This window comes from Melanotaenia boesemani, chromosome 24 (genome assembly GCF_017639745.1).
Source record: "Melanotaenia boesemani isolate fMelBoe1 chromosome 24, fMelBoe1.pri, whole genome shotgun sequence".
NCBI classification, from domain to species: domain Eukaryota; kingdom Metazoa; phylum Chordata; class Actinopteri; order Atheriniformes; family Melanotaeniidae; genus Melanotaenia; species Melanotaenia boesemani.
The window spans coordinates 24,419,331-24,491,419 of record NC_055705.1 but is presented as its reverse complement, the minus strand read 5'-3'; the positions used below and the strand labels follow the sequence as shown (position 1 = coordinate 24,491,419).

The 72,089-nt window shown below is 45.0% G+C and overlaps 3 protein-coding genes across 3 annotated transcripts; all 3 read left to right on the top strand.

Moving 5' to 3' along the window:
* The first annotated feature begins 13,843 nt into the window (after nt 1–13,843).
* polr1c (RNA polymerase I and III subunit C) lies at nt 13,844–34,497 on the top strand. The gene is made up of 9 exons (XM_041979055.1): nt 13,844–13,982; nt 23,158–23,229; nt 30,101–30,208; nt 31,181–31,313; nt 31,515–31,646; nt 31,731–31,883; nt 31,979–32,128; nt 33,259–33,375; nt 33,908–34,497. The coding sequence occupies exons 1-9, from the start codon at nt 13,911–13,913 to the stop codon at nt 34,024–34,026; spliced, it is 1,056 nt and encodes a 351-aa protein (XP_041834989.1). The 5' UTR covers nt 13,844–13,910; the 3' UTR covers nt 34,027–34,497.
* A 7,226-nt stretch (nt 34,498–41,723) lies between these two features.
* On the top strand, nt 41,724–46,631 carry LOC121635729 (reticulon-4 receptor-like 2). The gene is made up of 3 exons (XM_041979041.1): nt 41,724–42,296; nt 42,383–42,428; nt 44,161–46,631. The coding sequence occupies exon 3, from the start codon at nt 44,175–44,177 to the stop codon at nt 45,234–45,236; it is 1,062 nt and encodes a 353-aa protein (XP_041834975.1). The 5' UTR covers nt 41,724–42,296; nt 42,383–42,428; nt 44,161–44,174; the 3' UTR covers nt 45,237–46,631.
* A 677-nt stretch (nt 46,632–47,308) lies between these two features.
* LOC121635802 (major facilitator superfamily domain-containing protein 6-like) lies at nt 47,309–53,821 on the top strand. Its single transcript, XM_041979140.1, has 7 exons — nt 47,309–47,536; nt 48,285–49,782; nt 50,505–50,602; nt 51,090–51,251; nt 51,331–51,429; nt 51,583–51,860; nt 53,549–53,821. Exons 2-7 carry the CDS (start codon nt 48,287–48,289, stop codon nt 53,708–53,710), a joined length of 2,295 nt encoding a protein of 764 aa, XP_041835074.1. The 5' UTR covers nt 47,309–47,536; nt 48,285–48,286; the 3' UTR covers nt 53,711–53,821.
* The last annotated feature ends 18,268 nt before the right edge of the window (nt 53,822–72,089 follow it).

Sequence of the window (72,089 nt, the reverse complement as noted above, 5' to 3'; positions counted from 1 at the left end):
AGGACAAAAGAACTGCTGTTGCAGAAATGAGGAAAACTCTGAGGACTGCAGAGGAGATCTTCCCTGATGCTCAAGTGTGGGTCCCAGTTATAAACTTTTCCCGTGCTCTTCCCGACAGAGAACAGCAGATCCTCGAGCACCTGAACCGCCACATCCGGTCTCTGGAGGACCACATCCCAGCCTTGTCCAGTCAAATGTTTTCCACTGAAAAAGACAATGTCCACTGGACTCTTAAGACAGGTATGGCCATGTTAGATCACTGGGATGAGGAAGTTAACTGGGAATCCCTATAAGCTCGTTATGCCATTTTTACTATTATTATCACACCTAATTAGCATACCCTTCCTAGACAATATTATTATTATATTCATGCCTATTGTCTTAATAATGTATTTGGTCATTTTAATCTCTTACCAGGAGGTCATGCCTAACCCTAACCTCACTGGATTTATTTTGCTGATTTCCATCCAGCTTATAGCCTGACCAGGGCTTTTTTATTCTAACCCTAACCACTTTGGGCCCCAAATTTAGCCCCTTAGGCACCCCCCAGGGGAGATCATGCCTAACCATAACCTCACTGGATTCTTTTTGTTGTCACTCATCCAATTTGGCATTTTGAGACCTATCCACCGCCCATCTCATAAGGAGATCATTTAATTTAATTATTTAATTTTATTTACTTAAAAACAATTCATGGCATTCTCATCTATTTCAGCATAAATAAATAAATAAATAAAAGATTAAACCAATGATTATAATATATTTCATTTTGGAATTTCTAATTTTTGAAAAACAATTTTTCTTTTTATATTGTAATAACATCATGTTGTTAATTTTATGGATACTTACCTGGAGCGGGTGACCTGCGGGGGGGAGGGGGGCCTCCAGAAACAGGAGTGAGATGGCCAGTGCACAGGGCCCTGCAGCCTCAGGCCTTCGGCCTTCAGCTGCTTGACCCTAAACATTTTCTCTCTCCCTAACCGGCCCGTGCCTCTCATCCACCTGATCTGGCGGCCCCCGCCTCCCCAACGGTATACCACGTCCTACCAAACACAATTGTACACAAAAAGAAAAACACCTACCTGGTGATGTAATTTCATTTGTGATGGATACTTACCTGGTGATGTAATTTAATTTGTGATGGATACTTACCTGGTAATGTAATTTACTTTGTGATGGATACTTACCTGGTAATTTAAGTTAATTTGTGATGGATACTTACCTGGTAATGTAATCTAATTTGTGATGGATACTTACCTGGTAATGTGATTTAATTTATGATGGATACTTACCTGGTAATGTGATTTAATTTGTAATGGATGCTTACCTGGTAATGTAATTTAATAGATACTTACCTGGTGAAGAAAGCTGGAAACCCAGACTTCCCACGTTCCTGAAATGTTCTCGGTTTATAGAAAACCCTGTTACACTGTTTATAGTTGGAGTCCAGATCTCAGGAATTCGACCCATAATGGGTCTCTGTGCACAGTTCACTGCTATTTTGCACCTGTTCATGCCTTTGCTGGTTTGCACTTTTAAAATGTGGTTGTAAACTCACGTTCTGGACAACACCACAACATGTTTACTGTTAATGAAGTGTGGGAATCTCACTGTCCCTGAAAGCAACGGCACTGCTAACCAATCAGACGCTCTGCCTCCAAAACCCCGAGACATCATGGGAAAATCTCCCACGAGCGGGCATTTAGGATGAGACGTCGTCAGTGTAACACCTCGGTGCCAACAGCTAGTGAGACTCCGACCTCCATTCAAACTTTGTGCCTGAAGAAGGTATATTTGTACCGAAACGTTAAACTCGTCCTCTCCTTTGGCATCAATAACAGGACTCAGAAGGACAAAAGAACTGCTGTTGCAGAAATGAGGAAAACTCTGAGGACTGCAGAGGAGATCTTCCCTGATGCTCAAGTGTGGGTCCCAGTTATAAACTTTTCCCGTGCTCTTCCCGACAGAGAACAGCAGATCCTCGAGCACCTGAACCGCCACATCCGGTCTCTGGAGGACCACATCCCAGCCTTGTCCAGTCAAATGTTTTCCACTGAAAAAGACAATGTCCACTGGACTCTTAAGACAGGTATGGCCATGTTAGATCACTGGGATGAGGAAGTTAACTGGGAATCCCTATAAGCTCGTTATGCCATTTTTACTATTATTATCACACCTAATTAGCATACCCTTCCTAGACAATATTATTATTATATTCATGCCTATTGTCTTAATAATGTATTTGGTCATTTTAATCTCTTACCAGGAGGTCATGCCTAACCCTAACCTCACTGGATTTATTTTGCTGATTTCCATCCAGCTTATAGCCTGACCAGGGCTTTTTTATTCTAACCCTAACCACTTTGGGCCCCAAATTTAGCCCCTTAGGCACCCCCCAGGGGAGATCATGCCTAACCATAACCTCACTGGATTCTTTTTGTTGTCACTCATCCAATTTGGCATTTTGAGACCTATCCACCGCCCATCTCATAAGGAGATCATTTAATTTAATTATTTAATTTTATTTACTTAAAAACAATTCATGGCATTCTCATCTATTTCAGCATAAATAAATAAATAAATAAAAGATTAAACCAATGATTATAATATATTTCATTTTGGAATTTCTAATTTTTGAAAAACAATTTTTCTTTTTATATTGTAATAACATCATGTTGTTAATTTTATGGATACTTACCTGGAGCGGGTGACCTGCGGGGGGGAGGGGGGCCTCCAGAAACAGGAGTGAGATGGCCAGTGCACAGGGCCCTGCAGCCTCAGGCCTTCGGCCTTCAGCTGCTTGACCCTAAACATTTTCTCTCTCCCTAACCGGCCCGTGCCTCTCATCCACCTGATCTGGCGGCCCCCGCCTCCCCAACGGTATACCACGTCCTACCAAACACAATTGTACACAAAAAGAAAAACACCTACCTGGTGATGTAATTTCATTTGTGATGGATACTTACCTGGTGATGTAATTTAATTTGTGATGGATACTTACCTGGTAATGTAATTTACTTTGTGATGGATACTTACCTGGTAATTTAAGTTAATTTGTGATGGATACTTACCTGGTAATGTAATCTAATTTGTGATGGATACTTACCTGGTAATGTGATTTAATTTATGATGGATACTTACCTGGTAATGTGATTTAATTTGTAATGGATGCTTACCTGGTAATGTAATTTAATAGATACTTACCTGGTGAAGAAAGCTGGAAACCCAGACTTCCCACGTTCCTGAAATGTTCTCGGTTTATAGAAAACCCTGTTACACTGTTTATAGTTGGAGTCCAGATCTCAGGAATTCGACCCATAATGGGTCTCTGTGCACAGTTCACTGCTATTTTGCACCTGTTCATGCCTTTGCTGGTTTGCACTTTTAAAATGTGGTTGTAAACTCACGTTCTGGACAACACCACAACATGTTTACTGTTAATGAAGTGTGGGAATCTCACTGTCCCTGAAAGCAACGGCACTGCTAACCAATCAGACGCTCTGCCTCCAAAACCCCGAGACATCATGGGAAAATCTCCCACGAGCGGGCATTTAGGATGAGACGTCGTCAGTGTAACACCTCGGTGCCAACAGCTAGTGAGACTCCGACCTCCATTCAAACTTTGTGCCTGAAGAAGGTATATTTGTACCGAAACGTTAAACTCGTCCTCTCCTTTGGCATCAATAACAGGACTCAGAAGGACAAAAGAACTGCTGTTGCAGAAATGAGGAAAACTCTGAGGACTGCAGAGGAGATCTTCCCTGATGCTCAAGTGTGGGTCCCAGTTATAAACTTTTCCCGTGCTCTTCCCGACAGAGAACAGCAGATCCTCGAGCACCTGAACCGCCACATCCGGTCTCTGGAGGACCACATCCCAGCCTTGTCCAGTCAAATGTTTTCCACTGAAAAAGACAATGTCCACTGGACTCTTAAGACAGGTATGGCCATGTTAGATCACTGGGATGAGGAAGTTAACTGGGAATCCCTATAAGCTCGTTATGCCATTTTTACTATTATTATCACACCTAATTAGCATACCCTTCCTAGACAATATTATTATTATATTCATGCCTATTGTCTTAATAATGTATTTGGTCATTTTAATCTCTTACCAGGAGGTCATGCCTAACCCTAACCTCACTGGATTTATTTTGCTGATTTCCATCCAGCTTATAGCCTGACCAGGGCTTTTTTATTCTAACCCTAACCACTTTGGGCCCCAAATTTAGCCCCTTAGGCACCCCCCAGGGGAGATCATGCCTAACCATAACCTCACTGGATTCTTTTTGTTGTCACTCATCCAATTTGGCATTTTGAGACCTATCCACCGCCCATCTCATAAGGAGATCATTTAATTTAATTATTTAATTTTATTTACTTAAAAACAATTCATGGCATTCTCATCTATTTCAGCATAAATAAATAAATAAATAAAAGATTAAACCAATGATTATAATATATTTCATTTTGGAATTTCTAATTTTTGAAAAACAATTTTTCTTTTTATATTGTAATAACATCATGTTGTTAATTTTATGGATACTTACCTGGAGCGGGTGACCTGCGGGGGGGAGGGGGGCCTCCAGAAACAGGAGTGAGATGGCCAGTGCACAGGGCCCTGCAGCCTCAGGCCTTCGGCCTTCAGCTGCTTGACCCTAAACATTTTCTCTCTCCCTAACCGGCCCGTGCCTCTCATCCACCTGATCTGGCGGCCCCCGCCTCCCCAACGGTATACCACGTCCTACCAAACACAATTGTACACAAAAAGAAAAACACCTACCTGGTGATGTAATTTCATTTGTGATGGATACTTACCTGGTGATGTAATTTAATTTGTGATGGATACTTACCTGGTAATGTAATTTACTTTGTGATGGATACTTACCTGGTAATTTAAGTTAATTTGTGATGGATACTTACCTGGTAATGTAATCTAATTTGTGATGGATACTTACCTGGTAATGTGATTTAATTTATGATGGATACTTACCTGGTAATGTGATTTAATTTGTAATGGATGCTTACCTGGTAATGTAATTTAATAGATACTTACCTGGTGAAGAAAGCTGGAAACCCAGACTTCCCACGTTCCTGAAATGTTCTCGGTTTATAGAAAACCCTGTTACACTGTTTATAGTTGGAGTCCAGATCTCAGGAATTCGACCCATAATGGGTCTCTGTGCACAGTTCACTGCTATTTTGCACCTGTTCATGCCTTTGCTGGTTTGCACTTTTAAAATGTGGTTGTAAACTCACGTTCTGGACAACACCACAACATGTTTACTGTTAATGAAGTGTGGGAATCTCACTGTCCCTGAAAGCAACGGCACTGCTAACCAATCAGACGCTCTGCCTCCAAAACCCCGAGACATCATGGGAAAATCTCCCACGAGCGGGCATTTAGGATGAGACGTCGTCAGTGTAACACCTCGGTGCCAACAGCTAGTGAGACTCCGACCTCCATTCAAACTTTGTGCCTGAAGAAGGTATATTTGTACCGAAACGTTAAACTCGTCCTCTCCTTTGGCATCAATAACAGGACTCAGAAGGACAAAAGAACTGCTGTTGCAGAAATGAGGAAAACTCTGAGGACTGCAGAGGAGATCTTCCCTGATGCTCAAGTGTGGGTCCCAGTTATAAACTTTTCCCGTGCTCTTCCCGACAGAGAACAGCAGATCCTCGAGCACCTGAACCGCCACATCCGGTCTCTGGAGGACCACATCCCAGCCTTGTCCAGTCAAATGTTTTCCACTGAAAAAGACAATGTCCACTGGACTCTTAAGACAGGTATGGCCATGTTAGATCACTGGGATGAGGAAGTTAACTGGGAATCCCTATAAGCTCGTTATGCCATTTTTACTATTATTATCACACCTAATTAGCATACCCTTCCTAGACAATATTATTATTATATTCATGCCTATTGTCTTAATAATGTATTTGGTCATTTTAATCTCTTACCAGGAGGTCATGCCTAACCCTAACCTCACTGGATTTATTTTGCTGATTTCCATCCAGCTTATAGCCTGACCAGGGCTTTTTTATTCTAACCCTAACCACTTTGGGCCCCAAATTTAGCCCCTTAGGCACCCCCCAGGGGAGATCATGCCTAACCATAACCTCACTGGATTCTTTTTGTTGTCACTCATCCAATTTGGCATTTTGAGACCTATCCACCGCCCATCTCATAAGGAGATCATTTAATTTAATTATTTAATTTTATTTACTTAAAAACAATTCATGGCATTCTCATCTATTTCAGCATAAATAAATAAATAAATAAAAGATTAAACCAATGATTATAATATATTTCATTTTGGAATTTCTAATTTTTGAAAAACAATTTTTCTTTTTATATTGTAATAACATCATGTTGTTAATTTTATGGATACTTACCTGGAGCGGGTGACCTGCGGGGGGGAGGGGGGCCTCCAGAAACAGGAGTGAGATGGCCAGTGCACAGGGCCCTGCAGCCTCAGGCCTTCGGCCTTCAGCTGCTTGACCCTAAACATTTTCTCTCTCCCTAACCTCACTGGATTTATTTTGCTGATTTCCATCCAGCTTATAGCCTGACCAGGGCTTTTTTATTCTAACCCTAACCACTTTGGGCCCCAAATTTAGCCCCTTAGGCACCCCCCAGGGGAGATCATGCCTAACCATAACCTCACTGGATTCTTTTTGTTGTCACTCATCCAATTTGGCATTTTGAGACCTATCCACCGCCCATCTCATAAGGAGATCATTTAATTTAATTATTTAATTTTATTTACTTAAAAACAATTCATGGCATTCTCATCTATTTCAGCATAAATAAATAAATAAATAAAAGATTAAACCAATGATTATAATATATTTCATTTTGGAATTTCTAATTTTTGAAAAACAATTTTTCTTTTTATATTGTAATAACATCATGTTGTTAATTTTATGGATACTTACCTGGAGCGGGTGACCTGCGGGGGGGAGGGGGGCCTCCAGAAACAGGAGTGAGATGGCCAGTGCACAGGGCCCTGCAGCCTCAGGCCTTCGGCCTTCAGCTGCTTGACCCTAAACATTTTCTCTCCCCCTAACCCCCCCTAACCCTAACCCTAACCCTAACCCCCTAACCCTAACCCTTCGGGATGGCCGAGTCCAAAACCTTGATGTTCTAACCCCTAACCCCTAACCCTAAAAAAAAGCTAAAAAATTTACACTGAATGGCTACTGCCCGTGATGGGTGGACTGTTGTCCACCACGGCAGGCGTCAGAAATACGGGGAGGGGGCCTGGGGACGGAGACCTCCTAGAGGGATGGCCCGTGCTTTTCCTGGCCCTTCGCGGGGTCACGTTCATTTCCATGTTCCTAAACCTAACCACTCGCTCTCAATGTTTAACCCTTAACTAAATCCTATGCCTGGCCCTGTATTTTTGCCCTAAACCTAACCACTCGCTCTCGGTGCCTAACCCGAAAAGTAGCCACTTTGTTTCCTCCTTAAAGCGAATCTCAATAAAAGACGTTCAAACAGCACCTCCTGGACCTTATTACCTTCAGCTGTTTCCACTCCAAAGGCCCAATTGGCCACACTTTACTGATGAAGACTAAATCCAAAATAATGCGCCAAACAAAACCACCTGGATCCTTCTCAAATAAGGCAAAACAGCAAAACCTAATTGGTCATGGGACACACTCCGGGGCTTGATCAACCTCGGCGGGGCCTCCCTTGGGTGAGGGTGTCTAGTGATAATGGCCGAAACACCCCGTGATCCCAGGGTCCACTACTGATGATGTGTCCTAAATTTTCGCCCATCAAACAGGATATGTACCCAGCTTCAGCTTTAATTATAGTACAAATCACCAAAGTGCCCGCAACTGTAAAAAGCTCTCCTAAACAGGGAACCAAAATCCAGTAGGTCCAACTTCAGCTTCTATTATAGTGCAATAGACCTAAATGTCCGCAACTGCAAAGACTCTCCAAACCAAGAAGCCAAAATCCAGTAATCCCAACTTCAGCTTAAATTATTGTGCAAAAGACCTAAAGGTCCGCAACTGCAAAGACTCTCCAAAACAGGAAGCCAAAATCCAGTCGCCCTTTGCTCCCTTCACTGGCTCCAACATTTTCTTTCCTTTCTTCCTCTCCTCTATGGGATGGACTCCATAGGAGGTTGAGACCCAGAGTGACAGGCGGTGGCCCGTGCATTGCCTTTGGCTCCCTATCCAAACTGTTTCGGTTATTTTGCTGATTCAGGGGGAGTCATCGAGAAAAGACGCCAACCCCTAACCCAAAATCCAGTCGCCCTTTGCTCCCTTCACTGGCTCCAACATTTTCTTTCCTTTCTTCCTCTCCTCTATGGGATGGACTCCATAGGAGGTTGAGACCCAGAGTGACAGGCGGTGGCCCGTGCATTGCCTTTGGCTCACTATCCAAACTGTTTCGGTTATTTTGCTGATTCAGGGGGAGTCATCGAGAAAAGACGCCAATCCCTAACCCTAACCCTAAACTTTGTACCGAAGGACCGTTCAGCCGTCTGCAGCCTCATTTTAACCCAGAGGACTTTAACAGGACTGGACAGTAAACTGGTTTAAAGGAAGGAGCGATACGATCCATTTTTAATTTTCCTGACCGTCTCAGCCATGTTGGTGTCATGACAATTTCTCATGTAATCCTGATATTTCACTAACACAGCGGCATCCACTCTAAATGATAATAAAATACACTATTAGAAATGCTTCCTTTTGAATGAGGCCTTCAGTTCTTGTACAAATTTCTCTGGTCTTGAAGTCTATGTTTATTTTATTTTCCTTGATGTTGTGTTAAAAAACGTGGGTTTTATATTGGTGTTCTTTGGTTCCTTCATCAGGTTCATTACTTGCTGGTCACATCAGAGATAAATGTTGGTTCTTTATTTTGTGTGAAAATGGTGAGAGGAACAGACGTAGCTTTAACTAAGGTATTTTGATTTGGGCTTATTTTGGTAAATTTTTAATTTAGGAAATCTTTTGTTTTTTGTTTTTTTTTTTAATAAGTGTTTTTCTATTTTTTTTTTTTTTTTAATAATTCTTTATTTTTTATTTGTTTATTTTACATTATTCATATTATAAATTTAACTCCATATATGAGCATCACCATTATTATTTCTCTGAGGATTGTAGAAAAAATCAATATGTATGTGGGTGTTTGTCTGAGAATGTGTAAGTGTATGATATAAAATAATAAAAATAATTATCTGTTCTTTTATATATATATGTGACTTTTCTGATAAACCAAACCGATTGAAATGGGGTTGAAATATGGTAATTTTAATCATTAATGGACCTCTGTCCCTATTGACTAATGCAGGAAGTAGATGCGGCCCAAGATGGCCGCCGCGTTGACGTATCGTTGCTATGGACAGCAGCGTCAGAGGCAACATCTACATGTCATCTAGATGGCGACCATGGAGGGTGTTCAACGGTGAGCTCCGAAACTATAAGCTCTACCACGCAAAAAGAAAGCTGCAAAGCCTCCTAATGCAACATTCTGGCTTCATTTAGATGAAAAACACCAACGACAAGTAAGTAAGTTACAACATCGCTAGAAAAAGAGTAAACTGGTATTTAGCCTCCAAAGTGACCCAAGTATTTCTGCTAGCGTAGCCAAGACACATGCAACATGCTGAAAAGACGAGTGGCAACATGTCACTACTGGACCATCAAACTGATAACATTGTTGGTTTATTCCTTGCGTCTATATGGAATGAAAAACAACTACAGAAGATGTTAAAGCTGAAGTTCTTCAGTTGCACCTGATGACAAGCAAAATCTAGAATTCTTTGTTGACACTGTTCACAGAGTTGGTCCATCCTGTGCAAAAGCAAGCAATCATCATCCAATTCACTCAACGATCCTTCAGGAGCAAAATCTGGAGGCAAATGAAGGAAGACCTGACGCAGGCTGACAAGATGAAAAGAAACCAGCAATGGCAGCTGGTCGAAGCAGCAAGGAAGCAAAACAAAAGGCCTGGCTTTCGAGGACCTGACGCAGGTGTTGAGGGAAAATAGGTGACCTGAATCTCCAAAGTTGAGTCTATTTTCCCAGCTTGTCTCTTTCCTCCCCTGTGGACGTTTGACGTGTTATGAACAGAAAGCACTTTTAAATTTCTGTAATGGCAGTAAGGTTATTGGTACTTATAGTTGAGGTCTACTGTTTAGGTGAGCACCTAACTTTTTTTAGTGTTATACTAACTTAGACAGCAGTTATTCGTTAGCTTCAATTATTCCAAACTATGTCTCACTCTAAGTTTGATAGTTTGAATTTATGCTCTAGAAATGTAAGGGGACTAAGAGACTATCTTAAAAGGAAGGCAGTTTTTCTTTTTTGTAAGCAACGTAATGCAGACATTATTTTTTTACAACAACTTCAACAACAAAATCTACTTCTCCCATGCCAGAAATAATTTAGCTGGGTTGCAATTCTGTTACACAAGTTCAACAGAGATGTACTAGACTCTTGTTTTTCAGATTATCCTAACCTTTAAAGTAGATAACGTCTTGTTTACTATTTGTAATGTATATGGGCCAAACAGAAACCTCACAGCAAAAGACTTCTATTGTGGACTATCCTCAAAACTCTCTGACTTAAAAAAGAAATATAAAGACTCACTCCTTGTCATTGGCGGAGATCTGAATGATCCCCATCATGAAGAGATGGACCTAAACTGGACTTATCACCCAAATTTAAGCCAACAGCTCTCCTAAAAGAACTACTTTTTCTTTCTGATGCCTGGAGGTTGATGAAGCCACATGTCAAAGACTACACATGAAGTAATTCATCTACAAGTATTCACTTAACCTATGATGTATTTCATTGTCACATGCCACTGATCATAAGATGATATCTCTGAAATTAAAAGGATCAAAAGAGAAACTAAGAATTAAAGGACATTGGAAGTTAAATAATTTTCTGTTAGTGTTACGGCCACTACCTAATGCTGGCAGCTGCGGCTCATTCTGCCGTTGATTGCCTGGTTTGGAGGCTCTCGTTCTGGAGTGGCTGGATTCGACACACCTCAGACTCCTCCCTTCTGATTGGTCTGACAATTAGCCAATCAGGCTGCAGCTTACTAGAAGCCAAGATTGAAAAAGGCTGCTGCAGCAGCCAGTCAGGAGGGGGGAGAGCCAGAATGGCTCAGGCCGCTTTCCCGCTCACGCTGTGCACTGGGTGTGTGTCGTGGTAATCACCTTTGTCATTGTGGGTGTTTTGGTGTTTAAGTTCGGTTGTGATTATTTCTGTGTTGGGCTAGGTTTGTGTGTTTTTGTTTGTGACGACGGTCACTTTAGTTTATGGGTCTGCTGCTTTTTATTTGGTTTTATGTTTCACCCCGAGTTGCAGTTATGTTGTGGTTTGCACTCGGTGGATTTTGGAATATATTTTGGTTTGTTTCTTTCTGCAGTCCCGCTAACCCCAACACGTATTCATTTTGTTTTCTTTTTGTTACAGGCTTTACCCTCTGTTACACACCAGTGCCAATAAATGTGCTCGATTTAATTGTACCACCTGTCCTCAATGTGCTTTATTTTTCTTTGCTACACCCTTCCTCATACCCCTGAAAGAAGGGTCGTAACAGTTAGACGAGAAAAAATTAAAAAAAAAACTGTTGAAATACTTGCCAAGGACATTTTTGGTAAAGAAGATATGAGTTCAACTCAAAAATGGGAATATTTCAAATTCAAAACTAGAGAAGCAGCAATAACATGCAGCAAGACTATCAGAAAACTAAACTCAATCAAAGGGAAATTTTCAGAGAAAGATACAATATTTGTCTTCTAAACAGAAATTATCTGATGATGAAACAAATAAAGTAAAATCTTTAAACGAGGAACTTGACAGAATGTATATAAATCTGGCTAAAGGCGCCTTCGTTAGGTCCAGAGCCAAATGGTTAGAGGAGGGTCAAAGTAACTCCAGGTATTTTTTTGGTTTGGAAAAAGAAATGTAAAAGTAAATAACATACAATCCTTAAGCATAAATAACAACATTACCTCTGACACCACAATCATCTCTGAGTTTGTCACTTCTTTCTATGGAACACATACAGAAGTTTGTTCCGCTGATTTCTGAAAACTTCAAAATCCAGTGAGATAAGCATATCTGGTACTCAGAAGTAACTGATGCTGTTCATTCGACGAAGCCTAACAAATCACCTGGAAGCGATGGCCTCACGGCAGAGTTTTAGCTCTGCTTTTGGGACCTTATAAAAGAAAATCTACTGCTTATGTAAAACGAGTGTCTTAGAAATTAGGAAATGTCAACAACCATGAAGCAAGGCTTAATAACACTAATACCTAAACCACAAAAACATACAATGCTAACTGAAATCTGGAGATTTATATCCCTTCTCAATATAGACGACAATATTTTTGCACAAATTTATGCCAGACATTTAAAAAAGAATCTGACAGAAATAATAAGTGAAAATCAAAATGAATGGCCAAGTGACATATCAGCTCCAACATTAGATTAACCTTGGACCTAATTGATTATTCAAATTATATTGAAGCTGATGCCTTACCTGTATTTCTTGATTTCTACAAGCCTTTCAATTCAATCAACATCCCTTTATACTACAAACCTTACAACTATTTGGCTCTGCACCTAAATTTATTAGTGTTGTTAATATGTTATATAAATACATTAACAGCTCGGTTATTTTATATCCCAATGTCTCACGAAGATGTCCTATCGTAAGAGGAGTTCGCCAAGGCAACAAACCCCACTATCTTAAGAAAAACATATAATGTCTAAAAAGAAATGAAGAAGGGCTGGAAACGCTCAACTTTTTCCACCTCAACCACACTTTTAAAATCAGATGGTTCATAAAAGTATTAAAAAACCCAAAATCTTTATGGAACTTTATCCCCAATCACATATTTAATGAGTTGGGAGGATTAACATTTCTGATGGGATGCAATTACAGTGTTCCAAAGTTGCCAATAAAACTATCCAGATTTCACCAGCAAGCCTTAACAGCTCGGAAACGTTGCTGTGTCCACAACTTTTCACCCCACAGATACACAATATGGAACAATAGTGACATAACTATTAAAAACAAAAGCTTATACAATAAAAATTGGATTGATCATGGTATAATTCATATCAAAGATTTATTTTATGACAGTGGTTGCCTCTATACATATGTACAATTCTTGACAGAAAAATAATTTCCTATCAAATACAAATAATTTATTTCTGTAATGAACGCCATCCCCACAGGTGTAACTGAGCTGATGAAAGGCAATTCTAACCCTTAACCTATAAATTCTCAATTAAATGAACTAAAATGTAGAGGTATTAACATTACTAGTATTAAATGTACAAATAAGCTTATTAAGGAAGAACTGAAAAGCAAAAGTAAATTATGCCCAGAGGAAAATCCTTCTGGAATTCGCAATTCCAAAATATTGACGGGTAAAAAAAAATAAATAAATAAAAAAAAAAAACCTGGCTTATCTCCTTTCAATTCTGCATTTCTAATAAGATAAGAGAAATACACTTCAAAATTCTGCACAACATTTACCCCTCTAATACCAGCGTCACCAAAATGATAAACTCTAATTCTGCTTGTACATTTTGCATTACTGAACCAGAAACTATTTTACTCCTGTTTTGTCATTGCCTTCCCTCGAGTACTGTGAATAAAAGTGGTCAATCTATATCAATTTCCCCAAAAGATATTATTTGCAGATACAAATGGAGTAATAAACCCCTGAACCACATTGTTAGCTTCTTAATATTATTTGGAAAATTCCATATGCAGAAGTGTAGACTTTACCCACTAGGGGGCAGTAATGTAAATAACTTGGCGAAATGCTCCGCTAAAACCCCACAGAAGAAGAAGAGGAAGCAGGAAATAGACGAAGAAGAAGGAGACGCGCTGCGCTGAAATTTGGGATAACATGGCGGCGACCATGAAGAACGTGGAGGAGATACGGAGTCATGTTATCTTGGAGGAGTTCGGCGTGAGGAACGTGAGTGTTTTAAGTTCTTCCACCCCGTGTGGGCGCGCGGAGGCTGCCGGGTTCACCAGGTTAACTGGTGAAGATGTTGTTTCCGATGTGTCTGTACAAATGCATGTTTTAAAACGGTCTGGTGAAGTGATGATCTGCAGCCAAGTTGACTGACATATCTGGTCTGTGACACGCAGTCACTGGTGTTTTACAGTCACAGAAAACACGTTGTCTGATGTGTTCGCTCGCGACGTGTTCCCACGTGACTGGGTACCGTCTTAAAGTGAGTTGATGTGAGAACGTGCTGCTGAATGTGGGCTGTTTGCTCCTCACAGAAGGTATTTTTCCTGGATGAAACTGTGTTTTCCATCCATCCATGAACACAACATCGCTGCAGACCAATCCACGTTCCAGTTTTAGGTCTTAGGACAGGAAGCTGCTGGTTGTGTTGGAGGGTTGGAGCGCTCCAGTTTCTATGCTGCATCCAGGAAGAGCTGTTCCAGCCTCCTAAAAAACATCTTCAGACTCGGTGGTTAAATGCCGGACATCTGTGGACAGCAGACACACCGAGTTCCGTCCTCCAGAAGACTGACTGCTGAGTTAAGTGCAGTCACAGAATCTTCTTCAATAGAATCTGAGTCAGTTGTGTTGTATCCATCCATACGTCCATTCATCCATCCATCCATCCCTACGTCCATCCATCCATCCATCCCTACGTCCATCCATCCCTACGTCCATCCCTACGTCCATCCATCCATCCATCCCTACATCCATTCATCTATCCAGCCATCCATCCATCCATCCATCCCTACGTCCATCCATCCATCCATACGTCCATCCATCATCCATCCATCCCTACGTCCATCCATCATCCGTCCATCCCTACATCCACCCATCATCCATCCATCCATCCCTACGTCCATCCATCATCCATCCATCCATCCCTACGTCCATCCATCATCCATCCATCCATTCATCCCTACGTCCATCCATCATCCGTCCATCCCTACATCCACCCATCATCCATCCATCTATCCCTACGTCCATCCATCATCCATCCATCCATCCATCCCTACGTCCATCCATCATCCATCCATCCATCCATCCCTACGTCCATCCATCCATCCATCTATCCATCCATCCCTACGTCCATCCATACGTCCATTCATCCATCCCTACGTCCATCCATCCATAAGTCCATTCATCCATCCCTACGTCCATCCATCCATAAGTCCATCCATCCATCCCTACGTCCATCCATCCATACGTCAATCCATCCATCCCTACGTCCATCCATCCATCCATCATCCATCCATCCCTACGTCCATCCATCCATCCCTACGTCCATCCATCCATCATACGTCAATCCATCTGTCCCTACATTAATCCATCCATACGTCAATCCATCTATCCATACGTCAATCCATCCATCCCTACGTCCATCCATCCATCCCTACGTCCATCCATCCATCCCTACGTCCATTCATCTATCCATCCCTACGTCCATTCATCTATCCAGCCATCCATCCGTACGTCCATCCATCATCCATCCATCCATCCCAACGTCCATCCATCATCCATCCATCCATCCCAACGTCCATCCCTACGTCCATCCATCCGTCCATCCATCCATCCATCCCTGCGTCCATCCATCCATCCATGCATACGTCCATCCATCATCCATCCATCCCTACGTCCATCCATCCATTCATCCCTACGTCCATCCATCATCCATCCATCCATCCCTACGTCCATCCATCCATCCATCCCTACGTCCATCCATACGTCCATCCATCCATCCCTACGTCCATCCATCCATCCATCCCTACGTCCATCATCCATCCATCCCTACGTCCATCCATCCATCCATCCCTACGTTCATCCATCCATCCCTACGTCAATCCATCCATCCATCCATCCCTACGTCCATCCATCCCTACGTCCATCCATCCATCCATCCCTACATCCATCCATCCATCCCTACATCCATTCATCTATCCAGCCATCCATCAATCCAGCCATCCCTACGTCCATCCATCATCCATCCATCCCTACGTCCATCCATCCATCCATACGTCCATCCCTACTTCCATCCATCCATCCCTACATCCATCCATCCATCGATCCATACGTCCATCCATCATCCATCCATCCCTACGTCCATCCATCCATTCATCCATACGTCCATCCATCTATCCCTACGTCAATCCATCCATACGTCCATCCATCCATACGTCAATCCATCCATCCCTACGTCCATCCATCATCCATCCATCCCTACGTCCATCCATCCCTACGTCCATCCATCCATCCATCCATACGTCAATCAATCTATCCCTACGTCAATCAATCTATCCCTACGTCAATCCATCTATCCCTACGTCAATCCATCCATACGTTAATCCATCCATCCCTACGTCCATCCATCCGTCCATACGTCCATCCATACGTCAATCCATCCATCCCTACGTCCATCCATCCATCCCTACGTCCATCCCTACGTCCATCCATCCCTACGTCCATCCATCCATCCATCCATCCATCCCTACGTCCATTCATCTATCCATCCCTACGTCCATTCATCTATCCAGCCATCCATCCGTACGTCCATCCATCATCCATCCATCCATCCCAACGTCCATCCATCATCCATCCATCCATCCCAACGTCCATCCCTACGTCCATCCATCCGTCCATCCATCCATCCATCCCTGCGTCCATCCATCCATCCATGCATACGTCCATCCATCATCCATCCATCCCTACGTCCATCCATTCATCCCTACGTCCATCCATCATCCATCCCTACGTCCATCAATCCATCCCTACGTCCATCCATCCATCCCTACGTCCATCATCCATCCATCCCTACGTCCATCCATCCATCCATCCCTACGTCCATCCATCCATCCCTACGTCCATCCATCCATCCATCCCTACATCCATTCATCTATCCAGCCATCCATCAATCCAGCCATCCCTACGTCCATCCATCCCTACGTCCATCCATCATCCATCCATCCCTACGTCCATCCATCCATCCATACGTCCATCCCTACTTCCATCCATCCATCCCTACATCCATCCATCCATCCATCCCTACGTCCATCCATCCATTCATCCATACGTCCATCCATCTATCCCTACGTCAATCCATCCATACGTCAATCCATCCATCCCTACGTCCATCCATCATCCATCTATCCCTACGTCCATCCATCCCTACGTCCATCCATCCATCCATCCATACGTCAATCCATCTATCCCTACGTCCATCCATCTATCCCTACGTCAATCCATCTATCCCTACGTCAATCCATCCATACGTTAATCCATCCATCCCTACGTCCATCCATCCATCCATACGTCCATCCATACGTCAATCCATCCATCCCTACGTCCATCCATCCATCCCTACGTCCATCCATCATCCATCCATCCATCCCTACGTCCATCCATCATCCATCCATCCATCCCTACGTCCATCCCTATGTCCATCCATCCATCCATCCCTACGTCCATCCATCCATCCCTACGTTCATTTATCCATCCATCCATCCCTAAGTCCGTCCATCCATCATCCATCCATCCATCCCTACGTCCATCCATACGTCCATCCATCCATCCCTACGTCCATCCATCCATCCATCCCTACGTCCATCATCCATCCATCCCTACGTCCATCCATCCATCCATCCCTACGTCCATCCATCCATCCATCCATCCCTACGTCCTTCCATCCCTACGTCCATCCATCCCTACGTCCATCCATCCATCCATCCCTACATCCATTCATCTATCCAGCCATCCATCAATCCATCCATCCCTACGTCCATCCATCCCTACGTCCATCCATCCATCCATCCCTACATCCATTCATCTATCCAGCCATCCATCAATCCAGCCATCCCTACGTCCATCCATCCCTACGTCCATCCATCATCCATCCATCCCTACGTCCATCCATCCATCCATATGTCCATCCCTACTTCCATCCATCCATCCCTACATCCATCCATCCATCCATACGTCCATCCATCATCCATCCATCCCTACGTCCATCCATCCATTCATCCATACGTCCATCCATCTATCCCTACGTCAATCCATCCATACGTCCATCCATCCATACGTCAATCCATCCATCCCTACGTCCATCCATCATCCATCCATCCCTATGTCCATCCATCCCTACGTCCATCCATCCATCCATCCATACATCAATCCATCTATCCCTATGTCAATCAATCTATCCCTACGTCAATCCATCTATCCCTACGTCAATCCATCTATACGTCCATCCATACGTTAATCCATCCATCCCTACGTCCATCCATCCATCCATACGTCCATCCATCCATCCATACGTCCATCCATACGTCAATCCATCCATCCCTACGTCCATCCATCCATCCCTACGTCCATCCATCCATCCATCCCTACGTCCATCCATCCATCCCTACGTCCATCCATCATCCATCCATCCCTACGTCCATCCCTATGTCCATCCATCCATCCATCCCTACGTCCATCCATCCATCATCCATCCATCCATCCCTACGTCCATCCATCCATCCCTACATCCATCTATCCATCCATCCCTACGTCCATCCATCCATCCATCCCTACGTCCATCCATCCCTACGTCCATCCATCCATCCCTACGTCCATCCATCCATCCATCTCTACGTCCATCCATCCATCCCTACGTCCATCCATCCATCCCTACGTCCATCCATCCATCCATCCCTACGTCCATCCATCATCCATCCATCCATCCCTACGTCCATCCATCCATCCCTACGTCCATCCATCCATCCCTACGTCCATCCATCATCCATCCATCCCTACGTCCATCCCTATGTCCATCCATCCATCCATCCCTACGTCCATCCATCCATCATCCATCCATCCATCCCTACGTCCATCCATCCATCCCTACATCCATCTATCCATCCATCCCTACGTCCATCCATCCATCCATCCCTACGTCCATCCATCCCTACGTCCATCCATCCATCCCTACGTCCATCCATCCATCCATCTCTACGTCCATCCATCCATCCCTACGTCCATCCATCCATTCATCCCTATGTCCATCCATCATCCATCCATCCATCCCTACGTCCATCCATCCATCCCTACGTCCATCCATCTATCCATCCATCCATCCCTACGTCCATCCATCCATACGTCAATCCATCCATCCCTACATCCATTTATCCATCCATCCATCCTTCCCTACATCCGTCCATCCATCCCTACGTCCATCTATCATCTATCCATCCATCCCTACGTCCATCTATCATCTATCCATCCATCCCTACGTCCATCCATCCATCCATCCCTACGTCCATCCATCCATCCATCCCTACGTCCATCCATCATCCATCCATCCATCCCTACGTCCATCCATCCATCCATCCATCCCTACGTCCATCCATCCATACGTCAATCCATCCATCCCTACATCCATTTATCCATCCTTCCCTACGTCCGTCCATCCATCCCTACGTCCATCCATCATCTATCCATCCATCCCTACGTCCATCCATCCATCCATACCTACGTCCATCCATCCATCCATCCCTACGTCCATCCATCCATCCTTACATCCATCCATCCATCTCTACGTCTATCCATCCATCCATCTCCACGTCGTCCATCCATCCATCCGTCCCTCCACTACTCGCCTCAGCTGCTTCAACTCTGTAACCTGAAAATTTAGAGCAGCTTTGGAACTTTTCAGGATCGATGGGGACATTTTTAAAATGATTATATTATTGGGAAACAACAGAACAGGTTTAGGTAAAATCAGTTAGTGGTTAAGGACGGTCTTCTCCAATCCTCTTCATATTCCTGAAAGCATGTCCATCTGATCTGCAGGGTCAGGACCTGCACACAGACCCAGATACCCTCTTTTACCCACATGCAGTCAGCATGATCGGGTTTATACCTCATCTGTCTCATATACCTGCTAATGGATAGCAAAGGGATGTGGCCGCATTAACGTCCGTTACCGCCGTTATCCTGAGAGCTTGCAGCGCATCACTGACCGCCTGCAGGATGAAACAGAAGCAGATTTTTTAATTAAAAAAAGCCCCTCCGCTGTTGGCTGGAGCACAAACTCGTACGTGTCCTGTTGATGGCCCCATCTCAGTTTTGGAAGTCTTCTTGAATCCACGTGCTTCAGTCAGATAGGCTACATGGTCATCGCTCAGAGCAGTCCATGTTGCCTGGCAACTAGGGTCTCATCCCAGAGGCCAGGAAACCGGTGTGATGGGCTTGGTGTGCGTGTTGCGATGCTTTAGTACGGATTCATGAGTGCTAGCAGCTCGTCAAATGCTCTGACAAAGTATTCTCTATCTTCATCTACATCGATTATGTAGCCGAACATACCGCCTCCGAAAGCAATTTTCTCTCTGTAAAACATCTTATCCCTGTTACTAGAGAGAAACTTCCACAGGGCTTAAAGTATTCCGGCACTGTGCCGCATCTCCGGCTTTTCACTATGATTCAGAAAAAAAACACACACAACAAAAGCTGTTAATTATGGGTATAGTGGTTGAGACTCTGAATTGTAGAAAATGAATTGAACAATGAACAATGTTAAAGTCGGAAATTACACGTATTCATCTTGGAAAATAAGCAGAACTTACTGCTGCATGTTTTCAGTGTTCAGCAAACAGTGACAATATACCACACACACCGGCGAGTTCACCTGTAGCGTGAACGTTATCTCTGAGTGGTCTTGAACGCAGCATCCAAGCCGATGTTTGTTTCACCGAAATCAGATTTTAAAAAGATGGAGAGTAAATTCATGAAGCCAGGGAAAGATGTCCTAATTGTCAACAGCCTTAGAACCAAACGGCGCTGGGCATGGATAGAGAAAGGGGTGGAGACGGCAAGCTTTTTGGGAGCTGGTGCCAGAAACTAAGAGCCAGATAGGCCTACTTGTTTCTGTGTTGTGCTCGAAGAAGCTGGTGTAGCGACTAGTGGCAAAAACGTTCTATGACGCCACAAAGGAGACCCCGGCCCCAGGCCACGCTCCAACATTCAAGCCGTTTGCCAGGTGTTTGCCTAAAGTGAATGTCTGGCAAAAATTGATGAAACGGCCGCGGGAGCGTCGTTTCGCTCAGCTTCTCTCTGTGTCTGCGGCTCCTCCTCTCGTGTTAAACCGATATAGTAAGAGAAAGCAAGTGACAATATGTCTAAATTAACAAAGAAAGTGCTTTAACAGATTTCAGGTGTTGTAGTAGAGTTACATCTAAAACATGCAGGGCAGGGCCCCGAGGACCTGGGTTGGGAAACGCTGCCTTAAAGGGTTCTGGAGTGGATGCCATTCATCTGTAAAATATGTCTCACCTGAACAAACTGGAGCCATTTCAAGCAACATTTTTTGTTTTACTGACAATTACAGGGCTCATGATCAGCTACTGATATGTTAAAACGATTATTCTGAGACCAAATTCCACTTTAGAATAAAATGGACGTTTATTTGTCATTGTAACATGTAACATATACAACGAAATTAAACGTGCCCAAGAGTCAAAGCGCAGTGCAGCAACATACAGTTAACATTCAACCATAAAATTTTTAAAGAATAAAAGATTTGAATAAAAAAGAAACTAAAGTAAAAACCTAACTAATCTTCCATGCAGTCAACCTTATCCTCATTATCTTGTACATCTTGCATGTAAACTGCGGTAATATTTATTGCAGAGTGTAAACAGACTGCAAAAGAAGGTTGTTTATGGTGGTTACAGCCACAGGATAAAAGCTGTTTTTAATCTGTTTGTTCTGGCTCTGATTGACCTCCGTCCTGATGGTAACAGCTCAAACGAAGTGTCCAGGATGTGATGTGTCCTTTAGAATGAGTTGTACTTTCCTGAGGCAACAGAGGGCATCCAGTGATCTTCTGGGCCGTGTTTATGACCCTCTGAAGCGCTGTCCTTTGAGCCACAGTGCAGCTGGGGAACCAAACACCTATACAGTATGTTAAAATGCTTTCTGTGGTGCACCGGTAGAATGACAACAGCAGTCTCTGGTTGACATTGTTCTTCCTCAGTACCCTGAGGAAGTAGAGTCTCTGCTGAGCCTTCTTCCGCAGCTCAAAAGTGTTTGTGCCCTAGGTGAGGTCCTCCTTAATGTGGACCCCCAGGAACCGGAAGTCCTCCACCTAGGGCTGGGCGATTAATCGATAAAATCGATAAATCGAATTTTCCATATCTGGAGATTTATTTTTTTGAAAATCGGAATTTTTTTTCATAGTTAGCAGCAGACAAAGCCCTCCCTCCACACCAGAACGGTGTTTGTCTGACAGATTTTCAGTAAAGTGACCCTTCACTCACGCCTGGGATTTAGCTGTGCGTATAACTGCAGTGAGAAATGCTGCTCTCTATGAGATGCAGAAATCAACTTAACCCACAAACACTAGTTAAGAGACAACCTTCATCAGGGGAATTATTTCTGCAGTGGATCCTGTATGATAAGGATCCAGATGGAAAGAGATGCATTGTGTCGCATATTTCAATGTAAGATATGAAGTCGTTTATATGGTGGAAGACCTATGACATTATATGCTTTATTTTTGCTAGCATTCATCTATATAAACAAATGAATTTTTTAAATAAGTTTATTTATGTTTTGTAAAAGAAAAGGAAAAAAAATCAATTAAAATCGGAAATCGGATTTGGTTATAAAAAATCGGAGATTTTATTTTTAGGCCATATCGCCCAGCCCTACCTTTACTAAATTAAATGATTGCTAAATGAATAATTAATGTCCTTATAACATTATTAACTTTACTTTCTAAAATTCAACATTTAACATTTAAACTGTAGGTCACCTTAAGTCCTGCCAAGCACAAATCAAAAAGGTGTTTGCCTGCAGTGTGAATGCATCAGATCCTCTGCAGCTCCCCTCCCCTGAACAAAGTTCAAGCTCGGGATTTTTTTTACTTTAAGCCCTAACCCATCTTCACCACAAGATCTCTGCTTACAAAGGCCCCGAAGTCACAATGCCACCGAAACTATTTCAGTCCTAGAGCTGTGTACTGCCCCTAGTGGTGACTTCCAGTATCAGCAAGTATAGACACAGATATTGCAGAACGTCAACGTTGGCTTTCACAGCGATGCTACCCAGCCGCAACTGGGAAGAGTTCACAGGAAGTAAACATAATGCTGTTTTCTTTCAGGTTCATACCACGGATTTCCCTGGAAATTACCCTGGTTATGATGACACGTGGAACATGCAGGAGTTTCAGAAGGTGAGATGTTGATGCTTCAATGTGTCTGTAAACTGCAATTTTAACCAACCACTGACTCCACCCACAGCAGTGTTCAAGGTTCTGGATCTTAAAGCATAAAATAAAATAGTGTAAACAAAAGCTACATTAATCAATAAATCTGCCGAGAGAATCTAGAAAACTCATCTTTCTGTCGGATTTCCAGCTGGATGATGTGTTTACAGACACGTGCACTCTGTCCTCTGAGCAGCTACAACATGTTGTCATGGAAACCAGATAAATAGCATCAGATTGTTTCCTGTTTGATAAAAGGACAAAGTGGAAGCCTGTCCCAGGTGAAACGCGACTTTAAATCACCACGTCAGATTTATTTAAAGTATGTACGTGCGTGGTGACATCACTTCCTGTTGTTAAACGTGGCGCCGACCGTTAGCATTATCTGCTAATTTTAGCGGTAATACACTGCTTTACAGGTGGATGTAATCCACACGGGTGAATGAAAACATCTGAATGTGACATCATGTCAGCAAAAGAACCTGATTGGACGGAGGCGACGGGGGTGCATGTTATGTAGAAATGTAACAGGAATATTTACAGGCTGGATGAAGTTCATCCTGGTGCACGGATGGAGGTTTGAGTGTGTGTGTGTGAGTGCTGTAGGAGGTGTAGTGATGAACTACAGGGGGCTGCACAACCACAAATCCACGCACCCACATATGGGTATGTAGACGTCAAAAGGCCAAAATTCAAATCAGATTTATATTTAACAGAAAACTTAAAGCCACCAGTTCAGTGCTTTTCCCTCCTCCACTCGTCAAAGGTTCAGAACAGCAGGATTCCTGATGAGCTAAACATCACTTTCATTTTATATTTATTTTTTTCTATTCCAGATCACTATCATACATTTAACAGAAAATCAGAAAGTTGACTCAACTTAAAAAGATACCGTCCAACTTTATCACTGTTTTCAGCCCACCTGTACAGCCATATTTGCTTCAGCAGAACCCAGATGTGGACAGTATGTGTGGACAGGGACAGATGTGGACAGGATGTGTGGACAGGGACAGATGTTATGTTGATGCGTGTCTTTAGTTTGTTATGTTGATGCGTGTCTATGTTGATGCATGTCTATGTTGATGCATGTCTTTAGTGTGTTGTTATGTTGATGTGTCTTTAGTGTGTTATGTTGATACGTGTCTATGTTGATGCGTGTCTTTAGTGTGTTATGTTGATGCGTGTCTTTAGTGTGTTATGTTGATGCGTGTCTTTAGTGTGTTATGTTGATGCGTGTCTATGTTGATGCGTGTCTTTAGTGTGTTATGTTGATGCGTGTCTTTAGTGTTATGTTGATGCGTGTCTTTAGTGTGTTATGTTGATGCGTGTCTTTAGTGTGTTATGTTGATGTGTCTTTAGTGTCTTATGTTGATACGTCTCTATGTTGATGCGTGTCTTTAGTGTGTTATGTTGATGCGTGTCTTTAGTGTGTTATGTTGATGCGTGTCTTTAGTATGTTGTTATGTTGATGCGTGTCTTGAGTGTGTTGATGTGTGTCTTTAGTATGTTGTTGTGGTGATGCGCGTCTTTAGTATGTTATGTTGATGCGGGTCTTTAGTATGTTATGTTGATGCGTGTCTATGTTGATGCGGGTCTTTAGTATGTTATGTTGATGCGTGTCTATGTTGATGCGTGTCTTTAGTGTGTTATGTTGATGTGTGTCTTTAGTGTGTTGTGATGTTGATGCGTGTCTTTAGTGTTGTTATGTTGATGCGTGTCTTTAGTGTGTTATGTTGATGCGTGTCTTTAGTGTGTTGTGATGTTGATGCGTGTCTTTAGTGTTGTTATGTTGATGCGTGTCTTTAGTGTGTTATGCTGATGCGTGTCTTTAATGTGTTATGTTGATGCGTGTCTTTAGTATGTTGTTATGTTGATTCGTGTCTATGTTGATGCGTGTCTTTTGTATGTTGTTATGTTGATGCGTGTCTTTAGTATGTTATGTTTATGCGCGTCTTTAGTATGTTATGTTGATGCGTGTCTATGTTGATGCGTGTCTTTAGTGTTGTTATGTTGATGCATGTCTTTAGTGTGTTATGTTGATGCGTGTCTTTAGTGTGTTATGTTGATGCGTGTCTTTAGTGTGTTATGTTGATGCGTGGCTTTAGTGTGTTATGTTGATGTGGCTTTAGTGTGTTATGTTGATGCCTGTCTATGTTGATGCGTGTCTTTAGTGTGTTATGTTAATGCGTGTCTTTAGTGTGTTATGTTGATGCGTGTCTTTAGTGTGTTATGTTGATGCGTGTCTATATTGATGCGTGTCTTTAGTGTTATGTTGATGCATGTCTTTAGTGTGTTATGTTGATGCTTGTCTTTAGTGTGTTATGTTGATGCGTGTCTTTAGTGTGTTATGTTGATGCGTGTCTATGTTGATGCGTGTCTTTAGTGTGTTGTTATGTCGATGCGTGTCTTTAGTGTGTTATGTTGATGTGTCTTTTGTGTGTTATGTTGATGCGTGTCTATGTTGATGCGTGTCTTTAGTGTGTTATGTTGATGCGTGTCTTTAGTGTGTTATGTTGATGCGTGTCTTTAGTGTGTTGTGATGTTGATGCGTGTCTTTAGTGTTGTTATGTTGATGCGTGTCTTTAGTGTGTTCATATGTTGATGCGTGTCTTTAGTGTGTTATGTTGATGCGTGTCTTTAGTGTGTTATGTTGATGCGTGTCTATGTTGATGCGTGTCTTTAGTGTGTTGTTACGTTGATGCGTGTTTTTAGTGTGTTATGTTGATGCGTGTCTTTAGTGTGTTATGTTGATGCGTGTCTTTAGTGTGTTGTGATGTTGATGCGTGTCTTTAGTGTTCTTATGTTGATGCGTGTCTTTAGTGTGTTATGTTGATGCGTGTCTATGTTGATGCGTGTCTTTAGTGTGTTGTTATGTTGATGCGTGTCTTTAGTGTTGTTATGTTGATGCGTGTCTTTAGTGTGTTCTTATGTTGATGCGTGTCTTTAGTGTGTTATGTTGATGCGTGTCTTTAGTGTGTTATGTTGATGCGTGTCTTTAGTGTGTTATGTTGATGCGTGTCTATGTTGATGCGTGTCTTTAGTGTGTTGTTATGTTGATGCGTGTCTTTAGTGTGTTGTTATGTTGATGCGTGTCTTTAGTGTGTTATGTTGATGCGTGTCTTTAGTGTGTTATGTTGATGCGTGTCTATGTTGATGCGTGTCTTTAGTGTGTTACGTTGATGCTGTCTTTAGTGTGTTATGTTGATGCGTGTCTTTAGTGTGTTATGTTGATGCGTGTCTTTAGTGTGTTGTGATGTTGATGCGTGTCTTTAGTGTTCTTATGTTGATGCGTGTCTTTAGTGTGTTGTAATGTTGATGCGTGTCTTTAGTGTTGTTATGTTGGGGCGGCTGTAGCTCAGGAGGAAGAGCAGTCGTCTTTCAACCGGAAGGTAGGCGGATCGATTCCAGGCTTCCACTGACTACATGCCGAAGTGTCCTTGGGCAAGACACTTAACCCCACGTTGCCTCCCGATGTGCCTATCGGGGTGTGAATGTGTGTGTGAATGGGTGAATGTGATAAGTAGTGTAAAGCGCTTTGAGTGGTCAAAGTGACTGGAAAAGCGCTATATAAGTACAAGTCCATTTACCATCCATTTACCATGTTGATGCGTGTCTTTAGTGTGTTATGTTGATGCGTGTCTTTAGTGTGTTATGTTGATGCGTGTCTTTAGCGTGTTATGTTGATGCGTGTCTGTTGATGTGTGTCTTTAGTATGTTGTTATGTTGATGCGTGTCTATGTTGATGCGTGTCGTTAGTATGTTGTTATGTTGATGCGTGTCTTTAGTATGTTATGTTGATGCGCGTCTTTAGTATGTTATGTTGATGCGTGTCTATGTTGATGCGTGTCTTTAGTGTTGTTATGTTGATGCGTGTCTTTAGTGTGTTATGTTGATGCGTGTCTTTAGTATGTTATGTTGATGCGCGTCTTTAGTATGTTATGTTGATGCGTGTCTATGTTGATGCGTGTCTTTAGTGTTGTTATGTTGATGCGTGTCTTTAGTGTGTTATGTTGATGCGTGTCTTGAGTATGTTATGTTGATGCATGTCTTTATTATGTTATGTTGATGCGTGTCTTGAGTATGTTATGTTGTTGCGTGTCTTTAGTATGTTATGATGATGCGTATCTATGGTGATGCATGTCTTTATTATGTTATGTTGATGCGTGTCTTGAGTATGTTATGTTGTTGCGTGTCTTTAGTATGTTATGATGATGCGTATCTATGGTGATGCATGTCTTTAGTATGTTGTTATGGTGATGCGCATCTTTAGTATGTTATGTTGATGCGGGTCTTTAGTATGTTATGATGATGCGTGTCTATGTTGATGCGTGTTTTTAGTATGTTATGTTGATGCGTGTCTTTGGTATGCTATGTTGATGTGTGTCTTTACTATGTTGATGTTATTGTGTGTCTTTATTGTGTTATTTTGATGTGTCTTTGTATGTTGTTATGGTGATGTGTGTCTTTATTGTGTTGTTATGGTGATGTGTGTCTTTATTATGTTGTTATGTTGATGCATGTCTTTAGTATGCTATTTTGATGTGTGTCTTTACTATGTTATGTTGATGTGTGTCTTTAGTGTGTTTTGTTGATGTGTCTTTGTATGTTGTTATGGTGATGTGTGTCTTTAGTGTGTTATTATGTTGATGCGTGTCTATGTTGATACGTGTCTTTAGTATGTTATGTTTATGCGTGTCTTTAGTATGTTATGTTGATGCGTGCCTTTAGTATGTTATGTTTATGCGTGTCTATGTTTATGCGTGTCTTTAGTATGTTGTTATGTTGATGCGTGACTTTAGTATGTTGTTATGGTGATGCGTGTCATTAGTATGCTATGTTGATGCGTGTCTTTAGTGTGTTATGTTGATGCGTGTCTTTAGTGTGTTATGTTGATGCATGTCTTTAGTGTGTTATGTTGATGAGTGTCTTTAGTATGTTGTTATGTTGATGCGTGTCTTTAGTATGTTGTTATGTTGATGCGTGTCTCCGTTGATGCATGTCTTTAGTATGTTGTTATGTTGATCCGGGTCTTTAGTATGTTATGTTTATGCGTGTCTATGTTGATGCGTGTCTTTAGTGTTGTTATGTTGATGCGTGTCTTTAGTGTTGTTATGTTGATGCGTGTCTTTAATGTGTTATGTTGATGCATGTCTTTAGTATGTTATGTTGATGCGTGTCTCTTTTGATGCGTGTCTTTAGTATGTTATGTTAATGCATGTCTTTATTATGTTATGTTGATGCGTGTCTTGAGTATGTTATGTTGTTGCGTGTCTTTAGTATGTTATGATGATGTGTGTCTATGGTGATGCGTGTCTTTAGTATGTTATGTTGATGCGTGTCTTAAGTATGCTATGTTGATGTGTGTCTTTACTATGTTGATGTTGATGTGTGTCTTTAGTGTGTTATGTTGATGTGTCTTTGTATGTTGTTATGGTGATGTGTGTTTTTATTTTGTTGTTATGGTGATGCGTGTCTTTAGTATGCTATTTTGATGTGTGTCTTTACTATGTTATGTTGATGTGTGTCTTTAGTGTGTTATGTTGATGTGTCTTTGTATGTTGTTATGGTCATGTGTGTCTTTAGTATGTTATGTTGATGCGTGTCTTTAGTATGTTATGTTTATGCGTGTCTATGTTGATACGTGTCTTTAGTATGTTATGTTGATGCGTGTCTTTAGTATGTTATGTTGATGCGTGTCTTTAGTATGTTATGTTGATGCGTGTCTTTAGTATGTTATGTTGATGCGTGTCTTTAGTATGTTATGTTTATGCGTGTCTGTTTATGCGTGTCTTTAGTGTGTTGTTATGTTTATTCATGTCTTCAGTATGTTGTTATGTTGATGCGTGACTTTAGTATGTTGTTATGGTGATGCGTGTCATTAGTATGCTATGTTGATGCGTGTCTTTAGTATGTTATGTTTATGCGTGTCTATGTTTATGCGTGTCTTTAGTGTGTTGTTATGTTTTTGCATGTCTTTAGTGTGTTATGTTGATGCGTGACTTTAGTATGTTGTTATGGTGATGCGTGTCTTTAGTATGTTATGTAGATGCGTCTCTTTAGTGTGTTATGTTGATGCGTGTCTTTAGTATGTTGTTATGTTGATGCGTGTCTTTAGTATGTTATGTTGATGCGTGTCTTTAGTATGTTATGTTGATGCGTGTCTTTAGTATGTTATGTTGATGCGTGTCTATGTTGATGCGTGTCTTTAGTGTGTTGTTATGTTGATGCGTGTCTTTAGTATGTTATGTTGATGCGTGTTTTTAGTATGTTATGTCGATGCGGTCTTTATTATGTTGTTATGTCGATGCGGTCTTTAGTATGTTGTTATGGTGATGCGCGTCTTTAGTATGTTGTTATGGTGATGCGTGTCTTTACTATGATGTTATGCTGATTTTTACCGAGTACACGACCCCAGAAGCAGCATGTACACATTGTACTTCAGGCTTTTGTCTTCTTGGCTGTTGATTTTGATTTGTTGATGTTGTTCATGTTTCCTCCTGATACAGTTTTTAAAAATTATATCTTTTTAAGTTTTTATTATACAAAGCTTATTCTGATTAGTTTGAATTTTGCACCAGAAAAATCATTTAAAAAAAAACAAACAAAAAACTAAAACACTAACACTAATAAAAACTAAACTAAAACCAAACATTTTTAAAAGATGAAAACTAATTTGCTTTAAAAACTAAAACTAACTGAATTTGATTGTCCAGCTTGTCCTGGTTTTTAATCTGGAGGTCAGCGGTGTGACACCATCCCTCTGATTGGTGGAGGATCTTTCTGCCTCACTCAGCTTTTAAATCAAAGGTCAAACTAATAAAAACTTGTTTGTTTCCAGAGTTTCCGGATCGATGTGGTGAATCTGAATGAGAACAGTATGGAGTTTGACATGGTGGGAATCGATGCCGCCATTGCTAACGCCTTCAGGAGGATCTTGCTAGCAGAGGTAACTTCCTGTTCAGTGTAAAACACGTCATAATGATCTGCAGTTCCAACAAATACCTGTCCGGTAATCTGACGGGTAGATGTTTGACTCCACTGGTCAGCTGACTAGCTGGTTTCTGAAGATGTCTGGTGGTCTGGTGGTCTGATGGTCTGGTGGTCTGGTGTTGTGTGAACCCAGCCTGTCATCCAGCCAGCATTGGTCTGGCTTGACTTTCTTTTTTTTAAAGGGGCTCTATTTTGCTAATTTCAGGCTAATTTATTTTAGTGTGCAGGTCTACAAGAGCAGAAATCAGTCCAGCATTTTCCACCAAGCCCCTCATTTATATGGATACTCTCCGTAGGACCAGCCTCTACCACAAACCAGCAGAATGAGACTCCTGCACCCTGATCCTGCCTCCCCCGATGCAGGCTGCTTCTGATTGGTCAAGTAGTTGTCGGGGGCGCAGACTGTTCTCATCATAGAAACGCCGGCAGAACTCGTAAACAAAGCGAATCTGATCTGATGTGTTTACATCGAGTAGAAATCTGATCAGATGGGATAGAAACACCTGATTGAACAGCTTGTTTCGAGTATTCCTACTTTCGAGATGATCAGTAATCTGGAAGAAACCATCAGGATGAGTTGAGACTGATCAGATCCTGGAAAGGTTTAAATTCTCTTTTGGATCGCAGTCGTTCCTGCAGGTGTTTTTCTGCTGCAGCACCTCAGATTGATGGGTCAGCATATTTTAGACTTAATATAAACCAGGTGTGTTGGAGCAGGGTATATCTAAAACCTGCAGGACTGTGCCCCTCCAGGACCAGAGCTGGACACCCGTGATGTAAATGTAGCCAATGCCCCCCCATCTGGATCTGTTGCACCTCCTTTTCCTCCCCATAGAAAAGGTTCTAGATCCACCACTGCAGCACTCCATGGAGGAGTGGATCCTTGCCTGTGTTTTGATGTAAAAAATACTGTTTTTTCCCGGTCCAGGTGCCGACCATGGCGATAGAGAAAGTTTTCATCTACAACAACACGTCCATCGTCCAGGATGAAGTTCTGGCCCACAGATTAGGCCTCATCCCCATCAAAGCTGATCCTCGCCTGTTCGAGTACAAGAACGCGGGTAAAACAGTAAAAAGCAGGAACACCAGTTGTTCTGATGCTTGGAACTTTGAATGGTCTGTTTTGGTCTTTGATGGGGCCTCATAGTTGAGTTGTGTTTGCTGGAAGTGGGACTCGTGCTACCAACGTTACCAACACAGCAGAGTTTATGGTCAGAGTTCAGGACGGATCAGGTGGACTTATCTTGCTTCCCAACTTCTAGGTGAGGAGTCTGCAGAGGAGGAAGCTTCAGAAATCGACACGATTCAGCTCCAGTTGAAGATTAAATGCAGCAGGAACCCCCGGGCCAGCAAAGACTCCTCAGACCCCAAAGAGCTGTATCTGAACCACATGGGTAGGTTTCTGCTGAGACCGGACTCGGTGCTGGTAACAGACCCACCTGTCTTAGACAAGCTGACGTGGTCTTCTCTGCTTTCAGTTTATTCCGGGGACATAAAATGGGTTCCGATCGGGAATCAGGCAGATGTGTTTGCAGATTCTGGTATCGGCCCGGTCCACAGTGACATCCTGATCGCTCAGCTGAGGCCAGGACAGGAGCTGGACATCATCATGCACTGTGTCAAAGGACTTGGTAGGAATCAGCTGGAATGATGAGGACTGAAACTGAAGTCATCAGGTCAGCTTCCTCCCGTTTTCTCATGCTGAAATGTGTTTGCGTCTGCTCAGGTAAGGACCATGCCAAGTTCTCCCCGGTGGCCACGGCCAGTTACCGCCTCCTCCCAGAAATCAGCTTCCTGGAGCCGGTAGAGGGCGAGAAGGCGGTGCGTCTAAAGAGCTGCTTCTCTAAAGGAGTCATAGACCTGGAAGATGTTCATGGTACGAGTTGAGTGGAAGAGTTTCCATCAGATGGTAGCCTTTGCTGACCGCTGCTGACGGTTTTGGCTTGACTTTAGACAGTCCTGGCTGACTTTAGACGGTCCGGGCTGACTTTTGATGGTCCCAGCTGACTTTAGGTGGTCCCGGCTGACGTTTGACGGTCCCAGCTGACTTTAGGTGGTCCCGGCTGACTTAGGTAGTCCCGGCTGATTTTAGGTGGTCCCGACTGACTTTAGGTCGTCACGGCTGACTTTTGATGGTCCCAACTGACTTTTGATGGTCCCGACTGGCTTTTGATGGTCCCAGCTGACTTTAGGTGGTCCTGGCTGACTTTTGATGGTCCTGGCTGACGTTTGACGGTCCCGGCTGACTTTAGGTGGTCCCAGCTGACTTTAGGCAGTCCCGACTGACTTTTGATCATCCCGACTGACTTTTGATGGTCCCAGCTGACTTTAGGTGGTCCCGGCTGACTTTAGGTGGTCCCGGCTGACTTTAGGCGGTCCCGACTGACTTTAGGTGTTCCCGGCTGACTTTTGATGGTCCCGACTGACTTTTGATGGTCCCGGCTGACTTTAGGCGGTCCCGGCTGACTTTAGGCGGTCCCGGCTGACGTTTGGCGGTCCCGGCTGACTTTAGGCGGTCCCGGCTGACGTTTGACGGTCCCGGCTGACGTTTGGCGGTCCCGGCTGAATTAAGGCGGTCCAAGCGTGTTTTAGGTGGTCCCGACTGACTTTAGGTGGTCCCGACTGACTTTAGGCGGTCCCGACTGACTTTTGATGGTCCTGGCTGACTTTTGATGGTCCCTGCTGACTTTTGACAGTCCCGGCTGACGTTTGACGGTCCCGGCTGAATTTAGGCGGTCCAAGCGTGTTTTAGGCGGTCCCGGCTGACGTTTGACGGTCCCGGCTGACTTTAGGCGGTCCCAGCTGACTTTTGATGGTCCTGGCTGACTTTTGATGGTCCCTGCTGACGTTTGACGGTCCCGCCTGACGTTTGACGGTCCCGGCTGACTTTAGGCGGTCCCAGCGGACGTTTGATGGTCCCTGCTGACTTTAGGCGGTCCCAGCTGACTTTAGACGGTCCCGGCTGACTTTAGATGGTCTCAGTTGTGTTCTTGTTATCCATCTCAGGAAAAAAAGTGGCCAAAGTGGTGAACAGTCGCCTGGACACGTGCAGCAGGGAAGTCCTCCGACACCCGGATCTGAAGGACGTGGTGAAGCTTGGACGAGTGCGAGACCATTTTATCTGTAGGTTCCTCCTCAGACCAACTCTGGTTCTACACCAGCAACACCCCTCATGAGACACAGTTTAACATTTAGAAAGACTTCTGGCTAAGAAATGTAGGGGTTGGTAAGACTGTCCTATCAGGAAGCAGCTGAACCATCTGGTATTTCATCCCACTCTTCCAATGTGTTCCAGCTCTTCAACATTCTCCAGGTTCCTGCAAAAGTTCCTTGGTTGTCTGCTTTGAGTCTTTGAAGTCCTTTATCAATCCTGAGATATGGTGAAGGCCTCCTGATGCAGCAAAGCAGCTCTAAAACATTTTTTAGCATTTATATTCTTTATCAAGGTATTCCTGGTTTTCATCAACATGTCTTGGTTTTGCCAGGTTGAAAACGATGATATGCAGCTTTACAGTTGAAGGCTGGATTTGTCCATTTTTATCTGCAGACTGTGACCAGTTTTCTTTTTAGTGTTTTATGGGACTCCCTGTTCAGATATGACCTGGGAGGCTGTTGAGTGTGTTTGGAGTTCTTATGGATCTTTTTTCTCTTCCAGTCTCTGTGGAGTCAACGGGCATCCTGCCTCCGGAAGTCTTGGTGAATGAGGCCATCAAAGTCCTCATGTCCAAGTGTCAGACGTTCCTTAATGAGCTAAACTCTGTTGACATGGAGTGATCACCGAGGTCACATGACCGAAACGACGCCCATCCTTCAAAGAGCTGATTTTCTGATGAGTTTGTTTGGATTTTCTCTTTCTAGTATTTTATATGACTGGAAATGTTTGGATTTCTGAAGCAAAGACTTTCAACATCATGAAACCAGCCTCAGCTTGGGTCCACAGGTCTGTAGCCCAATCCTGAAGGTGAAGATCTCGGGTCACGAAGCACCCAAAACACCAAATTTGTTTTGTACGTTTCTCAGATTGAAAGTAAAACATGAAGCAGAAGTATCCACAGCTAACTTCCAGAGATTCTGGCCATAATGACCAGAATCTGGTTCAGGTCTAAAGAGTCCAAGTGCAGGATCAGCTCATATATTCGGTCATTAGCTCTGTCCCTTCTGGGCTTACGTAGCAGCACCTGCAGCACGTTTGGATTTGCTCATTAAACAGGTTTGATTTGTGGAAATAAAACATTTCTGCTGAAAGACGGCTCTGTTTCTGAAATCCAGTGCGGGCACCAAGCCAGAGTTCAGGGATTTCACCGGGATCCCTTCAGGATCTGAGTTGGATCCAGGACCAGCCAGGTGTGTCTCACAGTCAGCTGTCCCAGGGGGCTGCACCCCCAGACCTCTTTCCCACCCTGAAACCACAACGTGGTACAGTCACCAGACATGCCAACTCAGACTGCAAGATGACTGTCTCGACCTGCCTGTGCAGAAGAGGTGGGTTATCTTGGGGTATTCCAATTTGTCTAGGATCCCGGGACTTTGTGTCCCCGACCTGCAGATTGTGAATTACCCTGGAGTCTACTTCCACCACACACAGGCATCGATGGCTAAATCTAGGTCCAGCCAGGTGGTGGTAGTAAAAGGTTGTGTTGTCATTTAAAACTGTAGGAAACATAAAAGAGACGTCAGTGAAACGGATGCAGGCAGCAGTTTACAGACCAAAGGCACAGCAGTGGGAAAGAAGTGCATATGCGACTGGATGGGCGTCCAGCAGAACCAGCAACTGGACTTTAAAGTCTACCTTAAAAAGTAAAACCAGTTTTCACCCAAAACACATTTACAGGGGTTGATCTTAGCACAGCTGATCAGGTTCAGACGTATTCGTACATGGGACGAGGGTTTTAGAGCAGAGATGGAACAGGAGGATGGAGAGAGAACGTCCTTTAATTACTTGATAAGATGAAAACAAATTTTAAAACCATCATTGGAACCAGGGATTATTTCCACCTGTCAGGTGACTTCATTTACAGACGCAATAGAAATTAGAATATCTGGTGAGGACTTGCAGGTACCAACACGTCGTAAGATTGGCTTCTATTCAGAATAAAGTTCTATTCTACAGCCATTTAGCAGACGCTAAAGTAAGAAAAATTATCTTCAAGATTCCACCGATCTTGGATTTGCAAACCTCCAGTTGCGTACGTCTCATTTTGTGACGGGTGTGGGACCCAAAAAACAAGACTGATTTCACATAAATAGAAAGTCGTCGTCTTTTTGTTTACCGCCGTTGGCACATGGCTGGAAAAATCTCGTCTGGTTCAGATCACAGCAGCAAGAAGAGAGAAAGGAAAACGACATGTTTATTGAGCACCAAGCAGCCCTTTAGGTTGAATCAGTTCACCTGACCGTAACCCTAACCAGAAAATTTGAATTTGGTCTAATTAATGCAGTTCAGACTTACCTTATCCTAACAATTACTCCTCTGTCCCCTCTTGCCCTGGCATTTTACCGAGCCCTAACTTTTTCCTCATTTGTGGCTCATACTAGGACAAATAAGTCAGTGAATGAAGAAATAATAAATTTAATTAAATGCAAAATAATTAGGGCTAAAAGTCATAAGGACCAACCAGATGGGCTAAAATCTTTTGAACTGAACCCCTTTTTTGTTAAAAACATTTTAAGGACAGAAAAGTCTGCCAGGAGGGGTGGGATGGATCACATCCATCACATCCAGCTCCAACGCTTGGAGATGGCAGCTCGCAGGCCTGAGTGAGACCTGTTCAGGTCCAAACGTTGGAGCTGGATATGCTCCGTCCGACCCCCGACTGGTGGCTTTCTTTTGGAGAGGCACCCTCACATCACATCCCTCTTTTCATTGCTTAAACATTTTTTCACAAAAACTTATTTTTACTAAACTTTTACTTTTTCATTTGATATTGCTTTAATTTGGGTTAAAGTGTGTTCAAATCACGAGGTGAAAGTTCCACAACTCGCCCTGGTTTAGTTTCTTTATGTGAGCGTCCCCGTACCACTGACCTCACCACCCGAAGACAGGACGTAGGTCAGGTCCCACACCTAACCCAGCCCTGTCTCGGTTGGGTACATGCTCATCAGGTTGGCGGGTCAGGGTCCCTCCTGACAACACAACCCCACGTCCAACAGGAACACACTTCATGGAGGATGGGGGATGAGCTGCTGTAGCTCAGGTGGAAGAGCAGTTGTCCACCACCTGAAAAGTCGGTGGACTGATTCCAGTCTTCTCCTAACTACATGTCAAAGTGTCCTTGGGCAAGACACTGAACCCCATGTTGCGTCCTGATGTGCCTTTCAGGATGTGAATGTGTGATTGTGACAGGTGGTGTACAGCTGGAAAAGGGCTGTATAAGTACAGTCCATTTATGTAAACGCGTGACAGCAGGTAGGTCAGGTAGACCTTTCCCTCAAAAAGTTTCACAACCCCCCCCCCCCCCTTCACAAGATCACATCTGGCTGATGTGGTGAAACCAGCTGACTCAAACAGAAAAACTCAGAAGTTAGTTGAAGCGGGAGCTGATCAGTGGGCCCGTACTACAGTTCAAATCCTCTCAGGCCATCATATTGACAACATAGATCAGGAGGCCCAAGCGTTGATGGTTTGCTTCACAGGACTGGGAGGGCCCATTGGAGATCGCAGCATCCTGGGCCAAAAGGCACCTGGGCCGCCCACTCAAGACCGAGAGCCTGGACCAAGCTCAGACTGTCACCATGGCCAAACTGGCAGAGCTGAACCCCATCACTTTATCCAGATTCACCAGCACCTGATCCAAGCCAAATCCCCAGAACCAGACAGCCGGATCTGGGCAAGCCCCGGACCTCATCAGTCCCCTGGGGCACTGAAAAGGGGGGTAAAGGGGAAGGACTCTAGGGGCCCAGAAGGGCTCTCAATGCAATTGTAATACTAACAAAATCATCTAAAACTCAATGATAAACATTTGAGTTACAAGGCATTGGTGTCACTAAGCTTCTTTGCTATGGAAACATTTCTGAATCTAAAGCTTCACCTGTGAGTCTACAGATGTGGAGATAAATTAGGCTTCATGTGTTGCTACATGAGGGAGACGATGACGTGGAGGTAGATTAGTTTCCCTTCACATTGTTGGTGAAATCACTGAAAGCAGCTTTGAGTAAAACAAATAGTGGGAGGCCACCAGAAATAAGGATTGTGCTGCTGTTACACATGACATTACATCGTTGGAAATATTATATAATAGAACAGCTGATAGAATAAAAAGCTGGACTTCAGGACTTGATAAGTGGTTTTCCAGGGAGAAAACTCCACGTTGGTTCTTGGTGAAAAACGCTGAGTAAGGACAGTGATGGTGAATGAGACTGCAAGCATGACTCGGCAATAGTGCACCTTTACCACTCCTTAATATCTTATTACACAAAGTTCTACCTTTTAAAATGTGATTATTTCATTTTAAAGACGCTTGCAGCCGTTGTTTGGCTGTAAATCTCCACAGTGGTTTGCTTGTGACCGTACTGTAAGTTTTGTATTTTCAGTCATTGATCTTGTGATAATTATTTAAGTATTTAAAAAAAAGAGATGGGATTTTAAAAATAAAGTTTCTGTCTTACAGCAAATAACTGAGTCTAAATAACTTCATTGTATTTTTAGTCCTTCACCTACCAAGTAGCCTGTTGTGTTTTTCTTCTCACAAATATGATGGTCAAAATATCATTAAAATTGCTAATTTCCACATTTTCAGTGGGGGCCCAAAATCCCTGGCAGCACCCCTGTCACCCCCAGCCTACACAGAGCGGGCTCTGCCCCCAGGCAGGATCAACCAGGCCACCACACCTACCAAGATGGACCCTGTCCCTGGAGACCTGTATACTCCTCTTGTTCCTCCTCTTCCTCCTCCAGCTGCAGGGGACCAGCAGCTTGCAACCGCTCCACCTCCAGCAGGTGAACTGGACCCATCGGAGCCCAAGGAGCAGCACATCAGGAGAGAACCCACCCGGCATTGTACACCTGCCACCACAGAGGACATCGTTCCTCCCTCCCAGCTCCAGCCATCTCCTGCTGAAGTGGTACAGAATTTAATCCACCTCGCAGAGGTACACTGCCTCTCCCCACAGCCTGAGAGCCCACCTGACGGTGCCTCTGGGCCCCTCTGGCATCCTCCAGGGGAACGCCTCTGACCTGACCAGACTCAGGTCCAGCATCCAGACTCGCCTCTTCATGGAGAAGTCTGCTCCGATCCTCAACCAGATCTTCCCAGATGCTCACGCGTGAGACGTCCTAACACACCAAGAAAGCTCCAGGAACTTCTCATGAGGCGGAGGTGGGTCATCCTGGGGGACTCCAATGTTGCCAGACTCGCTTCTTTTCAAGCGCCTGACGTTCAGATTTACAGCTCTCCAGGTGATGAATGGTTTCATGCTGAGAACCTGCTGAGGAAGGCCACATGTAATGTCACTGTGGATAAACTCATCCTTTCTTTGGGCATCAACAACAGGTCTCAGAAAGACAAGAAAGACAACAGTTTCAGAGCAGAAGAAGTCCATGAGGACAGCGGAGGAGATCTTCCCGATGCTCAGGCATAAACTTCTCTCCTGCTTTCCCCACAGAAAACAGCTGATCCTCGAACACCTGAACAGTTACATCCGGACTCTGGAGGATCACATCCCAGCCCGTTCTGAGAAGATTAATGTTCACGTGAGCCTGCAAACGGGTCTCTGTATGTCAGAGCACTGGGATGGTCAGGTAAATGGGGAATCCCCATAAGCCGTTTCTACGGGAGGAGTTAAAAGGTGTTTAACCTGTCAGACATTTCAACCTTCTGCAGCTCGACTCACCTTTACTCTGCAGACGTCGCAGTTTTATTCCCACTGCGGGTTATAATTCACAATTCCACAGACCAGCTGTCCACTCTAGAGATAAAAACCCTCAACCTTTTACTCTGAAATCAGACTGGTCACCGGCTCTGAGTCTACTTCCACCTTCAGAACGCAACCTGGTTCATGCTGGTCAGAAATATTTTGATAAATCCTTTAAAACGAGCCACCGTAAACCTCAGCGTCACTCCAGAGGAATGAAGTGGTAAAAAACAGAAGTATTATCCTAAAACCAGCAGGTTAAGGGGGAGGAAATGTTATCTCAGAGGTCTATTTTTAAAAGAAGGCTACAGACAACTGGATGAGAAGACCTTTTATCTAAAACCTGAAAGATCTTTTTATTTGGGAACTGGGCCTAAAACTGATGAAATTATTGATAATTTGCACTCTTAAGAAATTCATGAACTCTGAGCAGAAGAACTACTTGTTGGGCTCCTCAGAACCGAGGGCGAGACTGTTTTACATGCTGCCCAGGATCCACCAGGAGCCCTCCAAGCGGCCGGGTCCCCTTTCAGGTCCCTCCTGGACGCCCCATCATGTCCGAGCGTAACAGTGAGACTTATCACACAGCCGAGTACGTAGACTACTTTCTAAACCCTCTTTCCACCAAACATGCGAGTTCTGTTAACATACTTATGATTCTATTGATAAAGTTAAACAGATTGAACTTCCAGAAGAATGTATTTTATTCACTATGGATACTGAATAATTTTATATTGTCTGTATTCAAACATGGACACTGAGGAAGGAACTGAAGCAGTTAAAAGATTTTCTAGAAATGCCCCAACAAAGCAAACCTGATGAAGAGCTGCTGCAGCTGCTGGAAGTGAACTTAAACAGAAACGAAGGAGTTTAATGGAAATTCTACTTACAGAAGAAGGGACAGCGATGGGGAAGAAGTTCCAGCTTACGCTAACATCTTCATGGCAGACTGGGAAACTTCAGTCCTGCAAAGCTGTGAGAAAAAGCCCTCACACTGTTACAGGTTCCTGGAAGACATCTTTGGGACCCACTCGGAGCAGGACTAATCAGGAATAAGCAGGAATAATCATAATTCAGCCATTTCACTTAAATCAACCAGAAACACACGCCATAGATTTTTTAGACACAACATATAAAGGAAATAATTTCCCACAGACCCACAAATTGGATTTAAAAGTATTTTTTAAAACTTACTGATACTGGTGCTCTTCTACAGAAAACCAGCTTCCATCCTAAACATAACTGATAAAGTCTCAGCTGCTGAGATTCTACAGAATCTGCACACAGCAGGTTAATTTTACTGCAGCAGGTGTTGTTCTGCTCTCTGTCCAGCAGAGGGCACTGTCGCTCCTTTCTCAGGAAAATCCTCAAGTCCTTCCTCCAGACCAGACCTACCAATGTCTCTCCTATTCTTCCTTTAGCCACCACATATCTTCCCCCACAGTAAAACTGGTCCGTGTGCTCAGGAATAGCCTCCAGGACCTGCTCCAGGACAGGCCTGAATGATGTTCTTATTGTGTCTCGCTGTACATGAGAGCTAAATGCGGCTTGGCTGGGAGTCGTGTGGTACCAAACTTTCAGCTGAAGGTTACGATGGAACTTGTACAGATCAACTTTTGTTTGGAATTCACTGGCTGAGGTCTTTGAAAGCAACGCACAAGACATGAGCCAAAGATTTAAAAATAGAGGTTATAAACAACAAACTATACTCAAAGCTTTCAATAAAGCTAAAAGTCTCCCTAGAGAACAGCTGCTGGTCCCTAAACAAAAAGACCAGTCGAACTCTAATCAAGTTGACTTTGTAACTAAATACAGCAACGAAGCTAATCAAGTTAAACTAATTGTTAATTGTTAAAAGAAACTGGGATATATTGAAAAGTGACAGTGTCCTTAGAGAAGCTCTTCCAGACTCTCCAACCATCAGTTTGAGAAAAGCCCCGACCTTAAATGATAAGCTGGTTAAAAGTCACCTTGCCCCTTTAAAAGAAAAAACTTGGCTGTCTACCATTAAAGGAAACCACAAGTGTGTAACCACTGTAGCAACATGATTAATGCTAACTACTTTACAGACGTATCATCCAGTCCTACGTTTGACATTAAATCATTTATTAACTGCAATACTTCATATGTAGTAAACAGACCAGAATGTCCATGTGGTTGCTTCTACATCGAAGAACAAAACACAAATTAAAAGCAAGGTTGGCTGAACATAAACATGCAGTTAGAACCGGTAACCTACAACATCCTACAGCTGTTCACTATCTGGATGCTAACCATGGTAACTGTAATTCATTGAAGGTATCTGGAATAGAGCATGTAGAAAACCCAGTTAGAGGTGGAGACAGACTTAAAAACTCTTACAAAGAGGCATTTTGGGTTTACACACTAAAAGCGACACAGTACCAGGTTTGAATGGGGAACTGGATTTCTCTCCTTCTTTGTAACTGATTAATCTGTGGTTCCTTGAAGAAGAAATAAACCATATCTATTTATTTTTTAGTTGATATATGATGTTTCTATACATATCTGTTGAATCTTGTTATATTTTGCTGTGTTAACCTGTTTTTTGTTTAAAGAATCTGACTGTGATTATCATTGGCAGGTCACGGGTACCATGTGACCGTCTACCTGCCCACACAGAGCAGCTGCTGGTGATTGTCTATATATTCAAGAATTAAGCTGCCAGACAAACATTTTGCCACTCGCCCTGATGAAGGCCCCTTAGGCTGAAACGCGTTGGCGTGGATGTGTTTTTAATAGATTAGCCATGAGTTAATAAAGCTTTTTATCTTCTATCTTCTTCAGTGCCTCAGTCATTTTTCATTAGTTGATTTTCTTTTTTTTCTTTTCATTTTCATGAAAACGTGAAAAATGTTTTAAACATGAAAGTAAATCAAACTTTTTTTATGACCCTCTGAGTAAAAGGGCTCAGACCAGGAAATCTGCCAGCAGCCAATCAGACGTCTCCGCTCGGCATCCAGGTTTTGCTTCCTCCTCCCGCAGCTCCGCCCAGCCTGGTGAATAATTGACCAGCTCTGCATGTTTTTCCATCTCTCGTCTTTGCTGTGTCAGTCATCAGTCGGCCTCCGTCCTGCTGCAGATGAGCGAGCAGCTGGCAGCTTTTATCCTCCATCCTCGTCATCCAGCCTGACGTGGATCTGAGCCTTCTACCTCGTATCGTTTTGGCTTCAGAGGAGGTAAAAACAAGTTTCTACTTTGTTTTCTGAACTTTCTTTGTTGGAGGAAAACATTTCCTTGTAACTTGTTTTCCATTTTTCAGGAACTTGGAACGAATCGGGACATTTTTGATCGAAAACGTGTAAAAAGTAAGAAATACAGCCAGATATGAAGACAGTGGTGTGAAAGTGTTTGTCCTTCCTGGTTTCTTATTTCTTTACGTTTGCACACTTAAATTTTTCAGATTATCAAAAAAAACAACACCAGTAAACACAAAATGCAGCTTTTAAATAAAAAAAGATAAAAATAAAAACCTACATGGCCATGTGTGGAAAAGTGATTAAACCATAACTGTGGTTTATCACACCTGAGTTCAGGTTCTCTAGCCCCGCCCAGGCCTGGTTCCTGCCACACCTGCTGTCAGTCCAGAACCACAAGAGGACCTTCCTGACAAAGTCAGTGAGAACAAAAGATGCTCAAAGCCAGACGTCGTGCCAAGATCCAAAGCGATTCAGGAACAAATGAGAAAGAAAGTAACTGACATCTATCAGCCTGGAAAAGGTTATAAAGTCGTTTCTAAAGCTTCGAAACTCCAGTGAATCACAGGAACCCCTAAAACATGGAACTGTGGAGAACCTTCCCAGTGAGACCCTAAAACATGGAACCGTGGAGAACCACGTATGTCATTTATTCTAATGACATAAATTAGAAGATGAACTGATGTCCCTGAACGCAGCGGGAAGTTAGAGTAACTGGAGAGCATTCACATGACACCACCAACATTCATTGTAAATCCTCCTTCTTCATCATCTTCATTATTGTAACAGCTAAAGTGGATTTTATGTCTAGACCTGGACCAGGGATCTCCATGTCCGGTCCTTGGGGACGGTGTCCTGCAGGTGCTGGATGTTTCCTGCAGCAACACCGGATTCAGACGAGCGTGTCGTTAGCAGACTGGAGATCATGTAGTCCGCTGCTGTGGTAGGAAACTTCCAGCACCTGCAGGACCCTCGAGGACTGGGGTTGGTGGTCCTGATCTAGAACTGAAACTCTGGTGGATTATTGCTGATCTGAGGTCAGTATGGAGCCCAGATGAACTGGTTTCCTCCCTGCAGGAGATCTGAAGCTGGAGCTCATTAAGAAGACATGACATGATGGTTTATTCATAAATAACTTCTTATTCATCATAACAGAGAAACAAGATGTAAAACAGAAAGATCCGAGTTTATTTCTTTACCTCTAACTGAAATCATTAGAAATCTGTGTCTTTTGAATTATTGATAACTAAATAAAGTATAAAGAACTGAGCGGTTTCAGCTGTTAGCGAAGGAAAACATGACTTTCTAGAGTAAATGAGCTGGAAGCTGCTGGTTTAATCAACGACTGCAGCCTGGACTGAATTAATCTGAGCTCAGGGCGGATTAGACGCTCCGCGATGATCTTCTTTAGGACAATCTTCAACGCCACACCAGCACGAGAGCCGAGTGCTTGTAGAGTTTTATCTGAGAAACGTCTCAGATTTACTAAAAGACCCACAGCTGGAGGCGAATAAATCCCACCAGAGACCAGTATGAAGCTGGTCTGCTTCAGACTAGATTACACTTACTGATTTATACAACAATCATCTTAATAACTCTGCAGTTCAGAGATCAGATTCCCTCCCGGAGACCGAGGACACCGTCCATGCTGCGTCCATGTCTCAGAGACGTGGTTCCATGTCTGGTCCTGACATCCAGCTACGCCACTTTTCCTTCTAAAAACCTCTTCTCTGTCTGGACTGTTTCATCTGCAACTTGGTCCAAGTTTTTCTCTTCCTGTCTATCTGGTCTTTCTGAATCCTCTTCCTGTCAGTAAATGTTAAACCATCTCTGGCTGTTTCAGACCCGGCTGGGGCCATGAAGGTTTCAGGGTTCCTCCTCCTGGTGCTCGTGGAGGTCTCCTCCGGCTCCACGTCCTGCGATCCAGGCTGCGACTGTCGGGGAGATCTGAAGTTTACCATCTGTTCCCGGGCTCTCCTCAGCCAGCCTCCCAGCCAAGTCTCCGCCTTCACCGAACTCCTGGACCTGTCCGACAACCTCATCTCCGTCATCCCCCAACACGCCTTCAACAGCAACCGGAAGCTGCGCGTGCTGCTGCTGCAGAACAACAACATCAGCCTGGTGGAGGACGGCAGCTTCGCTCATCTGGAGTTCCTGCAGAAACTGGACCTGAGTTGGAACCGGATCTCCGGCCTGACTGAAGGCTTCTCTGTAGGCCTGACCTACCTCCGGGAGCTGCAGCTGGCCCACAACCAGCTGGCCAGCCTGAACAGCCGGAGCTTTCTGCACCTGGACGGCCTCCAGAAGTTGAACCTCACCAGCAACAGCATCCAAACCATCCATGTGAGGTCCTTCGCCTGCATGAGCACCCTGCGGCAGCTGCACCTGCAGGACAACCAGCTGACGTCCTTACGGAGCGGAACTTTCTCCATGCTGCGTGCCCTGGAGGTCCTCAACCTGGCCGGGAACCGCATCAAGGAGATGGACATGGCCGTCTTCAATCCGCTCACCAGCATGATGTTACTGGACCTGGCCCACAACCAGCTGTCCTCCGTCTGCTTCAAGACCTTCCTGAACATCCACAGCTACAGCAGCCACATCCTGCTGCAGGGAAATCCCTGGAACTGCGACTGCGAGCTGCAGAGAGTTTTCCGGAAGCTGCGGAGCATCCAGAGGCTCTTCCTGGACGACTACTACAACCTGACCTGCACGGAGCCGCCCGCCCTGCGGGACCACCCGCTGATGGAGGTGGAGACCGAGCTGTGCATCGCTGAGACCGTCACCGTTCTCATCATTACCGTCACCGTGGTGACCACCGTGCTGGCCGCCATGCTGATGGGGGAGAGGAAGAGGAAGAAGAGGAAGAAGGGGCTGCACTGGACGCAGCAGGGAGACTTTTCAGACGAGTCGGATTTCTGAGACTCATCAGTTTCTTTCCAGGCAACTGTTGCTGCTTTAATCCCACAGCCTGGAGGGACATTTCTAATCCCAGAGTTCATTTAGCGAAGGATTTCCAACATGTTTCACACCCAAAAGCTTCTTTTAAACATCTGCTTTAGGGAGTTTTAACCGATTTAAGACCTTGAAAATAATTATTAACAGCTGTAGTTGGGCTGGGAATGTTCTTCATATCCTTTCAGGTTTAGAAAACATCACCTTTGTGTTAATATTCTTTATATTTACACAGAAAACCCTTCATGGTACAAACAGCTGTAGGTGGACTGGAGGTCTATGGCTCCCCCTGCAGGCCAGAAGCAGTCACTGCACTGTAAACCGTGGTCTTCACCAGACAGCTTCTTCCTGGTTGGACGTCTTTATGAAGTCTTCCAGAACAGAGACATATATACGTAGATGCTGCATCCTACGCTGCTGGCTGCTGGAGCGACGTGCCGATTGGGCGGCCATCTTGGTACAGTGCTGCTCGTCCATTTATGACATCATAAGAATGAGTTGCGTCAACTGTTTAAATTATTACAAATCATTCAACTGTCATCTTATTCTTAAAACATTTTAAGTACAGGGCTAAATGTAGTATATTTAAATACTTTATGTCCTGGTGGATAAATTAATTTGCAGTGAAAAAACCTTTACAACCCAAAACTACATGAACTGACTGAACCAACTTTTTTGTTAGCATTTTGGATTTGTAGTAAAACAAACATTTAATTGCATCAAATAGTCCTGTACAAGGCCTAAAGGGTGAAGTTTTCAGTCGACAAATTTTGCCTGGAAACTGATCGAACTGATGATTAAAAACAGGATGTATTAAGTGATTAATGTTGTGTAATACCACCTCCCTCAATGGCGCCTGTCACTAGCCCTGTACCAAGCTGGCCGCTCTGCTGGGAGTCTCTTCCCCAGCTGCAGAGTCTTAATGAGTGGCCTCCCCGGGACTCCAGGAGCTCACGTTGAAGGTAAAACTGAAATAAAAAAGCTTCCTTTCTGAGAAGCTGTTAAAATGTGTTCTGTGAAATGATTGAACTCGAGTCTGATTGTCGGCCATTTTGTATGACCCTGAGAGAGAGAGAGTGTCACAAAACACGACAAACCTGCTGTTGGAAGTCAGGAAAAGAACATTCTCACATCTAAATACTTTTTTATGTCTGCTGTTTGAGGATGAAGCTGAGACGTCTGTTTAAATCTGCAGGACAAAACATTGAGACGTAAAACATGTTTTTAGAATTTCACTAGTGAATATGAGAAATTCAGATGAGCTTGTTCTGTTTTTATAAATCTATATTAGTGATGTGTTGCATCCATCTGTAACTGCACACAGTTTTCATTACAGCATTGTTTCTGAAAGGATGGTGAAGCTTGCAGTAAAGTCATTAAAATTCAGTTTAATGTTCTCTATCATTATATTATTTCATTTATTAATTGTCTAAATGACGTCAAGATAACATCTCAGCAACATAAGTTACTGAGATGTTTTTTTCTTTTTTTCCATCTAACTGAACCAGTAGAGACGATCCGGGAGGGTCAATCTGTGGCGTCAAAGAGTCAAAATTCACCACCAACAAAAACCGGAAGTTAACTAAGTAAAGCTGGAGTTTTTAATCCAACGACAAAACTAACCTGTGCATTTGTCAACATGGCTGTGAATATTATTTCCATTCACAACACTTGAAAAGATTAGTTTGCAGACACACAGACATACACATACAAATGTATATACATACATACACTGTATATATATATATATATATATACACGGTATACAAATAATCATGAAGAAATGACCTTCAATGAAATTGATGATTCTGATTATCTTATCAGTGTTTTTCTGCTGACTCATCTAAACATAGTAACGGTTCTTGTTAAAAACTGGGCAAAATAATAATAAAAGGAATAAATGATAACTTCCTACAATTCTGTTGTTTCAGGTAAAATCAGATTTTTAGTAGCGAACACGCTCATAAACGAGGTTTATTTTGGAGGTTCTGACCAGAAGTAGTACCGGTGGTGATGACGTACTTAACGTGTGACGTCTGAGCGAGGACAGGTGGATCTCTGATGAGCTGTTGTTTTCTATACAAAGAAAGCCGGGCCGGGGAAAGACTTTTCCTTCTGAAACACCAACATTTTCTCTGCAGGTGGATTTTATCTACTTCCGGTCACCGAACGGAACAATTTAAACCGGTTTAAATAAAAATGTCGGACGGAGGAAAGTCTGAAGAAACTGCGCAGTCATAGTTTAATGGGCGCGGTGACCTGAACAGGTAAGAAACCGCTTCACTTGCTCTTTAAATCTCTCGCTTATTTAACGTTGAGGACTTTTAATCATCTTGAAATGGTTTAACGAAGTTTACCGGAAAAAGAAAATAAAAAAGTCACTTCCGTCCGCTGAGCCGTTTCATGAATAAATACCTGCGTTCAGGCTGATTTACGCATGTTTTAACGGAGTCTCCTTGTTCAGGGTTTAAAATAAACTCTTTCTTTGTTAAAAATGTCAGATACTTCCGCTTCAGCTCATCAGGGATGCGCGAGCGTTTCCGATCTCTGGTCCGCGGACCTGCAGCGGCCTGCTGAGGCTTCTCTGTTGTAAACTAGCTGTAAACTAGTTAAGTAGTTCTACCTGAGCAAGTAGCTCAGGTTTTATGTCGTAAACTCACCGACTGCTTTAAAAGTGAATTTCTGGTTCAGTTTGCTGTAAAACCTGAAGTGGATCAAAATGAAGATTTGCTTCAAACTGACCCAGTTACACCAGTTCACCCAGTTGAAGCTGGGCTTTAAAAGAGGTATTTGACCCGCTGGGCACAGGGGGCGAATCGAGGTAAAAGCATGGTGTCCACGCCCTGATGGCACCTGGTTTCTCTGCCTGGTTCCTGTTTTCTCCACCTGGTTTCTCTGCCTGGTTCCTGGTTTCTCCACCTGGTTCCTTGTTTTTGACCTGTTCAGGTTCTGGTCTTCTGAGCGTAGACATGAGAAGCTGAGCAGATTAACCTGCTTCATTTTCTTATCTTGCAGATATGGCGGCTGACGACAAGGTTGCTATCCTGACTGATGATGAAGAGGAGCAGAAGAGGAAGTATGTGCTGGCAGAGCCCTTTAACACCCTGTCTGTGGTGCAGCATGGCGACAGCTCGCCGCCCCACGTAAGCACCCCGCCGCCTCCAGTGCCGCCTGACTCCATGGACTGCTGCGAGAGGATGTGCCTCCGCATCAACAGCCATCTCCTCGTCTCCAAAGTCTTTTACTTTTTCTTCTACGCCGCCTACGGCTCGCTGCATCCCCTGCTGGCCGTCTTCTACAAACAGCTGGGCCTGTCTGCCAGCCGCAGCGGGCTGCTCGTCGGCATCCGCTACTTCATCGAGTTCTGCAGCGCCCCCTTCTGGGGCGTCGTGGCGGATCGCTTCGGGAAGGGGAAGGTGGTGCTGCTGTTCTCTGTTTTCTGCTGGCTGGTCTTCAATGGCGGCATTGGCTTCGTCAAACAAGCCGAGATGAATTGTGTGGAGAAGGGGACACCGGCGACGCCCATGACGACACCTTTCAGCAACATCACGCGTCAGACCAAATCCATCAACCACACCCGAAGCCAGCGGAGCATCCTGGACCTCCCTGATCCTCCAGGAGGTCCTCTTTTCTCTGATGGCGTCCTCCACCGGCGTGAGCTAAGCACCCATCCCAACGCTACATCAGCTCCCGGCACCTTGGTGACGTCAGCTAACGTCACCGAGATCATGCCAAACTCCACCGTACAGAAGACCACCACCACTGTGACCTCCCCCCCTCCAACACCCAAGAAGGAGTACCAGATCACCTACAACCAGGATCAGGTGGAGACCATCTTCCTGCTCATCCTGCTGGTGGTCATCATGGGCGAGTTCTTCAGCGCCCCTGCCGTCACCATCGTGGACACCGTCACCCTGCAGTACCTGGGAAAAGCCCGCGACCGCTACGGCCTGCAGAGGATGTGGGGGTCTCTGGGGTGGGGTCTGGCCATGCTGCTGGTGGGAATCTGGATCGACCACACCCACGTCCCGGTCCACGTGGATGCCGGCTGTGTGCCCCCCGACTACCGTCTGCACAACTACCGCATCGCCTTCATCGTCTTCGGCGTCCTGATGAGCGTGGCATTCTGCGTGGCCACTCAGTTTTACTTTGAGAATGGTGGCGACTTCAGGCAGGAGCCCCCGGACGTGACGGAGGAGGTGGCGAGCCCTCAGACGCCGCCGGATTCTGGCTCCTCGGACCCTCAGACCCCCACTGGCTCGGACGGCGAGCAGGCTTTCCACTACGGTGACCTGCTGAAGCTGCTGTGCACAGTCCGCTACAGCTCCGTGCTCTTCGTCGCCTGGTTCATGGGCTTCGGCTATGGCTTCGTCTTCAGCTTCCTGTACTGGCACCTGGAGGACCTGAAGGGGACCACCACGCTGTTCGGGGTCTGCTCCATCCTCAGCCACATCTCTGAGCTCGGCGCTTATTTTACCAGCCACAAGTTCATTGAGCTGGTGGGACACGTCAGGTAAGTGGTGAGGTCATTTCCTGTTTGGGCAGCAGGGTGGGAGGGAAATGATGTGTATTTATCTGGAAACCCTGGACTGTCAGGAAGTTAACATCACCATCGTGCTCGTGCTGCAGCGTCACCGCCTCGTTGCTTTCAGAGCTGCGTCCAGTGGGCGCTGATCTCCGGGACAATGCCGCCATTGATGCTCGGGGTTTCTGTGTCGGAGAATCAGGGGGAGAGGGGGTGTTAGATGTCAGGCTGCACACATGGACGGCTTTTCCTCTCTGAAATGGCTCCTAAGCCGACAGAAGGTGGTGCTGAATCTGTCCGTCGCTCTGCTGGGAGACGTTTGAGTGCTTGTCATGACTCAGTAACTAAAAGCCAGCAAACGTCTGAGCTACCAGATCGACTCTGACCAGAGGTTATAAACCGGACAAAACCAGTTCATGTTTGTTTCAGACTGGTCCTAATGTGTGTCAACGCTCCAGTCACAGGCAGGGAAACGTCACTAAAAGAATGAAAAACCTCATTAAAGGATCTTAATAAAGTACCAGGTAGTGTTTCTTTTTTTTTTTTTTTAACATATTTGACATTTTTTTCTATATTTCTGGGACTAAATGACCCAGAGAGAGACCCCATCACCAGAAGAATGAATGTTTGTGAGAAACTAAACGTAAATATCTGTATTTAGTTTATTGATAGAAGTGGATGTTTAATCTTTTCCCTGTTTGTCCTGTCAGGGTGCTGTACATCGGCCTGGCCTGTAACACCGCCCGTTACCTGTACATCTCCTACCTGCAGAACGCCTGGACCGTCTTGCCCATGGAGGTCCTTCAAGGTAACCACAGCAGCACGTGATCCAGAAGACCCAGTCGGGCTGTTCATGACTCACTGCACACAGCTGCTGCTATTGGCCAGTTTGGCCTGTTCCATTTCCTGTTTCCATCTAATGGAGGCGTGTCAGGATCACTGGTCTGAAACAGGCCGGGTCTGAGGTTTGCTTAAATCTGTCATCCATATTGTTCTGTAAATGAGACGAGTGCTGAAGTAGATGAGTCCAGGTCAACCGCCCCTCCCCCTTCCACCAGGTAAAACTAACGCATGAGCAGCAGCTGCTGTACGGGTTTGTTTGAAAAGTCCACCCTGAGAAAACAACGACGCCTCCAGAATAAACACGTTGCTGAGCTTCATGTCTACAGATACAGTCAGCAGAGAAGAGTCCAGCCCCGGATCTTCCTGCCTGTGTTCCAGCTGCAAACATCACCTGCAAACATCACCTGTCCCTAACATCACCTGTCCCTGTCTCTGCTCTGAATGTCCTCCAGGTGTAACTCATGCCTCAGTTTGGGCAGCTTGCATCTCCTTCCTGAGCGCTGCCGTCCCTCCGGCTCTTAGGACGTCGGCCCAGGGGATCCTGCAGGGCCTCCACCTGGGTCTGGGCCGAGGATGTGGAGCAATGGTGGGCGGAGTCTTCGTGGGTTATTTTGGTAGGATGCAGCCCAGCTGGATAGTGGACGCATTTCTGGTCCTTCAGGTGTCTCTAGACGCTGTCTCATGTCTCTGCAGGTGCTGCTGAGACGTTCAGAGGAATCGGCATGGCCTCACTCCTCATCCTCCTCATCTTCTCCTTCATCCAGAGTCTGAGTGGAGAAACTGAAGGGAAAGGTGGGGACATCCAGACACTGTCTTTCTTACAGTATGATAAACAGCTTTAACCTCTTTAACGGAAGGACTTTTCTTTATGATTGTACCTTATTCCCTGAGCTTTGTGGTAATTTGGCCTGAAAACCCAACTAATCTCAGACCGTCTTCTTTCAGAGGACAGAATTCTGGCAGAGAACATCCCGGTTCCCTCCAGCCCCGTTCCCATCGCCACCATCGACCTGGTTCAAAGCCAGAACCATGTTCCCGCCTGCTCGGCCGCCCTGTTGCCCGTCAGGAAGACCAAACACCAGGAGGACCAGGAGGATGTGACCAGGCCAGCATGGGTGCTCTCCGGTGTCCCCTGGGTCACCATTGCCTTCGCTCTGGTCCAGATCAGAGAGCTGATGAGCATGAAGGAGAGCCGTCCTCCCACAGAGAATCAGCCTCTGCAGGTGAACTCCACATCATCATCATCATCCTCCTGCTTTTCCAGGAACACCAGTATTCTGTTTTATCAGCCTCCAGGCAGGAAAAACCTCTTTTAAAAAACATATTTAGACCCTTTTCGGTAAAATAATCAATTTATTCCTTAAAATGACTCATTCAAAAAGAGCCACATCATTCCTTCTACAGACTAGTTGTTCAGGTGTCCCTCTTTCTGCTGCTTTCCACCGACAGACGCTTTCTCCTCTCACCTGAGCAAAGGTGAGGCATTCACTGTCAGCAGGACATTTGGGGGGCGGTGTCTGGTTTCCTGAGACGATGTGTTCACGGACGTCATGAATAATCACGTTTTATGTGTGTGTAGGCGTGTACATTCACGCACATTTCTGCTGACGTCAGGTTCACACCTGCAGAGGTCGCTCCACGGTGATGTCACACCAGGTGTGGCTTGGATCAGCTGATTGGGTGTTTATTAGGGGTGCTGACTGGTTTCTTCGATACATCGAGATGAGAACATGGACGATTCTGCATCGATGCAGCAACAGAAAATCCTGGATTAGCGGGGGCGGGGGCAGCGCGGTCCAGCTGCTGCAACGGCTTTAGGGATGTTCGATTCCGATACCTGGGGCTGAGGTATATTTGCCGATACCGAGTACGGATCCGATACCAGTGTTATATTATTAAGAGGTCTATAAATTCTGGTTCATTCTTCAGCTTCACGTGACAGCGCTGTGGATGGACATGAGGCTGATCATGTTTTACTGCTGCTAGTGAGTCCAGTAACAATACTTTGGGTTAAATATAAGACGAACCAGGAAACGCAAGTTTTCTCCTTCTCACATGAGGAAGAAACAAGCGCAACAAGAAAGAGGTGCTAGCACCAGAGAAGCCGATCAGCTGATCACCGACAGCCAATCACAGAACAGCAGGAGAGAGAGAGAGAGGAGGAGCATATCAGTGCAGACCTGCAGGAAACATGTTTTCTTTAAATGAAGGAGTTCGGGGGTTGAGCCTCTTCAGGAAGTGTGGGGGATGAGGGAGCGTTAGTTCCGGTTAAAAATGAACACGATTAATGACTTTGTGCTGTTAACGCCTTCTTTCTGACGGCCGTGATATTTATTTCTATAATTCATGTTTTATTAACAGTGACATCCATGATGGCCACAGAACGGTTTAATTATCGAGTAAATAAACTTGGATCAAAGAATTTCTATTGAAACGATCCTGAAACTGGACGTACGGGAACATTTCCCACCAAGAACCGGGCTGTTAGTCCAGGACAATGAATTCTAAGACGTCTGTTATTGCGGCGGCTTTCTGCTCATGTTTTTAAAGCATTTGCCTGCGTGTTTTGTTGCTGCGGTTCGTTGCTCTTTTCCTTTAAGGCAACAAACACGTGATTCCAACCAAAATGCTTATAAAGTCTCTGCTGGTAAACCTGCCAGCGTTCATGTCGCCTCTGGAAACTTCAGCCTTGCATATGAGGCACGTCGCTGTTTAGCTAGCAGGATTTTCTGATGGTTTACTGGTTTACTAGTTCACAGGTTTACTGGCCCATAACCCGGATTGGGTGGTGAAGTAAACATTCAGGTGTGGAGGTGAAGCATTCAGATATCGAGGACGTTTCTCTCTGTTTACGTCTGCTGCTCCCGTTTGTCTACCAGTCTTCGTCACCATGTCCTCCTCTCGTTTCCAGGAACCTAACCAGCAGGCGACGGCCGAGCACATTGCGGCGCACAGAAACCAGATCGGCAACCAGCTGGAATCTGCCTCTGACTCCACCCGCCCGCCTCCTACAGACTCTAACGAAGACCAAACGAACCCTGTCTCACACTCAGAAAGACAAAACACACACTGACTTCATTCCCAAGATAACCAGTTTGTCCCAGTTAATGTAAAAGCTGCTGCTGTGTGGAATCAGGACTGTAAATATTTGTAGATTGTAGTAAAACCAGCGTGTTGGCCTTCACATGGAAAACGTGCCTCTTTATTCTTCTTTCATGGTATTTTAACTGCAGCTCAGATCTTTTGCAGCTGGTTTCCATCAGTCATCCAACGTCTGCGGCTCCGAGTTGGTCCGTGATGATCCAGGATCAACCTGCAGGCTGTTGAGTTGAACTTGGACCACTTATCAGGTCGGTTTACCGGCTGCATTCAAGGGGATTTAACTGTTCATGAATGAAAAACTGAAGTCTGAATTTTCAGCCAGATGTCTGGTTGAAACCGGTCGGAGCTCTGCAAACATGCACAACGTTCTGGAAAGACGACTTCAGTGTTGTCTGCAGCAAGGCGGAACGTGTACAGACATGGTTTTACTTTACAGATGACAGAGGTGTGGAAGACAGTGTCCTTCTGCAGGATGGACGTGTCCTGCAGGGGGACGTGTTCTGCATTGAGACGTGTCCTACAGGGGGACATGTAGCTAAGAGCTAACCGAGCTCACCCGGAGCTAACGGTAGCTAACCAGCTAACGGAGGTAGGTGGGCTAACGCTAAGGCGTGCTGTTAGCCGGCTAAAAAACGCGGTTGTGCTGCACTCTCCCTTCGTGCAGCGGATATTGGGTATATTGGAAAAAAATTCACCCCCCTCAGAATTGTCATGAAGGTGAACTTGAACTATTAATCCTAAAGTGGATTTTTGTACCAGGCTTTAAACATGTTTATTTCAGTCTTTTTAACATAGGAGTCTATGGGGATTTGCTCAGTTTTGGAGCCAGCCCCTAGTGGATGAGGGGGAACTGCAATTTTTTGCACTTCTGCATAGGCTTCACATTTCACAGCCGGAGGGTGCTGCTTGCTCCTGTGGGCTCACCACCGGAGGAGGGGCCATATGGGGTTGGGTGCAGTGCAAGCTGGGCGGCAGCCAGAGGCGGGGACCCTGGTGGTCTGAGCCTCGGCTGCAGAAGCTAGCTCTAGGGACGTGGAATGTCACCTCTCTGGCGGGGAGGGAGCCTGACTTGGTGCGCGACGTTGAACGGTTCCAGCTAGATATAGTTGGACTCATCTCAACGCACGGCTTGGGCTCTGGACCCACTGTCCTCGAGAGGGGCTGGACCCTCTTCCATTCTGGAGTTGCTCCCGGTGAGAGGCGCTGAGCAGGTGTGGGCCTGCTCATTGCCCCCCGACTTGGTGCCTGTACGTTGGGGTTTACCCCGGTGGACGAAAGGGTAGCCTCCCCCCGCCTTCGGGTGGGGGGACGGGTCCTGACTGTTGTTTGTGCTTATGCACCAAATAGTAGTTCAGAGTACCCACCCTTTTTGAAGTCCTTGGAAGGGGTGTTGGAGAGCACTCCTTCCGGGGACTCCCTCGTTCTGCTGGAGGACTTCAATGCTCACGTAGGCAAAACAGCAAGACCTGGAGGGGCCTGATTGAGAGGAACGGCCCCCCTAATCTAAATCCGAGTGGTGTTTTGTTGTTGGACTTCTGTGCTCATCATGGATTGTCCATAACGAACACCTTGTTCAGGCATAAGAGTGTCCACATATGCACTTGGCACCAGGACACTCTAGGCCGCAGTTCGATGATCGACTTTGTAGTCGTGTCGTCGGACTTGCGGCTGCATGTTCTGGACACTCGGGTGAAGAGAGGGGCGGAACTGTCAACTGATCACCACCTGGTGGTGAGTTGGCTCAGATGGTGGGGGAGCATGCCGGTCAGGCCTGGCAGACCCAAGTGTGTTGTGAGGGTCTGCTGGAAACGTCTGGCAGAGTCCCCTGTTAGAAAGAGTTTCAACTCCCATCTCTGGCAGAGCTTCAACCATGTCCCGGGTGAGGCGGGGGACATTGAGTCCGAGTGGGCTGTGTTCCATGTCTCTATTGTCGAGGCGGCCAGCCGCAGCTGTGGCCGTAAGGTCGTGGGTGCCTGTTGTGGTGGTAACCCCCAAACACCTTGGTGGACACCGGCAGTAAGGGATGCCGTCAAGCTGAAGAAGGAGTCCTATCTGCCCTTTTTGGCCTGTGGGACTCCAGAGGCAGCTGATGGGTATTGGCGGGCTAAGTGGAGCGCAGCTTCAGCAGTCGCGAAGGCAAAAATTTGGGCATGGGGGGAGTTTGGAGAGGCCATGGAGAATGACTTCCGGACAGTTTTGAGGAGATTCTGGTCCACCATCCGGCGGCTCAGGAGGGGAAAGCAGTGCTCCGTCAACACAGTGTACAGTGGAGATGGGGGGCTGCTGACCTCGACTCGGGACATTGTGAGGCAGAGGAGGGAATACTTCGAAGACGTTCTTAGTCACACCAACAAGTCTTACAATGAGGAAACAGAGTCTGGGGTAGCTGGTGCTGGCTCTCCTATCTCTGGGGCTGAGGTCGCTGAGGTCAGTAAAAAGCTCCTTGGTGGCAGGGCCCCGGGGGTGGATGAGGTCTGCCCAGAGTTCTTTAAGGCTCTGGATGCTGTTTTGGCTGACACGCCTCTGCAGCATCGCGCGGACATCGGGGACAGTTCCCCTGGACTGGCAGACTGGGTTGGTGGTCCCCCTCTTCGAAAAGGGGGACCGGAGGGTGTGCTCAAACTACAGGGGATCACACTTCTTTCCAGTGAGGGTTGGACTCCGCCAAGGCTGCCCTTTGTCACCTGTTCATACTGTTCATAACTTTCATGGACAGAATTTCTAGCCGAGGTGTTGAGGGGATCCGGTTCGGTGGCCTCAGGATTGGGTCTCTACTCTTTGCGAATGATGTGGTTCTGTTGGCTTCATCGGGCCGTGATCTTCAGCTCTCACTGGAGCGATTCGCAGCCGAGAAATCCGAGACTATGGTCCTCAGCCTGAAAAGGGTAGAGTGCTCTGTCCGGGTCTGCAATAGGGTCCTGCCCCAAGTGGAGGAGTTCACGTATCTCGGGGTCTTGTTCAGGAGTGAGGGAAGGATGGAGCGGGAGATGGACAGGCGGATCGGTGCGGCATCTGCAGTGATGCGGACTCTGCATCGGTCTGTCGTGGTGAAGAAGGAGCTGAGCCAAAAGGCAAAGCTCTTGATTTACCGGTCGATCTACGTTCCTACCCTCACCTATGGCCACGAGCTGTCGGTAGAGACCTAAAGAACAAGATCTCGAATACAAGTGGCCGAAATGAGCTTCCTCCGCAGGGTGGCCGGGCTCTCCCTTAGAGATAGGGTGCGAAGCTCAGTGATCCGGGAGGGGCTCAGAGTAGAGCCGCTGCTCCTCCACATTGAGAGGAGCCAGATGAAGTGGCTCGGGCATCTGGTCAGAATGCCTCCTGGACGCCTCCCTGGTGAGGTGTTCCGGGCTCGTCCCACTGGAAAGAGGCCCCGGGGAAGACCCAGGACACTCTGGATGGACTACATCACTTCATGGACTACATGGATGCATGATGTGTGGAGGGTCCAGGCTGTGTAGATAACGACAGTCGTGATTTTTCCCAGGTCCAGCTGGACCCCTGTTTATTAGAAGGTTCAAAAATATCTGTACTGTTTGACAACAGAAGGAGAAAAGTAGCTCGGTCAGAACACAGAGAGCTGCTTTCTAAAAGGTTTCTAAGTAGAGTTAACATACCCTGTGAGCCACAGCGTGCCTCAGGACAAAGCAACTAAAGATCTGGGTAACAGTCTGGAGAACTTTGGGCTGACTCAGCATATAACAGAGCCCACACACATTTAAGGACACACTCTAGACTTGGTGATTTTGAAGGGTTTGGATGTTTCCACGGTTACTGTGTGTGATGTGGGCCTGTCTGATCATTACTGTTTTCTTTGAGTGTACAGTTTCACAAAACGCTGTATAACTAAAAACACGACTGGGATGTTTAACCAGGTCTTCTCTTCAACACCTGCCCTGTAAGGCGGTTCAGCCAATGAGCTTGTCACTAGTTTTAATGCTAAAATGGTAAGTATTATGGATGTCATTGCTCCTATTAAGGTGAAAGTTGTCTCTGGACAGAAAAAGTATCCATGGAGAAATTCCACACTGGTGAAAAACGGAAAAAGAGAGTGTTGGAAAGCCGAGCGTAGGTGACAAAAACAAATCTACAGGTTGATTAAGACATGTATAAAGACAAACTTCACTCTTATAATCTACAACTCAAGAATGCAAGAAAGTCCTATTTCTCTGACATTATTAGCAGAAACTATCATAAAGCTCGGGTCTTATTCGCTATTGTTGACAGGTTAACAAACCCTCCTGTGTCAATAGCACCTGAACTTTATTCCACCAAGGCAGCAATGAGTTTGCCAAATTTTTCATGGAAAAAATCCAAAATATCAGACAAGTAGTTGGTTTATCAACAGCAGGTTCAACAGACATACTGTGTCCATTGAAAACCAGTTTAAGCACCATGACACAGTTTAATCCATTAACAGCAAAGATCTGGGCGACATGTCAACTGAACTTCTCTTGCTGCTTGGACATCCTGCCCACAGGTTTCTTCAAAAAGGTCTCAAAGACTCTGGAGCCAGATCTGGTCCAGGTTGTGAACTTGTCCTTAGTTTCTGGCGTCTTCCCAGAACTTTTAAAAACAGCTGTAATCAAACCTCTGCTGAAAAGGGACAACCTAGACACAAATGAGCAACTACAGGCAGATCTCAAATCTTCCTTTTCTAAGTAAGATAATTGAAAAAGCCGTTTTTCATCAGCTACAAACACAAAACAACTGCTACGATGTCTTCCAGTCAGGTTTTAGACAGCACCACAGCACCGAGATGCTCTGACCAAAGTCATTAATGACATATGTTTGAATACAGATGGTGGAAAAATGTCAGTCTTAGTCTTACTGGACGCATGTGATACAGTCGACCACAATATATTACTCCCGACTGGAGAACTGGGTGGCCTCTCTGGTGCTACACTGGTTTAAATCTTATTTAGAGAACAGGAAGTACTTTGTGTCAGTAGGGGCAGCATGGCTCAGTGGGTAGAGTGGTCGTCCTGCAACCCAAGGGTTGCTGGTTCGAGCCCGGCCTGGAGAGCTCATGTCGAGCTCATGTCGAGCAAGACACCCTAATTGCTCCTGATGGGTCATGGTTGAGCGCCTTGCATGGTTGATTCCGCCATCAGTGTGTGAATGTGTGTGTGAATGGGTGAATGTGACGTACTTTGGATAAAAGCGCTATATAAGTACAGACCATTTAGGTAACTTTACATCTAAGCAGGCTAGAATTACATGTGGAGTTCTCCAAGGTTCCATCCTCGGGACTCTTCTGTTTAACATCTACATGCTCCCACTGGCACAGGTCATAAAGAACAACATTAGTTACCATAGCTACGCAGATGACACACAGGTTTATATTACAATGTCACCAGGAGACCGAGGCCCCGTACAAGCTCTTGGTAAATGCATTGAGGAGATTATTGACTGGATGTGTCTAAACTTTCTCCAGTTAAACAAAAACAAAACTGAGGTGATGGTTTTTGGAGCCAAAGAGAAACGATTAAAGGTCACCACAGAGCTTCAGTCTATACACCTAAAAACCACCAACCAGACCAGAAATCTGGGTCTAGTGATGGACTCAGACCTAAAAAGCACCAACCAGGCCAGAAATCTGGGTCTAGTGATGGACTCGGACCTAAACTTTGAGAACCACATGAAGGAAACCACAAAGTCAGCCTACTATCAGCTTAAGAACATATCAAGGGTAAAAGATCTGATGTCTCAGCAGGACCTGGAAAAACTAGTCCAGCTTCCATCTTTAGTCGGCTTGATTATTGTAACAGTGTTTTTACAGGTTCTACCTAAAACATCAGTCAGACACCTGCAGCTGATCCAGAACTCTGCTGCTCCAGTCCTCACTAAGACCAAGAAAGTGGACCACATCAGTCCAGCTCTGAGGTCTTTACACTGGCTGCCGGTCCGTCAGAGGATAGACTTTAAAGTTCTGCTGCTGGTCTAGAAAGCTCTGAATGGTTTAAGACCAACATACATCAGAGACCTCTTGACCCAGTATGAACCTACCAGAACCCTCAGGTCATCTGGATCCAGGTTCTTATCAGTTCCAGAGTCAGAACCAGACATGGAGAAGCTGCATTCAGCTTCTATGCTCCACATGTCTGGAACAAACTCCCAGAAAGCCTCAGATCAGCTGAAACACTCAGTTTATTTAGATCCAGGTTAAAGACCCACCTGTTCTCTGCTGCATGGACTAGTTTTTATTTACAGTCCAGATCTGGATCTGGTTCTTTAAGCTGGAATCATGATTTAATAGTCTTTAACTTTATTTCTTGCATTTTATCTATTTTATTTTAGCATATTCCTTCTGCTTTTATTTCATTAATTGCATTTCTTTTAATCTTTATTTTTTATTTTTTTAATACACTTGTCTGCACCCAGCTGTAATGATTTATGAAAAGCACTTTGAATTGTCTTGTACATAAAATGTGCTATACAAAAATTTGCCTTTGCCTTTACATCTCTCGGCTGGCCTGGGAACGCCTTGGGATGCCCCCGGATGAGCAGGTGAATGTGGCCGGAGAGAGGGAAGTCTGGGTTTCTTTGCTTAGGCAGCTGCCCCCGCGACCCGACTCTAGTTAAGTAGCAGATAATAGATGGCTAGTTACCCACCCCCTACCAACGCTCTTATGTGTACCTTCAGCTATTCTCACGTTGTAATCATTATTTGTTGAGTGTGTAGCAGTGAGTATGTAGTAGTGAGTGTGTAGCAGTGAGCGTGTAGCAGTGAGTGTGTAGCAGTGAGTAGTAGTAGTGAGCGTATAGTAGTGAGCGTGTAGCAGTGAGTGTGTAGTAGTAGTGAGTAGTAGTAGTGAGCGTGTAGCAGTGAGTGTATAGTAGTGAGCGTGTAGCAGTGAGCGTGTAGCAGTGAGCATGTAGCAGTGAGTGTGTAGCAGTGAGTAGTAGTAGTGAGCGTGTAGCAGTGAGTGTGTAGTAGTAGTGAGTAGTAGTAGTGAGCGTGTAGCAGTGAGTAGTAGTAGTGAGCGTATAGTAGTGAGCGTGTAGCAGTGAGCATGTAGCAGTGAGTGTGTAGTAGTAGTGAGTAGTAGTAGTGAGCGTGTAGCAGTGAGCATGTAGCAGTGAGTGTGTAGTAGTAGTGAGTAGTAGTAGTGAGCATGTAGCAGTGAGTGTGTAGCAGTGAGTAGTAGTAGTGAGCGTGTAGCAGTGAGCATGTAGCAGTGAGCATGTAGCAGTGAGTAGTAGTAGTGAGCATGTAGCAGTGAGTGTATAGTAGTGAGCGTGTAGCAGTGAGCGTGTAGCAGTGAGTGTGTAGCAGTGAGTAGTAGTAGTGAGCGTGTAGCAGTGAGTGTATAGTAGTGAGCGTGTAGCAGTGAGTGTGTAGCAGTGAGTAGTAGTAGTGAGCGTGTAGCAGTGAGTGGTAGTAGTGAGTGTATAGTAGTAAGCGTGTAGCAGTCAGTGTATAGTAGTGAGCGTGTGGCAGTGAGTGTATAGTAGTGAGCGTGTAGCAGTGAGCGTGTAGCAGTGAGCATGTAGCAGTGAGTGTGTAGCAGTGAGTAGTATTAGTGAGCGTGTGGCAGTGAGTGTATAGTAGTGAGCGTGTAGCAGTGAGCATGTAGCAGTGAGTGTGTAGCAGTGAGTAGTATTAGTGAGCGTGTAGCAGTGAGTGTATAGTAGTGAGTGTATAGTAGTGAGCGTGTAGCAGTGAGCGTGTAGCAGTGAGTGGTAGTAGTGAGTGTATAGTAGTGAGCGTGTAGCAGTGAGTAGTAGTAGTGAGCGTGTAGCAGTCAGTGTATAGTAATGAGCGTGTGGCAGTGAGTGTATAGTAGTGAGCGTGTAGCAGTGAGCATGTAGCAGTGAGTGTGTAGCAGTGAGTAGTATTAGTGAGCGTGTAGCAGTGAGTGTATAGTAGTGAGCGTGTAGTAGTGAGCGTGTAGCAGTGAGTGTATAGTAGTGAGCGTGTAGCAGTGAGCGTGTAGCAGTGAGTGTGTAGCAGTGAGTAGTAGCAGTGAGCGTGTAGCAGTGAGTGTATAGTAATGAGTGTGTAGCAGTGAGCGTGTAGCAGTGAGCATGTAGCAGTGAGTAGAAGTAGTGAGTGTGTAGCAGTGAATGTGAAGTAGTGAGTGCGTAGCAGTCAGTGTGTAGTAGTGAGTGTGTAGTAGTGAGTGTATAGTAGTGAGTGTGTAGTATTGAGTGTTTATTTGTGAGTGTGTAGTAGTGAGCGTGTAGTGTAGCTGTTAAAGTGTTTCTATTATGATGTCATCTTGTCATTTTTTTAATCTACTCAATGATTCTGGACATTATTTTTTGAGTTAGATGCTTTAATAGAAACATCATCATTATCTCTCCACTTTAGAGAATCCTTAAAAATGATCTGGATCACCGCTAAAATCTAATCATTTGTTCCTTTATTCCATTTCTGAAATTTTCTGAAAGTTTAATCAAAATCTGTCCAAAACATTTTGAGTTCTGTTGCTAACAGACAGAGATGCTGCTGAAAACATGACTTCGGCCTTGGTGGAAGTCATAAAGTGAATTATTAAAGCAGGTGAATTGTCTCCGATGACATGGTTTGTACTGCAGTGTGGAGGTCCGATCACCGGATGGCAGTAGCGCTTTGTTTGTGGGTGGATTCCCAGTCTGAGTCAGGCTCTATATGCTGTGGAGGGTTACTGAGGTCGTGGTGCGTCTGCAACTGGTGGGTGAGTGTGGGAGGACAGTAATAAGCTTCCTCACAACCTCGGCGCTGCTGTCAGGAAAAACGAAGAGAAGAAATAATAAAATCAAACTGTCTTTGCTCGCCAGTCAGCCTGAAATCCCTGGAGACGTTACACCAGCTTCTGGTGCTGCTGTTGTTTCTGCTCCTTCATAATTCATTCATTTTCTTTACCGCTTTTTTGTATAATTAAGGGTCACAGGAAAGCTGGAGCTTATCCCAGTAATTAACAGGCAGGAGGCAGGTACACCTGGGGAAGTAAACAAAAAAAATAAAATGAAAGAGAAAATCAGAGTGAAGACACAACAGAATAAAAACTACTAAAAAGTTTTGGTGATTAAACCCACAACCCACTGCCTCAGCATGCAGGCTTGTAAATAACAAGAATGAATAGTGATCAGTGACAGTGCAAATGCAACCAGGCCACCACAAAGATCAGGGCCATCCTAGGGGGCACCAGGAGACCACCAAGAGCACGTATCCCAGCCAGCCCACCACGGGATGACCACGCATCCACTTAGAGCAATGTTTTCCCGCCCTGCATATTTTAGAAGTAACCCTACTTTAACACCTGAATTAAATGAATGGCTCGTTAACAGGCTGCAAAGAACTTGATGAGGAAGTTCATTAATTTGAATCAGGTGTGTTGAAGAACGAACACATCTAAGACCTGCAGGACAGCAGGTCCCGAGTCTCGAGTTACAATATACAACACATTCACCCATTCACACACTGACAGTGGGAGCTGCCATGCAAGGCGCTAACCACGACCCATCAGGAGCAGTTATGAACCGGCAACCCTCGGGCTACAGGATGACCACTCTACCCACTGAGCCATGCCGCCCCAGCCAGAGCGCCTCCAGGCTCCAGGAGGCCAGGAACGGCCGCCACTGACCTCACCTGGCACCAGCCCCCCAGAGATGGATAGAGTGCAGGGCGCCAGGAGCCTAAGAGTAACGCACCGCCCCCAAGGCAGAGGCCGACCCCCAATGCCTAGGAGGACCAGGTCCCCCCAAAACAGCCACCCATTGAGGGCCAGCACCCACGCCAAAGCCCAAGTCAGGTACCCCAGGGACCAGGGCATTACCCCCCCACCACCCAAATACCCCCTCCCCCTGTCCCGTCCCGTTCCTCCACCCTCCAATATCCCCTCTGATCCCGTCCCCCTAAACCTCCTGTTTCCTCTCTAACGACTCGGGTCTCATCTAAGGATCTTTATTGGAGATAATTAGCAGCTGTATGAAAATGCAGGATTATTGTTCCCATCAGCTGCTTCTGGCAACTGCTGCCCAGATACAATATCAAGCTATTTATAGCATTGTTGCTTCTCTGTGCAGGGGCGGAGGGTGTGATGACAGCTCCTGGTGCCCCCACAGATCTGGGTCCTGAAACAGAGGCTGCAGCCGGCTTCTTGACCACCACAGGAAGCTGCTCAGACTCCTGCTGTTGTCTGGAGCCTGCAAATCTTCAAAGACCAGAAAAGTTGCTGAAATAACCAAAGAACTTCATCAGATTAAGAAATGAAAAGACTGGGACTAAGTGTCCAGCTGGACCCCGTTTCAGATTTACTTCCTAGCCGGGAAATATCCCTTAGAGGGTTGGCTAACTCTAACACTAACCATGAGGCAGCAACAGGAACCTCATACGGCCACAACTCAGAGATTTCTGACAGGCAACCAGACCAGCTTCTTCATCATGACCGCCTTCTAGTACCGGGTCGTCCTCTTCATCGGGACCACCTTCTAGTACCGGGTCGTCCTCTTCATCGAGACCGCCTTCTAGTACCGGGTCGTCCTCTTCATTGGGACCGCCTTCTAGTACCGGGTCGTCCTCTTCATCGGGACCGCCTTCTAGTACCGGGTCGTCCTCTTCATCGAGACCGCTTTCTAGTTCCAGCTCGTCCTCTTAATCGGGTCCGCCTTCTAGTACCGGGTCGTCCTCTTCATCGGGACCACCTTCTAGTACCGGGTCGTCCTCTTCATCAGGTCCGCCTTCGTGTATCGGGTCATCCTCTTCATCGGGACTGCCTTCTAGTACCGGGTCGTCCTCTTCATCGGGACCATCTTCTAGTACCGGGTCGTCCTCTTCATCGGGACCATCTTCTAGTACCGGGTCGTCCTCTTCATCAGGTCCACCGTCTAGTACCAGGTCGTCCTCTTCATTGAGTACACCTTCTAGTACCTGGGTCATCCTCTTCATCAGAACCGCCTTCTAGTACCGGGTCGTCCTCTTCATCGGGTCCACCTTCTAGTACCGGGTCGTCCTCTTCATTATGACCACCTTCTAGTACCGGGTCGTCCTCTTTATCAGGTCCGCCTTCTAGTACCGGGTCGTCCTCTTCATCGGGTCCACCTTCTAGTACTGGCTCGTCCTCTTCATCAGGTCCATCTTCTAGAACCGGGTTGTCCTCTTCTTTGGGACCACCTTCTAGTACCGGCTCGTCCTCTTCATCAGGACCACCTTCTAGTACCGGGTCGGACCTTTTTAATCCTGGTGTGATAGATAGATAGTTTGACATGACAGCATCACACAGTTGCTGCAGGTTTGTCGGCTGCATCCATGAGGGGTCATGGGTTGAAGATGAGCCTGTGCTCCAGACAGGCAACCTGTAGCACCTGAGACCACCACAACCACAACAGGCATGTTACTGGCAGGAATCTGGACCCTGGAAGCCTTGTTGCTAGAAGCCTCTTCTCTTTCTGTTTACCTGCAGCCGTGTTTACGTGTCCCCAACATGGTTGGACAGAATGTTTTTGTTTTTTATATGATGGACTCCTCTCTAGGAGATTTTCTTTTAGTGGAGGTTTTGGCTGCAACTTTGAGTCGCATTGAGTCCAGCTGCTGCAGAGGACTGGAAGTACTGAAGGGTCACTTTATGCTGAGTTAAATATAAAGTCCGCTGCTTTGAATGCTCCTTCTTCTCTAAACCAGTGAATCTTATAATCTCCACTAATGCCTTAGAATGGCCTTCCTATCTGAAGAGCCTTTAATCCTGGCATTCGTCAGGGACCTGTTACTGGTCCCTCTGTGGATGTCATGTTTTTAAACATCTTAAACACATTAAAAGCACACAATTTTGTGGCTGTAATCACATTTGGAAATGACATGCATAATTATTGAGGCAGCAAATTAACATTTTCATCCAGTAGTCAACATTATTGCTGCTTTCCAGCAACATGATGGGAGGCTGTGGATCCTTTATATTGACTGCTGGAAGCTGATCAGGACAAGAAGGTGAGGGATTTTCTCAGTTTATCCTGGTTAGAGAGCAGACAGAGCGCTGGTAACGGACCTGAGCTGTTAAATATTAAAGCCTGCCAAAGATGGTAAGCTGCACTGTAGTTAATGGTGGATTATGATGATAATTACAACAAGCTGGAGAATAAGGACAAACCTAATTTCCTCACATCTGCTGCTGCCAGAAGGATCATGAACGTGAGGTGAGAATCTAGGTTTCATCTGACTTGGAGTTTATAAATACAATTTTTAATCCTGCTGTAAATGAGACATGCAACCAAATAATCTTTGCTTCTACAGTGTTGGTCTCAATTAAAGATTTTAAACTCCAGGTGTTTTCAATTAATGCTGTAATTTTATGAGCTGTTCAGACCTTCTGCAGACCTCTGTCCTCCACCACAGTTCCAGGATTCTGTCTTCTAGACATGCTGTGGCTTATCTAGAATGTTTGTCTCCTTTATTTCAGTCATGGACAATGAAACGTCTTCACCCAGCTCCTCTGGTTGAGTTTTGTCTATTCTTCCATCATACTACATCATTCCATCATGGTTTTTTACTTTTCGCTTTCTTAGTCTATTTCGTCCAATAATGTCTCATCTCAGGTATTTACACTTCCTGTAATCTGCACCTACACTGCCGCTTCCTCCCCACACCTCACCCTCCCCACCGCCGCTGCCTCCCCTCACCTCACCCTCCCCATCTCCGCTGCCTCCCCTCACCTCGCCCTCCCCATCTCCACTGCCTCCCCTCACCTCGCCCTCCCCTTCTCCACTGCCTCCCCTCACCTCGCCCTCCCCATCTCCGCTGCCTCCCCTCACCTCGCCCTCCCCTTCTCCACTGCCTCCCCTCACCTCGCCCTCCCCATCTCCGCTGCCTCCCCTCACCTCGCCCTCCCCATCTTCGCCGCCACCACTGAGTTTAGCTTCTGCGTCTTCACATTTTCCACAGTTTTCTCCCACAGTGACTAAATGAAGGAAACTTCTCACATTTCATCTGCTGTGACCTTCAACATCCATGGTTCCTACAGTATTTAATGTCAAACACCCATTTTTGTGAGATTTTCTTTTCCGTCATGACTTTTTTGTGCAACCCTCTACTCCTGATTCCTGTCTGGTGCAGTTTTCTTTAGGCTGTAAATCCAGCAATCCATTACTGAACGGAGCATGTCGGACTGTGTTCCTTGTCTATAGAACTGTGTTCTCGCTGTATATGATGGAGGATGTGGCTGCTGCTTCAGCAGGACAACAAGAGGACTTGTTGTCCTGGCTGAGATCAATCGCTCCATACATGACGCCCACCCAGCCAGGCTTCTCTGTGGGCGGCCAGTAGCCCAGCAGCCCAGGAGTCCATCCCGATCAGGCCCTGGCCAGGCCCTCCTCCGGCCCCCGCAGCCTGCAGACCGGCACAGCAGGAGAGCTGCACTCTGCATCTGAAAGCTTTCAGCTGACTCTCCAGTGAACTGTGAAGTCACAGAGGGCAGAGTGCAGAGCAGTTCATCTTCCTGCTGAAGGCGGGATTTTCACCACCAAGAGGCAGAGTCCTGCTTTGATTGGGTAACAGGTGCCCACTGAAAAAGTTCAAATGTAGATTTACAGATTTTAGAATGAAACTACTGATTTCCGGAGAAAGAAATTCCTCCACTGCATAAAAGCAGCTTCCAATGTTTTGATATTTGCTCATTTTTGCCATTAAATTCAGATCCAGCAGCAGGGAACAGACTTAAAGTTGAAACATGAAGCGTAGTCAAACAGCTTTTGAAAAAAATCAACTCTGAAGTAGTAAAATACAGGCAGTATGTTTATTTGATGCTCGGCTTAGGATGATACAGGAAGTGCTCCAGTTTAACTCGTAGGAAGACGTTTAAGCTCCTGGATCATCCACAAACAACCAAACATGTTTTCACTGGAACCTGGACGGTGATGAAAGCAGACCTGAATTAACCTGACCCACAAGAATGATTCCATTTCTGGAATAAAAACGTTAGTAATCAGTCTTCATCACCCTCTGAACAGCAGGCTACTCGGGTTCTGGGTATGTTTTATTGGCTTTACATGGCCGCCCTCTGGATGAACGAGAGAATCAACCAACTTCTAGTTCTCTACAAAAGACCAGCCAGTTAAACATGGACAGAAGCGATGAAGACTCTTCAGGTCTCTTCTGCATGTCTGATATTTAATTAATAGCATGTAGATCTTTATTTCCTGTGCCGTGTACTTGGTGTGCTCATTGTCTCTAGGACAGATCCCGTGCATGCAATGTGCTCAGATTAAAGACAGGCTGGTTGCGATGCTACAGGGATGTGGGCAGGGTGATGTGGGTACTTGTGCGTGAGGAGCCCTGAGTTGCAGAGGTTTTTTTTCTAATTGAGTCAGGGACTTATGCTGGCAAGGTAGGCGTGTGAGTGGGGGGGAGACTAATCCCAAGCTGCTGTTGTTTTTCATGCCTGCTGGCTTCAGATCAAAAATTTAACAGCAATAATCGTGCAGAATGTGTGGCTTCACTTCAAAGCTTGCCTCAACTTTGCTCACACCCTTGTAGCTTGCATTGTTTCATCAGCTTTTCATCTCCTACGAGTGATTTTCCCCTTACTGTCTTCATCTTTTCTCACATCACAGCAATCTGATATGAAGTTGTAACCTTTCTCCAGCAGCTCATAATTAATGCAGTTAACAGATTAATCACTGCTTCAGATCAGCTAAGAGGTGAGGTGCATTGACACGTTGGCTGCAGAGGCAGCATCAGCCTCCACACAGACATGTCAAACGTCAGCAGGGTGATGGTGCTGTGGGCGGCCAGGGTTGCTTAGAGCGCTGCGTGCTAAAAGTGGGTAAATCCCCTCTGTGTCAGCCTGCTCCACATCAGCCTGCTGCACGTCAGCCTGCTGCACATCAGCTGGGGGTCCCAAGAAAAGTTCAGGGGGTCGCCAGATTATAGCCTACATGGTGCTTTGGGGGTTGACAGCCAGTGAACTAAATCAATGGTTCCCAACCCTTTTTTCCTTGGGGACTGCCTTCATGCAAATACTAAAAGGCCATGGACCCCTCTACCCCACCCGTGCTGAAACCATGCTTGGTCTTATGCGTTCATCAGCAGATTCTCACCATAAATGATGTGTCCTGGTTGAGTTTGTTAAGCCAAAGTTAAATTAAAACATAAAGCCTTACTGTTTTTTCTAAAAATTGGATGTGTGGACAATCATAATGGGACAAAGCCTCAGGGACCCCCTGTGCTCTTTTCAGGACACCTTTGGGGGATCTCAGACCCCAGGTTTGGAACCACTGATCTAGAGGACAAGCAATAACAAAACAAAGTCTTAGCCTTCCTGGGTTCTTACTGGGTCTTCACCGGGTCCTCACTAGGTTTGTACTGGATATTTAGCAGGTCCTCACCACGTCCTTATGGGCTCCTTACTGGGTTCTTACAGAGTCTTCACCGGTCTTTTTCAGGTCTTCATCGGGTCCATACTGGGACTTCACCTGGCCCTTACCAGGGCCTCACCAGGTCTTCACCAGGATCCTTACTGGGTCTTTACCAGGTCCTTACTGGGTCCATACTGGGTCTTCTCCGGGTCTAGCCTCAGACAGGACTCATCCTTTTTTATCCAAAGTTTGGTGAAAGTCCACGATTCAGGGAGCTATGTCTAGCAGAAAATACCACATTCCCATCTCTCTTAGCAGTTTTGCTCATCTTCTCTGGTTGTCGGTTTGTGGGTCTCTTTGAACGTCCCACCGCAGCATTGTTCCAGAAGTCAGCCTCAGCCATGTGGCCATGTTCTTTGTTTCTCCTACAACCCCTCCTAACAATTAGCATGTAACCTGCTAACTTAGGTCTGCAGGTCTGGATCTATGTTGGGCCCTGAACCTGCTGGGACATCCTCTCCTGGAAGATTATCAACTGTTTGGCCAATAATCTCTGTAGAATGATGGACTCCAGATAGTCTGGAAATGATCTGATAACATTCCAGACAGATGGACAGCAACAACAGCTCAGATCAATCTGATGTCTTTCCTCCTTGGTATCACATGAAGATTTCTAATGTTACTGTTAAACTTACAGGTTGGTTTAAGATCAGATTGACTTTCCAGGGTCTAATACTGGGTTTTAATAAATAATACCATAAACACCATCATCCTTGTTAGGAGTATACAAAGAAATCATCATCATCACAAACATCAACAGTTCCTGGAAAATACAGTAAAAAATCAAACCAACCAAAAGGCCGGCCATCTTCTTCATGCAGTCAGCAAGCAGAGATGGATGATACCATCAGCTCCAAATAGATTTTCATTCTCACTGATAACATGTTAAGCTAACAGATATACTCATATGTAACCTATATAATCCCATGTGAATCCTGGAATAACACGTGAAACTATCACATATACTCCTGTGTAACCGATATAATAACATGTAAATCCTGGAATAATGTCATGATCATGGGCTGTGTGTGGGTCATGTTCATTTTCTAGTTATGGTTTTGAGTTATAGTTCTGGTTTTTGTCATTAGTTTCTGCTTTAAGATCATGGTTTGGGTTTTTGGTTTTGACATGTTAAGTTAGTTTTTCCCTTGTGTGCTCTGTGGTTTCTGTTTCTGCCTCGTTAGAACACCTGGTCTAATTATTCATCCACTTCACCTGTTTCTCATTACTCCCTCCATGTATATATGTCCTTGGTTTTCAGTCATTCCTGGTCAGATCCTAGTATGTCCTCTTATGTGGTCATATGCAGTACATGTTATGGTTTATTCCCTGTCTTGTTTGGTTCCCTGTCGTGAGTTTTGGGAAATAAACCCTGTTACTTGCACCGAGTTCTGCCTCCTGCCCTGACTGCCTGCACTTGGGTCCTCACCTCCACCACAGACCGTGACAGAATAACATGTAAAGCTAACAGCTATACTCATATGTAACCTATATAATAACATGTGAATCCTGGAATAACATGTGAAGCTAATACATTTACTCATGTGTAACTCATATAATCACATGTGAATCTTGGAATAACATGTGAAGCAAACAGATATATTCATGTGTAACATTTATAATAACGTGAAGCTAACACATTTACTCATGTGTAACTCATATAATAACATGTGAATCCTGGAATAACATGTGAAGCTAACACATTTAATCATGTGTAACTCATATAATCACAGGTGAATCTTGGAATAACATGTGAAGCAAACAGATATATTCATGTGTAACATTTATAATAACATGTGAAGCTAACACATTTACTCATATGTAACCTATATAATAACATGTGAATCCTGGAATAACATGTGAAGCAAACAGATATACTCATGTGTAACATTTATAATAACATGTGAAGCTAACACATTTACTCATGTGTAACTCATATAATAACATGTGAATCCTGGAATAACATGTGAAGCTAACACATATGCTAATGTGTAACTCATATAATCAGGTGTTAACCTGGGATTACATGTGAAGTTAACACATATGCTTGTGTAACCTACACAATCACATGTGAAAACAGGGATAACGTGTGAAACTCATATAATCGCATAGTTTTTTACCAGTTAAGTGAAGTTTTTCCACATAGAAACGAAAAACAAAGAGTTGTTTTGTCCTTGTCATCTCTGAGGCGTGACACATTTCTTGAGTTTCTCCACAGATGTACTTTTAACTTAAAGTAGTGAAAGAGGAGCCAGCAGATTTCCAGCAGGCACATTTGTAGGCAGCAGGGTCCTTATAGATGCTTCACACTCTGCAGTAAAGTTTCACACCATAAACAGTCTCTATCTGCATGTCACATGACCTCCGCCTACATGCACTACGCCCACACATATCCTTGCCCAAAACGCCCACAACAGTTTAACGTGTGCTAAGACACACACACAAACACGCACACACACACCAGTCCATACACACTCCCCGCCCACGGATGCACACATGTGTTCAGTCAGACATAAGCCGCTCATACCATCCCACACTTTCTCAACAGACACAAAGTAAGACTTTGCAAGCAGTAAGCCTGAGCAAACACACCAGCTTCAGCCGTACACGTCCCTCTCTCTCTCACACACACACACACACACACACACACACACACACACACACACACACACACACACACACACACACACACACACACACACACACCATGGCCTCACACTGCATCATAAACACTTAGAATATGTTGAGCTTAGTACAGAGAACCTGCTCTGCTGCTCCACATACTCGCTTCCTTCATTTTACTACGTTTTCTCTTCCCAGAGAGGTCACGTCCACGCCCGTCTAAAATCTGTCTGCCATCCCAAAGCAGCACAACACTGGGTGGAGACAACAATAGGAGGCTCCACACCACAAACGCTTCTTTCTTTCTTTTATTAAATAGCTTTAACTCCTGCTTTTGGCGTCACAGTCCTTCTGTTTTCCCTCCAAATGAAAAGGGACACTCCATGACAGGC

Coding starts and splice junctions, on each gene's coding strand:
- LOC121635729 (XM_041979041.1), top strand. CDS start 44,175: ATGAAGGTTTCAGGGTTCCTCCTCCTGGTGCTCGTGGAGGTCTCCTCC.
- polr1c (XM_041979055.1), top strand. CDS start 13,911: ATGGCGGCGACCATGAAGAACGTGGAGGAGATACGGAGTCATGTTATC. Junction 23,230..30,100: donor ACATGCAGGAGTTTCAGAAG/GTGAGATGTTGA, acceptor GTTTGTTTCCAG/AGTTTCCGGATCGATGTGGT. Junction 31,314..31,514: donor GTTCGAGTACAAGAACGCGG/GTAAAACAGTAA, acceptor CCCAACTTCTAG/GTGAGGAGTCTGCAGAGGAG.
- LOC121635802 (XM_041979140.1), top strand. CDS start 48,287: ATGGCGGCTGACGACAAGGTTGCTATCCTGACTGATGATGAAGAGGAG. Junction 50,603..51,089: donor GCCCATGGAGGTCCTTCAAG/GTAACCACAGCA, acceptor AATGTCCTCCAG/GTGTAACTCATGCCTCAGTT. Junction 51,252..51,330: donor AGTCTTCGTGGGTTATTTTG/GTAGGATGCAGC, acceptor ATGTCTCTGCAG/GTGCTGCTGAGACGTTCAGA.